The sequence below is a fragment of the Sander vitreus genome, chromosome 11, assembly GCF_031162955.1.
Source record: "Sander vitreus isolate 19-12246 chromosome 11, sanVit1, whole genome shotgun sequence".
In the NCBI taxonomy this organism is placed as follows: Eukaryota; Metazoa; Chordata; class Actinopteri; order Perciformes; family Percidae; genus Sander; species Sander vitreus.
In genome coordinates this window covers 4,136,557-4,198,134 of record NC_135865.1, presented here as the reverse complement: position 1 = coordinate 4,198,134, position 61,578 = coordinate 4,136,557, and the positions used below count along the sequence as shown (strand labels likewise).

Genomic DNA, 61,578 nt, shown 5'->3' with positions numbered 1-61,578 from the left:
ATTTTATGGTCAGAACTTTTGACTTGGCCTCTCCAAAACATTCACTTTATCCTTCTTTAAGGTAGGTGGGTAGATTTATTTTGTCACAATATAACAGGTTATATAGTATAAAGTATAAATTGAGTTTGTAACTCCCTTCTGCTACATAGCAGACAATATACATTAATATAGAAGCAATTATAAAAATGGTAAACAGAAATAAACTATAATCAGTGGAGCAGTGCTGAGGATGAACTAGAGTTTAAGAGTCTGATAGCTTGGGGGAAAAAGCTGCTCTGCAGTCTGGTGGTGCGGCAGCAGAAACTTCTATATCTCAAAAAACAAATGAAATGAACAACAATAAATACATCTGTATCAGTAATCTTGATTTAAAACAGTTACCAAAGACACAATACAGTCAGTCATTTAAATACTAAACTGAAACTAAACTAAACTTTAAAAACTACTGTTGCTAACATATTTCTTTCGGTCCAGGTTTATATAAGCCTATTTATTGATTGATTTTTTTTCTTCTAACATTACTCTGGTATAACGTTAGTGCTGCATATTATGACCGTTCTAAAAGCTTGGCTTTTATTTTTATTGGCTATATTTACTATTACTTCCGGGTCACTTGGCCAACCTGTCTTTCTTTTAATGTAGATATTCAAACGGAGAAATGAAAAAAGGAATTTCAAAAAACCAACCTTTGTTTTTGGTTTGAAACGAAAAACACGTGGTTTCTCGTTATTTTGTTTTGTGGTTCAAACGAAAAAACAAACTATCAAAACGTACACGGACCCAAAACTAATAGCAACCAAACGTCACTCAATATTACAGAACTAGCATATTTATACATCAGGGGTCTTTAGTATTTTTAGGCCAAGGCTTTATATTAGATTCATGTTAATGTTACTTAAAAAACGCAACAGCAAATCATACAACACAACGGCAAATAGGAAAACACGACAGCAAATAGGAAAACACAACGGTCTACCGGAAAAGGTAGGGCCTATCTAAGTAGAGGATGGACCCTCCTGATTGGACAGACGGACTGTCTGTCTTTTAACAGGAAGGAGAGGTGAAAAACACGGAAAAGCGCCTACTTTTAACAGAGAGACAGTCTGTCTGTCCTTTCAGGATGCTCCGTCCTCTGCTAGATAGGCCCTACCTTTTCCGGTAGAAGTTAATGCTGTTTTGTTTTTGTTTTTGCTGTCGTGTTTTCCTATTTGCTGTCGTGTTTTTATATTTGCTGTTGGGTTTTCATGTTTGCTGTCGTGTTTTCATATTTGCTGTCGTGTTTTCCTATTTGCCGTTGTGTTTTATGATTTGCTGTTGCGTTTTGCACTTCACGGCCACCGTAATATATATTTTAATTTTTGAAATAAAAAAAAAAACGTTAAAAAACGTATCAAATAATAAGTTGGCTGCGCTCCTGCAGTAACTCTGATGACCCGCTAGGGGTCGCGGACCCACTGTTAAAGCTCTCTAATACAACCTAGATTATATTTCTTACGTTGTAAGAATCAATGAATAACTAGAATTGGAATATGGCAACGTGTGAAATACACTTTACATGGAGATTATTGCTGCTGTAAAATGCACAGAATCTCATTTTTAATTTGATAAAGTTAAAGTACAACACAACGCCAGGGGATATATAAGTACATGTAACAAAACATGAGAATAAAATAAATGTAAAAGTGCCTGCATGGTTTTAATAGTTTTAGCATTGGTGCTGGCATCAGTGATGGCACTTAGGCCTACACTATGCTGTGGTGGGATGAAATGGTCTCCAGTTTTTTAGATTGCGAATTTAAAATGAGCAACAACAACAAAAGTTAAAGTTTGGTATGTATCACAGAAAATAAGTTATTTTAACAAAAATAATTCCATAAACAAACAAGCCTATGAATCAAAATGTAGCAAAGGTTTCATTTTTTATGTTTATTTGAATAGGGACGGATGCAATGTACAGCATTACAGCATTTATCTAATCCCCCTAGAAGGGAAAAAAAAAAAAAAAACATGAAATATTGCGACATTAAAATAGCCTTCATAAAGCACATACGCACACAAGGCACATCCATCTGATCCCCCCCCCCCTCCACACACACACACACACACACACACACACACACACACACACACACACACACACACACACACACACACACACACACAGGTTGCAACATGCAAACAACGTATTAGTTTATTATTAAGACTAAATAAATTCAATTCATCTCCTAAGGAAAAACTGACATATACACTCATTTAAAATAGCCGATACAGGATCTCAAATAATTACTAAAAACAGTCATTAATAGGTTATATGACGTTTATAAACAAAGGCTATCAAGTCTGTCTAAAAAAAATAAATAACAAGAATTGATAGACACAAAGACACACCAATAGCAACCTTCAGAGCGTCATAAATGATCTCTGGACGCAGACATCATCGATGCCACCAATAGGAGCCGCGGGGGCGGGAACGTGCGCTTCTATTTATTTTTGGACGCCGGTGCTTCTGAGTCATCGCCCCTCAGACAGTCAACGTGGTTGAGCATATTTCTTAAAAACTGTTCTGCTGCTACCGGACATTTTTGGAATCACGACGTTCTCTCTAATTGCCTGACAGGATTGAGATGTTACAGTTTAGGTTTTCGACAGTGCTGAAGGAGTTGTTTGAAGCCACCCTCAAGCGTCCCTTGTCCGGCTCTAGACAGAAGACCTGGTTACCGACCCACCGCTGCTGCTTCGGCACCGCCTCCGTTGATGCCAGAACAATCTCTCCTCAACTGAAGGTCCTCCATGCCGCTACTTACCGCCCGGCGCTCCGCGCCGCGCCCTTTACCGCCCCGTTCCGCTCGTACTGCACAAAAACTGAAGGGGCCGTGGAGCTGGACGAACAACTGAAGAAGGATGTTGTCAGCCCAGAAGAAGACAGTGAAAAGTAGGTTTCAAGTACGGAACAAACTGCCTGACACCATGGTATGATGGTACGGCTGGCGCTTATGGCGAGTTATGACGCATACAGGCGCAAGCGGATGTTCGCCAACCTTCACAAAGGCTGTGCAAAAACCGCATTAAATAACGCTCAATAAATAGCTAACTTAACACCCTGCATCTTAACATGTAAGATACAGATGTATTGCTTATACAAAGAGAAAATAACCTCACTCCAAACACGTGTAATATATAAGAATGAATAAGCTAGCTAGTAATGGCCCATGTAGATAACGTTATGGCCTTACAGTAACAGCAGCTATCACAGCATGTGTGACTTATACCGGGTGCAGCCTCCGATGGTTTTGTGCCAAGTAGCAATATAAATACGCCGCCTTAAAATACCAACGCAGCAACTTAACCCAAAGTTAATTAGGATGTTAGTTGGCCGGCCTTGACCGGCTTTTGTAGCGTTAGGTTAGCTATCTGTCCCTGTGGAGATAATACGCAGCATGGTGCGGCAGGTTTGAAAGTAAAATAGCAGCGTTTCTGTCACCGAGTCAGAGGTGAAGTGGAGGATACAAACAGACATCCCCATTCAAGTTTTATAAGTGAGCAGAGTTGCCACGTATAAACTGTATGTGGCCCCGATGGTCAGAACACTCATTTTGTTGATTGGTTATAAATATTGCTGCCTGGCTGGCAGTCGGAACTGTTTTTTGTTTTTTTTTAGCTTCTGGTGGTTTTCTAATGTGACCTTCTATTCTCCTTGGGTCACAGCTGCAGGGCTGATCCAGACTACTGACAATACCTGCTTTCTGTCCTGTACAGTAGGACCATAGTCTGATAGAAAGTGGAAAACATTGAGCCTGTTTGGCTTCCACTGCTTCATGGGATTGTAATACATAGACAATATAGTAAGTAAACAAAAAAATAATTATAACGTTTATATTTGTTAGCTTAATGCACAGTAGTAATTGTAGTAGTAGTTTTCCTATCATGTTTGCTCTACCTATCATTCCCTGACATATTTGTCGTTTTTATAATGTCTGGAGAAGCACTGCCACTTCTGTATGGTGCTGTAGACATGAAACCTTAACCACCTTGCTATGTAAGCGACTGCTCCATGTCCAAATTGTACTATTTGTACTTTGCAGTCGTGTCTCACTATTTATCAGAAATTTCAGTCTGAATTGCATTTTTATTTTGTTATTACAGAATAATGGACTTGTAAAAAGTTAAAGACAAACACATTTAAGTTTAAAGACAAATTTAGTTAGCAACATCTTTCAGAATTTATATTTGACAAAATAGAAAAACTTTTACCAGGTTAACAGATTTGAAGTGATAGTCTCAATGAGAAATATAATTAGTCAAGGTATTTTATTTATGGAGTTTTTCCACAAAATGATGATATTTACAGAGCTGTGCACTGCAGTGTAAGAGTGAGGTGCAATCTCCCATCCCATGACATCAGGGGGGCCAGCAGGATTCTATTTCACAGTATGCCCAATATATGCAGTATACTCAGTGAGCAACACTGAGAGAGATTGATTTTTTTTTTTACAGCACCACCCTAAAATCTGCTTAGCCTATTACACACATTTAAAATACCAGCCAACAGGCCAGGATTAAACAATCATCGTCGCAGCTCTCAAACACACGCTCATATTTGTAAGAATTAAATTTTTCATGAAAGTCATCGAAAGCCCAAATACACCACACACAGCCAGCCACACACAGAAACACACACGCATACACACAGGTCAAAATAATGTAGTCACATCTGTAGTGACTTTCAGCAAAACTAATACAACTAATCTGTTTTAGTTTGTTTTCAGTTTTAGTGTTACATTAGTTTTAGTGTGTTTTTATTAGGGCCAGGTATAATGTCTCAGACGTTTGCAGCTACATATACATTTAAAGTACATGGTTAGAGAATGGCCTTAAAATCCCAGTGACATGGAATTTGGATAATCTTTAGCTTCTGTACTGTGACTTATTTCCTAGTCAAACGGAATATTTGAGTGGCAAATCTTTTGCATTTGATTGATCTGCAACAAAGTGGGTAGGATTAGAGTATCGCTCAGAATCAGAAATCAGAAAAAGGTTTATTGCCACAGTACATTTATGTGGAATTGTGAATGGTGCAAACATAAACAAACAAACAATATTAAACATTAATATGAAATAAACAATAAATACAGAAAACAAATATATACTTATACAAAATACATACAAAGTACGGAGCTACCAGACTCTGGGAGCTACCATAGGGAGCTACTGGGGACTGTTGGCAATGGCTCCACACAACCACAAAAAAACCGCCAGGAAGAACCCATCCCCAAAAAACCCTCTTAACGTTTTTTTTAAAAGGTTGTGTTAGGGGAAGCCCCAGGTTACAGGTTACGTTCTTGCAGCAGAAAATAGCTATGAGTAGGAGTGCTGTTTCTGTCTGATCCTGCGTCACAGGAACCCTAAATCATTTCAGCACAAACACCTTTGCATTACGCTTGTGGTATGTTGAAAACGGCAACAGCATTTTTTTAATCTAGAGGGATAAACAAAACAGGTAGGCCTATCCTCACCAGAGCCTGAAGTGGAGCGTCTGAATACGTGTGCACATGTTCAGTTGCTTAGGACAACAGTGAGCTTGGAAACTAACGGTTCTCTATATTTGAGATCAGTTCTGTCATTCATATTTTATGGGTCAGCAGCAGTACAGCACACAAAAAAAGTGTTGTGGCACGTGATGAGACCAGATTACTGATGATGACTCACAAGCTAAACCTCGGAAGGAAATGCGTTTTATGATTCACATCCCATTCTGTGCAATTAGAAACAATCAATCTCATCTCTACTCTGAATCTTTTTTAGGGTAAAATCGATTACATTTTTTGACACAGCAGGGTTTAGTTATCAAGCTGTAGACTGAGCTGTAAGCTAGTAGTAAATGAAGGAGGAAAGACCAAACCATTGGAGCTGTTGTCTGGTATAACTGACAGGAAAATATAGTGCTAGATTGCTATTACTTTATTAAGGCGTCACAGACATGTTGTACAGTAAAAGCGTTCTGGGCTCACAGCCATCTACCCTGAGCAATTTATGGGATCAATTACAGCTTTAGTGGGTGGAGGAGGTGGAAAGGATTAAGATATCAAAAACTGACAAATAACTTTTGTGATACACATGACACAAACAGAAAGTAAAAGACACGCTTGGTGTTAAGCTCAAACACACAGCTTAGTGAAGTGTGCTAAGTCACTGATGTGACCTTGCTTAGGATATTTCCACTTGAATGCCTTTTGAAACCTCCAATCTGCATCTCGAACATTGAGTCCATGTCGTCTCCCTTTCACATCCTTTAATCTATGGTAATCTTAGCATTTCTTGAGCCTCCAAAGCACCTGTTGTATGTACTATTATTTATTGTTCTGTGTCTTCCAAAACATGCACTTTCTTTTACTGAAAAGCCAGCTAAAAGAACTGCAGAGAACATAGAGGATTGATATAATCAAGCATGTTAAGATGGCTAGACCAGTGACGTGTGAGGTGAATCGAACAATAAATGCACTGAGTGCTCTATGAATATAAAAATACTGGTCATGTAGACTGCACTGTAACCCCACAGACCTATAACTCCTCCAGAGCAAAAAGAGATTTTAAAATCACGACTCAGTCTTTTCCTCGTATCCAGGAAACTCAAAGTAGTCTGCTTACACCAACGAGCAGTCATCCAGAGGCTAATGGACTGAGCCATCTGCCTGGGAAGAGCACGAGGATTTTTAAATGTACCAATGTAGAGAAACTGGGTGTTTAAGGCTGCATTTATTCACGCCTGATGTGTTTAAGCAGTTTAAACAGCCTCTGGTTCGTTTGCCCATTTAGTTCAGTTCACACACCATCCACAAGATTATGTGATATGGATATGTGGCAAATATTAATTCTGCCATCTGCCCCATCTTGTTGCAGTTAGCTGTCCGTCAGTATTTATTACCAATGAAGTTCAGCTGCGAAATGTCAGGTTTAAACAAGTATCTCTGTATAAACTCTTCATGACCCAGAGCGCAGCAGGACTTGCTGTTAATCTCAGCAGAACAAGCTTTCCTGTTGCTCCTCTATGGTTTGTTTTCCACTGGGAGTCTGTGTAGCGACTATGCTGGATAAGCCATTGAAACTGCCCAGAAAATGAGTTAAACTGAAGGACTACTACTGCTACTAAAATGGCTAGAAGTAAAAGGCAACATTTGGTCAATGTATTTGTTTGGCCAGAAAAGGAACTTGACAACACATGTGAACATAGCCATTTTAATACTGACATTAATGCTACGCATCCACACTGTGCATGGATTGTAGGATGTCAGTATAAGGTCAGTGGCCGATCCGAACAAACAACGACAACAATGGTGGAATACTTTGAAGAGAAACTTTTAGAATACATCAAAAAATACAATAAACTTGTCAAGTTTTGCCATTATGTTTACAGTGTTAATGTGACAAAGTTCTCAATGAAGGTATTCAGTGTCGGCCAGCGATCATTCAGCTTTTATCTGCTGCCTAGTTGATACACTTGAAAAATGTTCCTCAGGAAAGTATGGGAACAATTCCGATCATGCTGTAGTCACTTGTCTACAGATACGTGCAAATCATGAGCCTTAAAGGGACATTCCAGTGAGTTAGTATTGCACTTCTGTGAAGTTGCAGGACAGCAGGAGAAAGATTATAAAAAATAATTTTTAAAAATCGATGCAGCTGAGGCTCCTATGTACTGTAAATGGACATGGTTTGTTACTCAGTGTTTTTGTTAAATATTTGTAGTCCCCATTAAGCTGAGAAACTGTGATGAACACTGACATCATCAACAAAGCTCCTCCAGAGCCAATACACAACTGTTTTCCCAGGCTGGGGATGACGCCGCATAGACTAATAAATTGATCCTGATGTGCCCATTTAATTGCCCAAATACTTCCTAATTTCTCCTCATGTTTTCTGCGGTCGCTGCACAAAGTGCTGCCACTTGGGCCCTTTCACGCTTCACAGCAGAAAGTGCACACTCTAGAAACAAACACTCTTCCCTTGCTAAAAAGTGTGTCAGTGGTTAATGAGCTTTTCACAACCTTGAATAATTTCTCAGTCCCACTTGCAATGGCAAACACTCTTATTTTGATCAATATTGAGATCACGATTAATTATCACGATTATTTGTTGATTTGAACCAAAACTAATTTTATTGTCACATAGGACAATTATAACTGCTTTCACATCCATATTGTGCTACATTCCTCCTTTGTTGAAGGATACTATGAAGGAGTATGCCATTTCAGCTGTTGTGCGACCGCTTTCCACATGTGCGTGTTTGCCGTGAAAACATACAGGAAATGCAATTTTCTGTTCACATTAACGGCACATAAAATCCTGGTATCTACCGGACGAAATAGCAACGCGGTGCTTAAATGTCTGCGTACATGTCTGATGCTCCAAAACAGACGTTAGAGGCAGCAGAAACATCGCTGCATGTCACGCTAGTTAACACTAATAACACTTTGCACAGCAGCTAACGTTAGCCTACCGTTAGCTACAGTAGTAACTGGATTAAACACGGCTAAAATGCTGACAGCTAAACGGTGTAGTGTGACTGTATTTCACTGTTAGAGGATTACAGCAGCGGGACGTACAACAATCTGCCGCTAAAGCTATGAGCTAAAAGACACAAACTAGCACAATGGTCATTGCTGTTGTCTGAAAAACAACACAGACGGGACTAAATGTTGCGTTTACTGGTAAACTGGTAAACCTTATGACCGATTGCGATCTGTTTATCTGTTTTAAATTTTCCTCACGTTACTCTGTCCTCTGTGACTGTCTACATCTAAACTAAGCTGCGCGGTGCAGGGAACCACTCTGATTGGCTCATGGAGGCACGTGATCAGAGAGTGGTTTACGGAGCTTTGAAAAAAGAAAACAACTTTGATACACTATGAACGGAATGACGCATTTTAAATATCGCTTGATCACATGAATTTGATCGTGGGAAGCCAAAATCGTGATCATGATTAAAATTTGATTAATTGTGCAGCCCTATGATTGATGCTTTATCATTCTATCCTTAATTATTATTAATTATAAACTAGGGGTGGTACGGTTCACAAAACCCACAGTTCGGTTCGCATTATTTTTAACACTCCAGAAATATACTTGAATAAGTCAGAATACGTTAAACATAAAAACTGTTAACATTGTTAGTTAATTTCCTATCCTGGCCTGGGCTGGGACACACAGTCATACGGTTTGATAAAGTACTTATTGGACTTATCATTGCACGTACAATAACGAGCGTAGCTGTCAGGTCCTATTGTATACGTCTCATCTCCGTTTTTTCCTACATCCATCGTGTGTGTTTGTGTGTGCGTTTGCGTGTGTGTGTTTGTGTGTGTGCGTGCGTGAGTCGCAGGGAGAACTGAGCAGCCCCGCCTGCTGCAGAGACCCGACAGGATCTAAACTGCAGCCGCTTCAGCGACTTTAGAGTGAAAAAACGTTACAGTACATTGATGTTAAAATGTTTACAGGTTGGCAGGACGGTCTGAAATTTTTGCACGGTCTTTAGCTGTACGTTTTGTTGGTAACTTGTCCACACCTCTTCTTCCTTGCGAAAGGGAAACACACTGTCGAGGTCACATACGGGCACCTGACGGGCACCTGACGGGCACCTGACGGGCACCTGACGGGCACGAGGCTACATTGCGGATGCGTCGAACCGTGCGGCACACACACGCTCCGAACCGAGACAATGTTGTTTGTTCATGAACGTAGCACCCCTATTATAAACATGTCACTGTCAGGTGAATCCTAGTTTCACTTGTGACTATGCGGTTCACCTGTTGACTGCTGAAAGGGCTGTTGTAGTGACAGCAGAGGATGTGTCAAAAAAGATGAAGGCAGGGAGGAGGTGCAGACTGAATCCTGGAATTTCAAATGCAGATTTGGCCCATTTGCAGCACAGCTCAGTGTAAGTGATGTCAAGGAGTATGTTTACATGCACACCAATATTCCACTATTATTCCGAATATGACAATATTCCGAATTTGATAGAGGTCACGTAAACAGCATATTCCGGTTGGATATTCCCGAATAAGGCCGTTTTCCGAATATAGCATTTTCCGATTAAGACATGGGGGGGATTTTGGTATTATTCAGGTTTTAGAGGCATTCTTTGGACATGTACATGTATACAGCAGTTTAAACCGCAATTTATGGCCTCTTGCCCGTTTATGGCTTACGGTCAGCTCTGTGCGTTGCTGTGGTTACTGTACACAAACCAAGCAGCCAACAGTTTGTAAGGCTGCAGACCCAATAAGAAGGAGAAACACAGTAACCTTTAAACATTATCAAAGACTTGGATATCAGCAGGTTTTTGGATATGCGCACACATCGCTACGCCGACCTTTTCAAGAAGCTGGTTGAAGGAATGAAAGAGGGACGCTGTTTGCACGGTCCAACAAGTCCGCCACCGCTGGTAAACTTTGAAAAAATCTTATTTTGCACGGCTACATGTAACAACGTGAATCCGGGAATATTAGTTGAATACTCACTTTCATTAGCCATGTATACAGCTTAGTCGGAATATCGTCTTTTTTTCGGAATAAGGGCAAAAACCTGAATATTATGTGAATGTAAACATAGTCATTGTTAGACCAGAAGCATCTAATCTGTGCCATGTAACGCTTCAGTTTAATAGGGTACTTGTGAGGACAAGTTTGGCTTTTCATGGAAATTAACGTTAAAGTTATAGTGCCTAGTTTCTGTCTCCCCCATGAGGAATTCTAAGTAAGGACAACAAAACTTCCGTGATTGCGCACCACCCCTACCCCTCCCCCACACAGTTGCTAGTAGCCAAGGAGGACACAGAGAATTAAAAAAACATGATGGACTCTTCAGAAGAGGTAATTATCTTTGCTCGAGTTTCTTTGCGCGAAAGTCGCCGGACGACACCATCTTCTAAACACAGCCATACTGAGAAATACAGAGAAAGTTTTATGGAGCTTCGGACAACATTATGACTTCTTCAATGGGATGCATGGTCTCTAGAAACAGGATGTTAAGAGAAGGACAGTAGACCATACGGGGCTATAGGTATGGAGAGAAAATTATTTTGATTTGATAGGACAACCACATTTTGAATGCTGATTGTGTACTGAGCTGAGTTAGCCCCACTGCAGACCATGCTGCTGTGTCATGACTAGCGTGTGAAGAGGCCACAGTGTTGGCTTTATTAATCCAAGAGCCACAGAGGGCTGGGCAGGGCTAAAGACGAGAAAATTCATGGAATTTAGACCTGGTCTAACACTGTCGCCAAAGTTATGTGTCAGTTGACACGTAGTAGTAGGCCAGTGGGTTTGTGTAATCTAAATATTAGAGATACTGTACCAGCACTAAGTACTAAGCTGCATTCACTAATGGTGGTATTTGGTGTTGTCAAAAGTTTAAAATGATTTCCAATTGGTCTTGTCTCTATAACGCTTATTTCTGTCCTTCATTATTAATGCTTTGCTGGCGCAAAAGTTGTTAGAACTGCATTTCCCAACACACAGCTTTGGGAGCGAGTGAACCATGTAGCAGGGTTAAACAGTAAGGGTTGCCCGATGGCCCGGGGCAAGTAAAACAACAAGAAGTACATGTACTGTAACAACCCACAAAAAGTTTCAATCATTTTTTTCGATCATCATCGTATAATTTTTTTTTTTTATCGTGCTGTTAAAATATATTAATCTCATTTGCAGTTATTGTAGGTTTAGAAACTAAAAAATACAAATGTTCCAACTTAAACTCTATGACACGAGTAGAAATGAGGGCACCTGAAAATGTATGCGGTCAAACAAATAACAGATAGAATCTACTGTCTTTCTGGGAAGTTAATTATTGCAATTAGATTTAATAGTTTTTCTTTTAAATAACAGCCTCCACTTTCTGTATTAACTTTAACATTGTAAATCAAGATTTGTTGCTTTTGATAACCACTAATAAACCAGGCAAGCATAAAACGCTCTACTACTTTAGCCCATTTCTGTTTCAGTCCAGCTTTAGTTCTGTCCTTATCTCCTGATTTCCAGTTTTAAAACACAATGTTACCAATCAGGCACCACTTCCAACAGGAAACATTCAGTAATGTTGTCCTGCACTATGAAGGCTGTTCCACAAACAGACACACACACCTCTGTGGCTAATGCTTATACTTGGATTGCATATTTCCAGTATGTGTGGCTCCAATCCCTCACTAATGTGATAAGACTATCAACAGCCACAGAAGTTCTGTGTTTACCCTGGCAAGACCTGTGGGAACAGGCTTTATTGTGGCTCGTGCTAAAGGGCAGTTCTTTTGCATATCAACCATGCCTTACTTACATTTAGATAACAAATGTTACATTACATGTCATTTAGCTGATGCTTTTGGGAGCTCATTCCACCATTTAGGAGCCAGGACAGCAAACAGTTGGGATTTTGCTGAGTGATTAGTTGTCCCTCGCTGTGAGGGGGCAGCAAGCAGGTTGGCTAATGTAGAGCGGAGTGGGCAGGCTGGGGTATAGGGTTTGACCATGTCCTGGATGTAAGCTGGGGCTGATCCGTTCGTGGCCCTGTATGCAAGTACTAGTCTCTTGAAGTGGATGCAGGCAGCAACTGGTAACCAGTGAAGGTTACCAGTTTGCTGCTCATTAGGGGTGGGGGGAAAAAATGAAAATACTCAATACTATCGAATCACAATACTTCTAGAATCCTAATACTTTTAGAACCCCATTAATGAAAATAATGAATAATAAATACAAATCGAATCGCCATCCATGTATCGTCAAAGAATCGAATCGGGACAAAAGCATATCGTCCCGGCCCTACTGCTCATCCCATGTATTTTACTCCAGAGGTCACATAGGTCGTTTTACGTTTTTTTTACGTACTTTCCATTCATATGGGCTTACAATGTGTGTGTGTGTCTGTTTACCACTTTCCAAACCTAGGAGAAGAACTGCAGGCATTCTCCCCAGTTTGGAGGACTTGCTCTTCTACACAGTCGCAGAAGGCCAAGAGAAGATTCCTGCTCATAAATTTCTCACAGTAAGTCCTACAAATTCAGGTCAGCGTGATGCTTGGTGCAAATGTCACAGCATTCATAAGTGCATTAACACCCAGCTGATGCATTTTCACTTTTGATTGTTTCCTTTACATTGTTGATTTCTAAATACTCTTTATTTTAGGCGCTTAAAGCCACCGGGCTTCGCACTGGAGATCCCAGACTGAAGGAATGCATGGACACCCTTAAAGAAACTCTAAGGAACACAACAGATGGCGTTACGCTGGACAGGCACCTATTCAAGAAGTAAGGCGTGTCTTGTCTGGATGTTTTATCTCCGTCATGTACACCTACCACTTTTTTTAATCATGTTTCCCAGGAACCTTTTATATCTATCTTTAGCCTCAAAAAGCATTTTATACATTTGAATGACCATATTATTTTAATGAGCAAATTCAAACATACTTAAATGTTTAAATTTGCATAATTGCAAAAATGTATCCATTAGAAAGCATTTAGGCAGCAATTCTGTTTTGTGTGAGTTGTGCACTCCCATTGAAATACATTCTATGATTGAGATCCTTCTATTCCTTAATAAGTAAGTAGATAGATGGGATGTGAGGTTATGCAGCATTGCAATTATTGGTGGTTTCTTATAGATATTTCAGCAAGATTCAACTATATGTTAGAAACCAATGTTTCTAATACTTGAATGTAATGTATCTGTACAGACATAGTCTGGCTTAACAGATGTACAGTGTGGGTAGCTATCTCCTCCCCTTCTGCTATCTCCGCAGTCTATTTTTCCAGGGCACCATCGCTGTATCTAGAGCTTTGCGAGAAGATTGCGATTGGTTTAAAGAAATAAAAACAACCCAGAGTGTTTTTTTCCCCGCCTATCCTAGAAAGTCACCTCAGCCAGACCAGACTCCAGCACTGTGGTCTGGCAATGCGGGACTAGCACAAACGTAACATGAAGTGCCGTCTGTCATAGTAATAAAGAATTTGAGTTAGTGTAGTCCAGTAACATGCTGTATGGTACAATAACCACTAGCTCTCTTCACCCCTCGAAGTCTTACAGAAAGATATACTTGGTTTATGTCACACTGGAGTCATGGTTGGGAGAAAGAGACAACCATCCCAACTGGATGTTAGTATAGCTGTAAAATGCCCCTAAAGCTGCAGACACACTGACCAGACGGCCGACCCTCGCCAGAAAAGGCAGTTGGACTGATCAGTCTCCCCAAGTTGGTCTAAAAAGTGCCTCAGAACACACCAAAGCAACGAGACATAAGTCTCCATAACAGCAGGCGGCGCTAATCTGTATTGCTGATTGGATGAGCGCATCACGTGGGTCTTGTTTCTCCGGAAATTCAAAGCCAGACTGTCATGGCGGCTTGTTCAGAATACGATCTCATATTGTACTAAAATAGTTCACCGAAACGTGTTTCTGAAAACATTTTAAGCGAGAAATAGGCCGTGTAGTTGCTGAATCTGTCTTCATTTCAGATCAACAAAGGTCAGTTTGAAAGATTTTGAGACTCTATACTCTAGACAGCCCCTCGGCCGGACGATGGCACGGAACGCACCGAACAGACTCCAGTCACTGACCACGCCAGACTGTCCAACGGACGATTATCGGCTCTGTGTGTCAGCGCCTTTAGATGTAGTTTTTACGTTAGCTTAGCAAGACTCTAGATTGCACTCAGTGGCAATGTTATAATTTTCAATTTGTTTTTATTTTATGTTAGTTCATTTTTAACGTTTGCGAGTTTTAGTTTCAGTTTTTATTTAGCTTCAGTTCATCAAAAATATATCTTTCACGTATTATTTTGTTTTAGTTTCAGTTTGAGTGTACTATAATAACCCTGCCCAGTGGGAAAATCACAACTTCCTTCCTTTCAAGTCAATAGATTTTTGTCTACAGGATGTTTATCATTATTTAGTTTCACTTCTTGTGTGTGTTTTGGTTCCATACTAGAAAATCATTGTTCTGTTGGTACCACGCCCGTAGCTGCCAGTAGTTTCTCACAGGACGCCGATTGGTCTGAGTCACAGTGGCTCAGACACAAATGCATTACTTAAAGCCTGACAAGAAGGATTTTCCTGTGATCTTGTGATCCTGTGATTCTCACGTGATCTCGCGAGGTAGTGAGAATCCAGCTGCCGTGCAAGGTAAACACCAAGGTGGTTGACACTTATTTGTCCACAGAGGCTCTTCACTTTTCTCAAATTGTTTGGCCGTAGTAACCTGCAGTAGTAACCACTAAAATGTGAGCATCAACACGTCCCATAAACCCTTGGATAATGTCACCGGCACCATGAACATGGTTTCCTACAGTCTGTGGTTCGATCATTTATCACTGTATGGATTCATATTGGATCACACTAAATGGATAAAAAAGCAGCTGATCAATATGTTTATGATGAAGCCTCTTCATCAGACCCTTTCTTTATCATTCATAGAAGTTTGTCAGACTTCAGGGTTGCAAACTTGGTTGACAAACTTTTTCCTCCAATTGCATGCAGTCCCAGTGTTTTAGCATGCTTATTTGTGGTTTATTCATCAGGTGTGTCCAGAGCAACATTGTCCTGCTCACTCAGGCCTTCCGAAAGAAGTTCGTCATCCCAGACTTCCAGTCCTTCACCTCCCATATTGATGAGCTGTATGAGAGTGCCAAAAAGCTCTCTGGAGGACAGGTGTGTCCTTTCATCCATGCCTCTTTTTGTTTCTCTCAATCATAATGATTTTAGCCCATACAGATTCAGTTTGTTCTAACAGTGTGGCTTCAGTCTGCATTCAGCTGATATCAGAGGTGTACATCAGTCCTTGATTACACATCCAGCAGCACTCTGATCTGATTGAAAACCACTGTATTAGCACGCTGCCATCCTACACTTAAAGGAAAAATCCACCCCAGGAAATTATCATACTGGTGTTCCCAGCTAGCTGATACTTTCACATATTGGTGCAGGATTCTCTTTGGCAGCATGTTTCTGTGTGTTGTGTCAAGTCATTTTCGGTGCTAGCTACAAAATTGAGGAGAGCAGCAACACGGTGATGATTAGGGCTGGGTATCGCCAATGATTTTCCAAATCGATTCCGATTCACAAGTTCCAGATTCAATTACATTTCCAATTGGATATCAGTTAGGTTAGGGAAAATCCAGTTGCAATACCAGTTTAGCTTGGATGTAAAAGAGATTCTCAGAGAACTTCTGCTGTAAAGTAACAAGCAACCCTCAAATATCTTTTATAATGCACCAGGTCAACGTTTGCATTAAGAATTGACCCCCAAAAAAGTTTGTTTAAAGTACTTTTTACTTATACATCCATGGTGAAAAGGCATATATTAAAAGACCAGTTTCTGGATTTTATTAACCAATATCAGATCGCTCAAACAAAGATTGGTTTTAATTGGAGAATCGATTATTTTAACCCAGCCATAATGATGATTCCCAGATTATATGAACCTCCCCACAGTGAAACTTGCAGGTCTCGGCTTAAAAGCATCTGGCGACTCCATAATATGTAAATGAGGTGGTACATGTTAGTCTACAGCCTCCTGAGACCAACAGAAGAGTTTATTTTGCAGAAGAAGAGACCTTTTTTACAGCAGACATTTTGACTCGTCAAAGCAGGAAAAGCACAGCTGGAATTAATGACATTAATGATGGCTGCGTTCCATTTAGGTGAGCCAGTTCCAGGGCATGCTCACTCAGTGACGTTGCCTACTTTTCAATTTAATGGAATGGAGCCATTAATGTTATTATTTACGCATGTGCTTTTCCTGCTTTGACAAGTCAAATTGTCTGATGTGCAAAGGGTCTGTTAGCAAATAACTGAACTGAGCCTACATCCACACTAAACTGGCTGATTTTGAAAATGTGTTAAAATGACAGATGTTAACACAAGTGTTTAAGATCTCCATCCACACTGAAATGACTGAACCAAACAGCTCAAACTCTTTATCATCGTCACCTTTGGGTCGACCGCCAGCTAAACTGTGCATCACAGTCAATGAGAAATGTGTTTTTATTCACATAGTTTTTTTGTTATGTTTCTTTTGTCTGATAACTAAATGAGCAAAAAAAAATATATAGTTAAATGGATGCTACGTGTTAACCCAGGCGAATTGTAGTGTCATTTTTGTGTTTCTGCGCTAAGATGCTGATGAAATCATTATTTCATGAACATGAAGTTGAAAAAATCCAAATAAAAACATCTTGATAACATCTGTATAACTTTGTTTGCCCCTCGGCATTTCAAGATGTATCTACTCTGCAGGGCGGTTGTCAAAGATCTCTGTTTTCATGTGTCAAAAACAATGATTTAGTGTGGAGCAAAGTCCAAAATGGAGAGGAAAAAAAAAAAGTTCTCAAATTGAGCTAGCTTCAGTGTGGATGTACTGAAGCAAAGAAACATCTCTGGGGTTTGTCAAAAGACATCCTGGAAATGCGGGACATGACTTGCTGTCATATGGGAAGGAGATAAAATGCACAAAGTAAACAGAGCACTTTGTCCTAAAGTAACTCCCTTTGATATCTGAGGGTGGACTTTTCCTCTCTGGTCAACAGATGAGGATTTGACCTGTCAGTTGTTTTTGTGTATCGCCAGTGGAGTTAGCTTTCCATTGAAACCTGAACCCAGGCAGATGTCAGCGGTGTAAGGTGAACCGCTGCTGTGCCGACACTCTTTCAGCTGCCGTACCTTTCTTTCAGGTTGCAGACTACATTCCTCAGCTCGCCAAATTCAGCCCTGACCTGTGGGCCGTCTCTCTGTGCACAGTGGACGGACAGAGGTGAGACCGAGTCAGGAGCAGGACCAAGTATTAAAGGGATACTGTGATGTTTGTAAATGTTTGTATGATGTCTCTCAGTTAACATTATAATGGCAGCTCTGTGCTGCGTGCATTCCTGAGTGAAATCACCGAGTCCAGATTAGCGTAGGTCAAATCATGACCAAATGAAATCCAGGGGTTTCAGTGAGGAATGCTAACAAGTAGAGCTGGGCGATATGGAGAAAATCAAATATCAGGATATTCTTGACCAAATACCTCGATTTCGATATTGCGACGATATTGCGACGGTTGGTGCTTTCACAAAATATTTTCATAATGAGATTTGTGATAAATAATCATCAGTAATGTGGATATAATGACTAAGTGGGTAAAGGCAAATAATAAAACAGCTAGAACAGTCTGGTTGGTTCAGAAAATGACCACTTTACTGTAACGCAGCCTTTAAATCCAGGAAAAGACCACACTTTTGTCATATTACGATATCCAAAATCTGAGACGATATCTAGTCTCATATCACGATATTAATTTATTATCGATATATCGCCAAGCCCTACTAACAAGCGAGTTCAGATTTTTGCAGTACCAAACTGCAGTTTAGGAAACCATTTATCGTGTTTATTAGTATTAGTAAAACATTCCGTTTTTAACTGTTGAATAAAATCCCCCTTGAGTTGCTAAAATGTATTTAATCTAAAGTGCCACGATGATTAATGATCCGTAGTTGGGGCTTTACTTTATTTCATGTGGGTGGACAGAATAAAAAGAAACATTAACATTAGTAGTACTATTAAATGTAGTTTAACAAACCCTCTTTGTGAAGAATAATATATGTTGTATAGGTGTTGATTCAACTCTTTGGTTAAGTTTATTGCAGGCCATTGCATTATGTTGTACAGGTGTTGTGTTTTCAGTGTAAACGTCCTTGTATTTCCCAGTAAAAACCAAACTAGTCCAAGGAGACAGTCCAAAGCGTAGTATGATAATGTCAGCGGGTGTTTTGATCAGCTTGCTCTCTGATAGGCACTGTTGTAAAATTCCATAGGTGTGTATATTTGTTAAGTGTGTGTAAGAGTGGAAGTCATAAAGATAACATGGGACTGAATGAATCGTTATCATGCCGTAAACGCTCTGTTACTGTAGTTTATGGATTTCCCTTGACACACATTATTCTATGAAATGGCATCTGTTCATGTTTCTCATTTGCATTTTGTTTCTAATCACTGACGTTGCAGCGGGTCTGCCTACTTAGATAACTTGTTATCTTTTGTCTTTTGTAGGCACACGGTAGGAGACACCAAGGTCCCTTTCTGTCTGCAGTCCTGTGTTAAGCCTCTGAAGTATGCCGTGGCTGTCCATGACCACAGCACAGAGTATGTGCACAGTTTCATTGGGATGGAGCCCAGTGGCCTGCGCTTTAATAAGCTCTTCCTGAGTGATGATGGTGAGCCATTAGACTTTTTCGTTTTTTTCTTCCTACCGTCTGTGAGCTTATTGGCCCATACACACTTTTGTTTCTCTTCGAAATGTTGGGGTGGAGCCCTAATACAAGTTTGATAATGGGGCCCTGGGGTTGTGGTTTTTGTTGTCTAAGCGGATCACACACCAGTGAGAACATGTCGGTGATGTAATCGCTGCACTTGAACTCTTTGAGAGATCTGAGAGAGAAAGGCTTCCTCTAACCTGGTCGTTACATTTGCCCGGCATTACTGGAACTAAAGAGGAAGAGAGCACAATTCACAGAGCAACACATGGAAAAGGGAGGCGACAACTATCTCTTGGTTTAACTCTCCTGTAGGGGAATAAGTCAGAGGCCACGTGACATCACCAGCTGGCAAATGATTAGCAGGACTGCAAGACTCACTTTATCCTAATTTTTACATTAAAAACTTTTTTTCTTTAGATGAAAATAAATATCTAACTTTTGACTCAGTGCTGCTTGATGAGAACCATACAAACTCCACACACATTTGAAACCTCAACTCCTGCCTGACTATAACTAAAGTTCTATTAATTTATTGAAATGCATTGATTCCACCAGGATTTGCATTGTAGCCACTGTTTGTTTTCTCTAAGTCAGCTTTGTAGATGTGTGGTTTAGTTCAGAGCATAACATAGCAGAGATACAATCAGGCCAAGTTTCCACAGAGACTTTGGGAGCTTGCCAAGCTATGTGCGTGCCAAAACCTACAATCGTATCAACAAAACACTCAGTCACGTGCCATGCATCTTGTTCAGAACAAAACTATAGATCAAATACATTCTACTGCTATTTTGTACTAGGGTTGCACGATATTGACAAAATGTGATATTGCGATATCGATTATGAATATTGCGATATCGATATTAATTTAGATATTTTATACGTGAAATGGCAAAAGTTATGGGACAACGCATCAAAATAGATTCATAACAAATTATACAACACAAGGTTTATTTCAACTGACTGTCATATTGGACTGGTAAAACATGAATAAATAAATAAGGACCATGTCTACAGAACAGGACATGTTTGGATGTTTGGTTGGACAGTATCAAATAAATACATAAAGAGAACAGGACATGTTTTACTGGTTGGACAGTATAAAAATATATAAATAAAGAGAACAGGACATGTTTTACTGGTTGGACAGTATAAAAATATATAAATAAAGAGAACAGGACATGTTTTACTGGTTGGACAGTATATAAAGAGAACAGGACACAACTTTTCTTTCTCTTCTCTGATTTGTTCTGTTTAGTTATCTCTATCTATTTCATCACTCCCACTGTCACTCTGTTGAAATATGAACCCACGTGGTACGCTCCATAGGGTTTGTCACGTAGTGGACCCGTGCGCTGACGTGTTCTAACGTGTGCATGTGGCACGGTAACTGGCCAATGAAACATGAGCATTATAGCGTTTCAAGCGGGCTCTAAATCAAACACAACTAAGCCACACAGCCAACGGACGGGACGCAGCGCTCCACAATATAAACTAAATATTGCATACTTATTGTGACACTTTCGATATAATATTGCGCAACGTAATATTGCGATAACGACATTGAGTACCCCTATTTTGTACATACTTTATTGATGTAGATATTTGTATCTTCAGTCAATGTGTGCTCAACATGTGTTTGATTCTCATTGTTTGATGTGTTTATATACAGAGCTCTCATACATGACCCAGAGTTTACACTTTGGTCTTTTACAGCATGCTAATTGAGCACTTGTTGTTTTGCAGATAAGCCCCACAACCCCATGGTGAATGCTGGCGCTATAGTTTGCACTTCACTGATAAAGGTAAATGCAGTACCACCTTTTTTCCCTCCGTCATGTGTGTTTTTGTGTGTGTGTGTGTGTGTGTGTGTGTGTGTGTGTGTGTGTGTGTGTGTGTGTCTCATGTCTACTGAAACCTTAGCAATAAAACCCCTTGTATGGTGGGTATCAGTGAGCTGCTTTATCTAGTAGATAAAATGAAGGTTAACATAAATATTGGTAGCAGATAAGATTTGACTGTTTAACAAATAATGCAGATTTTACACCCTGTCCACACTCAGATTTTGTGGTATTGTTACTTAATCAGTTGACTTCCCAGTGTGTTTTCATGACTCGGCTGGAATCATTTCTAGGTCACTACCTTAGTCCACTGCCATTTGTCTTGTTTGGGTGATTAAGACCTGTGCTAATCCTTCCTGAAGGCACTTACTGTATCCGCCCCAGCAGCACACACGCTGTTATTGTCCCTGCTGAAAATAACCTGGACAGAGAGCTGGTCAAATGCAAGGTGCACACAGACATTACCCAGTTCTCTCATTAGGAGAGATAGGAAGTCAGATTATTAATCCTGATCACCTACCACAGCTCCTCCTTCTTGTCACCAGAGTTTGGTGTCACAGTGTTTGGAATTTCTCTTGGCTAACTCCGTGTGAAGACAGATTGACACAGGGTTCAGAAATGAATCACCCGTCTACAAATTAAAATGAGCTGCAGTTTAGCTCACAGCTTTACTCATAACAACTTCAATAGCAGCTTTGTCTATAGGTTTTTCACATTGGTAGTGTTAGATTTTTAAGCTCCTTACAGCTGTTAATGATCATTCTCAGGTTTGATTTTAAATTATTTAACCTTACCAGGCTCTCTTTACATAATTAGTGCAAGCATTGAATTATTAGCACTCACACAGATCCAGAGCTTTCTATAAATACCTTCTTACAGCTGAAAGACTTTATTGCAGGTGTTTGCTTTTTAATATCTTGAAACAAGCTTATTTTTGCTTTATTGAATTATGGATCTTTGACACATTCTCTGTTAATTGCCCTAAAATTCTCAACGCCAAGGATTGGTATTTGATTGAAGCTTTTTCTGGAGATGACTTTATGTTATGCCAAGCCTTTGTCCCAAGCACTTAGACTTTGAACTGAATTTGTATTCATTCATGTTATGATGTTGTAAGAAACCATGTGCTACCAAAGCTTGGAGATGTGATTATTAAGTGTTTTTGTTTTACTTGAGGAGGACACAATCTAGAGAGGAAACATAATGAAATCTCCATCCTGTAGACGATGCCAAAATCCTCCCCTATGTATGACGAAGCATGCTGAAGCATGTGGCCTGTTTGATCTTGATTTGATTTGGGGCCTCTTGTACTCTTTGTTACAACTCTCAGGGTCTGGGACCTGTGTGTTTTCAGTGTCCACATGTTAAAATCCCATTCCCTCTTTTCACCTGTGCTTGTTGTGCATTACCACCTTGCAAATATATAACACTATTCAACTTAAAAATAGTTTGCCTCATATTCTCGACTAGGTAGTTTCTGTAGACAGGGAACTCCTTTTGACACATTGACATTTATCTGCAATTGTTGCCTTTTGGGATTAAATATTGTGCTGTTGTTATACCATAACAGCAAACCACAATGCAGTCACTCAAACTGGAGTCAATGATGACAGATCTTTATAAGTGGAGCAAGTGGTTGTACTCTCTAAATCCCAATAAAGGACTAGATATAATTGGGCCTTTTTATTGTGCATTTAAAACAAAGATGACAACACAGTTGTCGCAGTAAGCCATTTTACAATGGCATGCTTGTGAAGATTGTTCCATAAAGTTAATTTTTAAGCAAAAGTGCTACAAATGACCTTTCCGTCGTGCTGCTCAGCAACATTTATGCTTGTGGGGCAAAAGGCTAATCAATAATCCATTGAAAGACCATTAGAATAATGTATGAATAAATAAATAAATAATCTTTCATGAAAAGTGTGCAGGACAAAGGTAACTGCATCATGTGTCAAAAAGCCATTCACATGTACGTATGCAGGCATTGAGACACCCAAACAGTTTTCTACCAAGAAGAATTATAACTGATAAATATTGTACTATAATTGACTACTAAGGCAGCTCGAGAAAACATTGGACCTCGATTTTAAAACTGCCCACATTTGTATAAATCACAAACATCTGGTCTGTCTTAGCAGCCATTAGATCTGATCTGTAACCAGTGATGTTTAGAAGCCAACTGTCACTTCTTCGTGTGATATTATTTTTTTGTTTAAACAAAGTGTACAAGACACAACAGGTGCTGTTATTGAGGCGTCTTTCTGTTTCTGTTGCTGTCGTCGCACAACTGCTCAACTTTCAAGTCACAAAAGACAAACGCTAGGATTTGTAGTTGTTAGCCAGTTAGCCATTTGTGACCTCACAGTTGTTGAGCAGAAGTAGAAGGTAAATTGTGTTAAATTCTGTACTAAAATACACATAAGTCATCACAGACAGCGGTGAGTAAGTTGGCTTTTAGTAGTGGTTTAGTAGTTTTTAATAGTTCAACATTTTGGGAAATACACATTTAGCTTTCTTAGAAAGTAAGATGAGAAGATTATCAATTTAGGGCATCATTTTGGTTTGGCCTGCAGCTCTCCGGTTTTGCTCACTTTCTCAGCTCTCATTAACGTCGCTTTCAGCTGCAGCAGTAAAAGGTTTTAAGTAAACCACTACATGCACAGCACCAAACAGCAGACAGACAAAGTTAGCAACTAGATGAACACAGTGGAGCATTTAGCAGCTAAAGAGCCAAAAGAGAGAGCAGCTAGGGACCAAAAACAGCTCAAAGGAGTATACTGAGCTAACACGACTCAAAATAAATGCTAATCTTGCTTTGTAAGCAACTTCTTACACATTCTGTACAAAATGTCAAAAGTTCATACGGCAATGTTGTGTTTACAGCTTGTGCTGCTGGCACCAAGTGGCAAAAAAAATTAATTAATGCTGCTGCAAGTTCGAAGCTGGAGGCCAGACATGTTTAGCTAGCTTAGCAAAAAGACTGGAAGCAGGGGGAAATGGCTAACCACGAATGTATAAATGACAATTTGAGGTAGTGGGGGTTGCTGCTGTTTTTTAGCAAGTGTTGAAGGATATTGTTGGTGAGCACAGGTTATGGTTTTGGACTATGAGAAGCAGCCAAGCTGTTGTTTGCCATAAATAGTTCCAACACATAACTCGCTCTAAAGAAATGAAATACTTTGAGCTTTAGTGTTGGTATATGTGCTTGTGAACATGCCACCAAGCTAGCCAATTCCCTGTGGTTCACTCTGTATGCTAAACTAGCCAAACACGTTCGACATGAGATTATTATTGATCTTTTCATCTCACTCTCGGAAAGAAAGCACATAAAATGTTGAACTAATTCTTAAACATTGCTGGCAGTGGTGTGAGCAGATCTTTACTGGGCTAAGATAAAGCAGAAGAACATTCTCTGTATTTTAAATCATCTATTTCAGGAAAACTACTCTTCTATTCTTTTAAAATACCACATAGTCCAGTGAGGAACTCCTTTTATACTCAGGAGCCTAGCTGTACTCCTGTGCTCACAGTAGTCAAGTCAAACTACAGACTACACTTTGTAGTGTGTGGATAATTATATGTGCAGGTTACTCTTCCACCACACAGCAAACCTGTTGCTGCATAAGTCACATCACAGAAGTGAATCTAAGACATCACCTCACATTTGCAAAGCCAATCACATGTGTCTGTGTCCATCCGCCCACCATTGCCATCAGTGTCTCAATGTGTTGTTTTTTTCTATAATGAAGCACGAATGTCAAGCCGTTGCTCAGTCAGGTTGCTCAGTTAGCTTTAACCTTGGTGGGAAAACTATGGGATGGTTGCCGTGGCAGAATGCCCCAAACTGTTGTTACATGGTGCTTGAAGGCTACATGTTGTTGCTATTTTTGTATGTTGTTGCATATTTTCCAGACTTAGGAACTGTGGGAAATAATGACTGCTGCTGCAGGTCAAATGACGTTGGTAATTTTTTCTTCCTTTTCCATATCTATCTCCTCGCACTCTCCCAATCCCCTGATCCCTCCCCCTCCACTCTCTTCTCTCTTTCTCCTCCAATCAGCTCTGTAGAATCCCCCCCCCCCACCCTCCATTTAGTGACTCTTTAACACCTCCATCAGTGTCACTTGTTTTTTCTTCTGCACAGTATAGTGTAGAATTTGAAATGTACTGTCAGTCACACATAAAGCATTCACCTTTTTAAATGTAAAGTTACAAATCTTTTCACACCATCCAAACCATGAATAGTTCAGTATTGTTATATTTGAAACTAATGCTATAGTACTTTAAAATGTGCATGCGTGTCCATTTTTCTTTTGCTGTGTTTACTTTGGTGGAATAGGCAGCATCAATGAGCTTGATAAATGTACACTGAGCTACAAGCTGTGATTTTATTCTCAGAGGAAAACCATTCCTTCCTTCCTTTTCGGCTAACAGGCTCTTTGCACATGACACGTGTTGACCTAGAGTAGACGCTCTAGGTCTGCAAAACACATACACATACATACTTGCCTGCATACACACACACATACTTTATGTAGAAACATACACACAGCCAGGGCTGCTTCAGATTTTGAAAACTTATCTTTTTTACTTGTTACTCTTTAGACTTGAAATAATATTGAATCCCTTATCTGGAATCAGTGAGATGTAGTGGTCTTTAACTGGCTAAGCTCTGTTAACGCACATGTCTACTAAATCTCCCTTTTAAATCGAAAAAACTACCCTCTTTGTAACTTATTGGCAAGCCAATCTTATTAATATTGTGTATCTTCTTGTATAATTCTTGGCAAAGCTCATGTGTTTTTTTACATTTTGTTTGTAATAAAATCTATTCATGTCTTTTCTAATTCTGTAGTTTTAATTTGTCAACATTATTATCATTTTAGTCTAATCTTTTATGATGTGCTTGCTCTGCAACATCCCTTGGTGAATGAACTGTACTAACTGCTTATTCTTTTGTTCTCTCCTCAGCAAGGTGCAAGCAACGCAGAAAGATTTGATTATGTAAGTATTAGAAGTCAGACTTTGAAGCCGAGTTAATTTTCGTGTACTCTGTGACGAGTCTCCTTGTGAGGAGGATTATGTCTAGATGACTAGAAACTTCTTTATTTTTATTTTTGTTTATGAGATTGATCTCTTTAGAGCAGAGATCTTCAACACGGGGTCTGCGTGTTTTATGCTTCTGCGTCAACTCCACGCCGTAGCTACGCTGTCGCTCCTACGGCATCGTGACCCTTTCGGAGTTCTGCGTCGGGGTTGAACGCACTTCTTTGCATTGTGGTGCATTTCACCGCCATAACTCTAGGGGGTGTGTGGTTTCCAGAGGGTCAATCGCAAAACTCTTTGTTTACTTGTACATTGGTGTGTGCCTCGAGCCGGCGTGTGCGTGTGTGTGTGTGTGTGTGTGTGTGTGGGGGGGGGAGTGGGTGATAGAGCGAGGGAGAAAGTGAGAGAGTGACGGCAATTAACTTCGGAGCAAGTTGTGACTCTAGAGTCATAGTGAGAGAAACAAAGTGTCTCCCCTGTTCTTTCTGACCACGGTGGGAAATCTGGAGCAGGAGAAGTTAACCCTCTCCTTGATTTCATGTTGTTTATGAAAATGGAGAACCAGGAAATGAGTCGGGGGAAATGCAATGCTACCAAGCCACGGCCGAGGGACATGCGTCGCCGCGACGTGTAGTTACATTTTTCAAGAGGTGAACATCAGGCTACGGCGTAGGGTCCGCCGTAGGTTTGTGTCTCCACATACCTATGCACGACGTAGATTTTACTCAGAAGTATAAAACAGCCTTAAGCTTACATTCCTCAAGTGGCCAGAAAACGCGGTTCCAAATGCTAATGTTGCTCTGTAATTGCTGAATGTGTAAATAAGCAACTGTTTGTTAAGTTTGCCATATGAACTTAAAAGATGATGATGTGTCCCTGAAAACAAAAAAAAGTATTAAATCTTTGATAAAACATTTAGTTCTCTTTTTGTAAAGTTTAATTCGCAGCAGCACTCTAAAGTCACACTTTGATTGATGTTTATTGACACACGTATTGTATCATTTACTCTTAGTATAAAACAACTAACTGCAAAATCAGTATACTTTGTGACACTTTGTGTATAGTACATACTGTTTAGAATTAGTTTGTAGTATGGAATTGGGCCACAGCTATTTTTAAGATGGCAAGGCCATCAACCAGTGGTAGAATGTAACCTCATGCCATGTACCCCTGTTGATCATTTGGACACTCTGCTTTCCCTTCAGGTCATGAACTTTCTGAAAAATATGTCTGGAAACGAGTATGTGGGTTTCAGCAACGCCACGTAAGTCCCTCTTAATCATAAGTTAATGTTATCATAGTTCTCTTCTTTCACTCACCAGCACAAACACTCGAGGGGTTCCAACTTTGAAGCATGTTGAACCTCTAACCCACACAGCAGGAGTCTTTAATCAGCTCTTAGATAATGTGCTCTAAAACCCAATTGGCTCAGTGATGGTTTAAAACCCAAATCTGGAACCTGAATCTGTGGCTTGTGCAACACGAAAACAAAATGCCACGTGTATCAATGTAAACAATAACTGGTGAATCAATCTCTCACTTGGCTTGTCATGGTTGAATCCAAGCTGTTGAATTTTCACTGCCAACATGTAAGCTGTCCATGAAAGGTCATACACACCCCCACACTTACTGACAACTCCTGCTGATTAGACTTCTACTCAGGTCGATGTGGAGAAGAGCTGTACTAGGGCTTACGTGTCACCAAACTCTATTAGTGTTTGATATCGTTTAGATTCTATACGGGTTTTTTTCCGAGTACCCAGTTCTTTTGCATTTTGGTATCTGTTTTAATTTGGAACCTGGTTTCTCCATGTACCAATTAGAATATGATAAAGATGTTAGTTGTCTAACACTCACACATGCAACAAGGCTAGGTGAGTCAGAGGGCTGTCAATCATTCACCGTCTGTACACACCCGCACAGTAGGGGTGGAACGGTACACAGAAGTCACGGTTCGGTTCATACTTCAGTTCAGACATCACAGTTCAGTTCAATACAATGGAGGGAAAAGCATAACAAAAATGCATAAGGCAAATTCTTTTTTATTGTGTATCTCAGACTGTACCACCTAGTGTCATACAGTCTCTCCCCTGAGCTATTTGCAACAGCCTTTAGTGTGTAAAGTAAGATGTAAACAGTAAACTAATAGTACCCCACAACATCTCCAGACTCCATCTGTAACTTGTAAACAAAATAAGACAATCAGCTATAAAACTGGAAATACAGCATCTCTTATTTATGAAAGTGCAAATTACATCTATAAACAATAATAACAACAACAACAAATATGTGGACGGGATGGCTGCGTTGTAAACGAGGGTTCGAGCACATGCAGCCAAATGCATGAGGACCCCTATTTGTATTTGTATCTAAGGCTGGTTAAGCACTGTAGGGAGGAGAGTTGGACAGTTTTCTTTGTCTTAGTTCAGCGGATTGGTACAGCTGGGTGATGGCGTCGGATATGCGTTAGCATGTTAGATGTATTTCCACTTACATATCCAACAACTGCTGAACAACGCCGACACACAGTCCTTGTCTTATCCACCACTCTCTGGCCTGTACTACTGTAACTGACCTGAAGACCGAAGTTTTCGGGACAGCACCAGGCGGGAGGGCATGACACGGGAGGCTCCAGGCTTCATCCATACAGTCTCGAAGTTTTCCCCAGCTTGCCGATCATAAGAGTCGGCGGGTCCTCTAACTCTTGTGGATCGCCACCACTACATCATACTCGGTCCTTTAGTGCTGCTATCTCTGTCCTCACCTGGACATTTGCAAAACTGCATGTAGGCAGAGCTCAGCTAGCTTCAGAGCTAAGGCGGGGCTACAGATTAGGTGTCCCTAGAACCCGCGTGTCTAACAGTAGTTCTGCATTACATTAATTAATTTGCACACAAGTTTTATTTATTTTTATACCGTGTATTCTCTGTGTAAAATCATGTACCGTTTCGGTTCAATACGAATACATTCCACCCCTACCACACAGTCTATGGAAGGTCTTGGAAGAAAGATAAAAACACCTTTGTGGATTCACTGTGTGGTGCACACCCTAACAGATATTTACTTGTTTCTAGTTCACCTTTTAGACTAGAAGTGTTGCCAAAGCCTCTACCACACAATCTAAAATCATCAAAAAGAAGCGAATAATGAGGGTGGTAAAGACGTTTAAATGCTGAGGACCTTTACCTCAGTTCAACGGCAATTAACAGATTGGTCAAAAAGACAACTCAAGACCTTATCACTCTTGAAACAGGAGGTATTAGTCGTATTGATGGACTTTATTATGGATGAGGATTGGAAAAGGCATCTATGTTAAATGTCACTTGCATGTGCACGATTTATGATGACATCACATGCTAACAATGTGTCTAGAAAAAGACCAAGCGCTGGGGCTCATGTTGCAGTATCATCACATGACAACGTGAGAGCTCTGGTTGTTGTTGGATGTACACATGAGGGGGGTGTTGGAATTCCAGAACACAGAGTGCAAATATTTTCTTCCTCTAAAGGGAGTGCTGTGCTCTCTGTGTGACAGGTTCCAGTCAGAGCGTGAGTCAGGAGACAGGAACTTTGCAATCGGCTACTACCTGAAAGAAAAAAAGGTTTGTGCTTGGATGAGTCATTACTGACTTTGTTTTTCGCTGTCTCTCTGTTGCGGTTTCTCTGCCCTACAAAGCTGAAAGACAGGAAATGTAAACACAAAATAAAATAAAAGAAAGATTAAGAGTAAGTTACTGCCAGAGGCCAGCATTTTTGTATTGCTCAATAGATTTATAATTATCTTTCTATTTGGAATAAGCTAGATTCTGATAAGCATTTATTAGACCTACTTATTCCATGGCTTTGTACTCGATTCTGGCATTTTATGGTCTTTTCATTGATGCAGTTCTGATCGTAGACTCTGGGGGACAAGTTTTGAATCCATAAAATCATTTTTAAATTAATATGTGTCAAATTATTGATTTCTTATACAGATATTGTAGAGTGAACGGGTCGCTATTGCAAATTTAACCCCTTCAGGGTGATTCAAGACCCTGTCAGGGTTTACTTCGCACCAATGACCCGCTCCCTTCTACATTATCCCTTACTATACTCGACTTGTTTTAATCTCTGCTCTGTCTGTTTCTCTGCAGTGTTTTCCAGAGGGGACAGACATGACATCTGTACTGGACTTCTACTTTCAAGTGAGTGTAGCAGTATTTATGTTGTTTTCCTGCTTTTTGCTGCTCTTCCTCCACTATTAGCCTCTTTTACACAGATTCTGCAATATCGCCGTAATGAAGTTCCGCCGTTTATGCTGGCTTTGCTTTTTCACACCAACCAATGGCGCCGTAATGCAGTGTATGATTTCAGACAGCATGTGTTGATGTGTATCACAACAGCGTCTGCGTCTGGTGTGTATGAGCCAGTCCCATGCATGTGTAATAAGAAGTTCATACAGCATTCAAGGCATTCCTTTGAGAGTATCTCAGTCACGCATGAAGCCATCATGGAGCCAAAAATCACCCGGATGATGGCGTACTAGAAACTTCAGCCGGCCGAGTAGGCTGCTTCCTGTTAGGCTCCGCAAACTTGAATGGGGATTAAATGATTTAATCGTGCGTCTCTCTAGACTTTCTAAATGTTATTCGATCGATTGGATTAAATTCTGAAAGTGAAACGAGTCATTTTGCGGGTTCAGTGACGCTCAAAAAAACACATCCACTGAATTACAGACGTCTCTTTCACCATGTAGGTCTATGGGAAAAAGGGTTTTTAGACTCAGCACACTTCCTGGCGGCCTAACCAGTCCACACAATTAACCACCCGACCCACAAATCGGGTTAATTAAACCCTTAAATCATGACTTCTTGTGAGTTTTGGGGAAATAAATAGACAGACTGAGACATGCAATTATGACAAACTATCAACAGGTTCAAGGCATCTGCTGTTAAAAAAGATGGCAACTACAAAGCATGATTATTGCAGCGTACATACCCAGGGGCGTCGGACTGGGGGGAAAAAGGGGACTGAGTACCCAGGGCCCTCATGTGAGGAGGGCCCAAAAAAGATGCTAGAATAAATAGCTGTGGATGCAGGGAGGGGCCCATAGAAAATGCCTTTCTACAGGGCCCAGAATTTTGAGCTACGCCCCTGCACATACAGTACCTTCAACTGGTAAAATAAGCCTTAACATATTATTCATGTTTTTTTCTGCTGTTAATTTTCAACTTCATCATCAGTGATAGAAACTGATATGGTTATACAGCTAAATGATGAATAATCTAATCTAATAATGCCTCTGAACCAGATGGGGAAAATCCAACATCTCTTTTTCTTAAGAGCCTAGTCTTCCATGAAATGCATACGTAAATATAATGTGAATGGAATATTTTAAGTGTTTTAAATGTGTTTGCCCATACAATATATGTCCACTTTCTCACCTGGTTCTTCCAGGTCCCTCTCTTTGTCCACTCTCTCTCCATCCTGCTCTCTCCCTCTGTCCCCCTCCCTCCGTCATATCACTGACAATCACATACAAAACATTTTGTAATCAACTAGGAAATAATCAAATAAAAGAGAAAACAAAAAACACAGTAGTCCTACTATATATATATATATATATATATATATATATATATATATATATATATATATATATATATATATATGTCTTATAGGCTACATAGCCATTTTCTCACCTTGTTCATCTTGCTCTCTCTGCCCTTCTCCCTCTCTATTCTCCTCACTCCTTTGTGCTGTCAACCAGAAGCATCGTGTAGGCTACCAAAGGTTATACATTCACCTATTTATAACATATGTGAATATGGGGTTGCTGTTCAGTGCAGTGGGATAATGTTAAAGGCTAATCTTATACTTTCTCACCTGAACCTGGCTGTTTTCTTTAAAAAAAAGAAACGTATATATCCATCTATGGGGAAACAGACTGTGAGTCAGGGTTTGTTGTTCCAGTGTTTCAGTTCTGATATGAATGAGTCTGATGATCCGTCAGGTCGAATTATTTATTTTTCATTTGCATTGACAGTTAAAAATAATAAAGTGTCTGTTAGGGAGGTAGCGGTGCTCAAGCCATTACGGCAGGCTATTAATAGCACACTTTAAAAACTCGTTGTAGGCTACTCCTAAGCTACATTTGCCTACAGTTAGCAATTTTGTCTAACGTTGCACAACAAAATTGGACTCCGTGGTGAATAAGCTAGGCTAATTCAGATATCATTGCCATCATTGTGATCAGGGAATCACAGATTGGTTCCACAAATACACACCTGTAGCCTACCTGTGTTCATTCAATTAGATTTCATTTTCACTCCTCTGTCTCCTCACTCACTGCTTCAGCAACCCTAAAAATAGCCTAGCGCCGCCTATGCCTTTCACACAGACATTGGTTCGGCTCTCTTATGGCTCTGGGACTACCTCCGCTGCCGGCTTAAAGCAAAGCAATAAATCTGTCCCCCCATTCTGTCTTCATAACTTTGACACATACGGCTTGGCGGCTTAAAGGCGCAACAGTCCTGCCTTGAACAGGCTATGTGAATAGGGGTCATTGATTCCATCCCAGTGGGTCTGTTTTTCATCATGTTTACTGCCCTGTATGCTACAAGTAGCTTCTTCATTATTTACAAATGGGTGGCAAATGTGTGTCTATTAAGAGAATAGAGCAAATTGATACAGTTTGCTCTGAGGGACATATCACATGAGTTACATAGTTTTCATTAAACCATTCATTGACCCCTTGTGCCCTGAATGGAAGCTGCAATTCTTTATTTAAGTTGTTACTTTTTGTTGTCACCTGTACCACCACTGTACTTTACTGTACTGTAGTGCTGTGCAGAGTGGAAGACAATTGTGATAGAGAAATGATACAAACTGTCCCTTGTGTGAACCTCCAGCTGTGTTCGATTGAGGTGACCTGCGAGAGCGCCAGTGTCATGGCAGCCACCCTGGCTAACGGCGGCATCTGTCCAATCACGGGTGAGCGTGTGCTGAACCCCGAGGCGGTGAGGAACACCTTGAGTCTGATGCACTCGTGCGGCATGTACGACTTCTCAGGACAGTTTGCTTTCCACGTAAGTAAACGGCATGGGTCACAAGTATAGTTGGGGGGGGATGTACTTTTTAGTTTGATAATGGGAAAGAGTCAAACCAGTGAAGTGAACGCCAAAATGATTTTGTAATTGCAAAGTTATTACCCATTACACTCACAAGACATGTGAATTAATTGGCCTGAGAGGCCTTTTTATGCATTAATCTTTGCATCTTTATACCCGTCGACAACATGCACTTTTGTCACTCTCTACAAGTACACAACCCCAACAACTATGTGGTTGCAGGCTACATTTCAGACTTAAAAACGTCATCTACTAAATATTAAAATCGTGGCATACAATGAACCTGTACACGTGTTACACCCTTCAGGTGAAGCGCTTTGAATCAAGCATCCATTGCTGATTTCTATGATTGAACAGTTTGTAAACCATTTCCGTTCTTAGGACAAAGACATTCCTTGAATTTGAATGGTACAATCTAATTTAGTTTGAAATAAACCCATACAGTACTAACACAGTAGAACATTTCATTTTTATTTTTTAACAAACGTAATACAGCCTAACCCATGTGTTGGTGAACATTTCTTATCATCAAACACATCAGAGAGTGATTATTAAAAAAAGAAGAAAGACAGACGGGATCCTCAGCAACATATGAACAACAAATAAGCAACTCACCTAACATTCATGTTCAAAAGGGGTAGGAAGAAGAAGACTTTTTATACATTATTCATAATAGAAATTCAGTGTCAATGTTCAACTCAGTCAGCTTGAACAAATCAAACCTTTTGGACAATAATCTAAACTGATGAACCAAAAAAAGCATTAAACAGTCCACAAACAAGAAATAACCAAACAAGACCTCACATAAATTTTAGCAATCGATTTTCAAATAGCTGGTGCAATTGGATCCCCACTCAAAAGTACTAAACATAATGTCCTGGCTTAGTGTCATTTTGTACTTGTACATCTACTAAGTCTGTAATACTAGTGAAAGATGTATCAACATTATAAACATCTTGATACAGGCATATACGCTTGTTTTAAGAGACAAAACAACAGCGCCTCAGCATAGCATGGCTGTCTTATGACACTGTCTGTCTGAGCTGAGCTGTTTGTGCTGATAGGTTGTAACATTTTAATGAGACACCTCCTGGTGGCAGAAAAATGTGGAGGAGGAACGATGTGTGAAAATATTTTTCAATTTCTCATGATTGGATGCAGGTAGTAGACAGCACCAAAGTGAAATTCCACTCTTCATTGATCATGCCTTAGAGCATATTCTGTTTGAGGTAATAAGAATTGGATTTTGGAAACATGTTGCTACTGTACTACACACACAGCTGATTTTCTGTTGCGTAACTTTTTTCCCTGCTGAAGGTCGGCCTGCCCGCCAAGTCTGGAGTAGCGGGGGGGATCCTGCTGGTTGTACCCAACGTGATGGGTATTATGTGCTGGTCACCTCCACTAGACAAGCTGGGAAACTCAGTCAGAGGAATACAGTTCTGCACGGTATGTAATGTCTGGCTACAGCCTGTCTGCAGTGTGTACTAAGAATATATACACAGAGCAAGAAATAACTGCACCAGTCATTTTTTTTTATATACATACTGTACTAGCTAAGAAATATCCAGAAGGCTTTTTTAAGAGCTGGAAATGTTTGTTTATATCCATTTTGACCAGAGATGCTTGACATAAAGTGTGCATACTGTGTGCCAAAAAGGTGTTTTGGAGTGATTCAATTTTAAATGACATAGGCATTCATACGCACACACACACACACACACACACACACACACACACACACACACACACACACACACACACACACACACACAGGGATTTTAGGTGCAAATGACTCATTTGCATATTGTTGACATCATTGCACAATTATTTGCATTAAGCTAAGTGATTTCTCTTCACATTGTTTTTGCATTCATACGCTTAGACGCTGCATGTTAGTTTACATTGGTGTTGTACTGGACTACATTATATTGAGTGGTGTTTCTAATGTTTTGTCCTATCTATTTATAGACATGAGGGTGGCAGAATATTAGAAATGTGTGTGTGTGTGTGTGTGTGTGTGTGTGTGTGTGTGTGTGTGTGTGTGTGTGTGTGTGTGTGTGTGTGTGTGGCTCAATGGTGTTTTTTTCCCCCAACTGCTCCTTCCAGGCAGCGCTGCGACCGCTGCCTTCAAGGCACCTAACCCTAACCTTAACCCTAACCAGTGCTAATCCTAGTGCCTTTCAGGCAGCGCTGCCTGGAAGGAGATGTTGGGGGCAAAAAAACGCCGATAAACGCGCGCGTGTGTGTGTGTGTGTGTGTGTGTTTTACCGTTTTTAGGCACTGTTGATCATTTGGTAAACAAAATGTCCTTTAGAACATGAATAACTTTAGTTTAGCTATATTGTTTTTTTTGTGTATTTTGATACTTTTTAATTTAAACTCATGGGGGTTTAAGGTAGTAATTCTATGTACACAAACACAAAAATGTCTAATGAAAAATATTGGAAAGTGTGCACCAGTGTCTTTGAGGTATTAAATCAACTTGGCTGACATACTGTCAGAGACCTGTTTAATAAGTAAATGATGCTTGATTAATGATTCTCTAGAGGCCAGATCCAGATACGGATCTCAGTAAACACTGCGTGCAGGAATCCGCCTCTGCTGCAAATGTAGGCAAGGCAGCTTTATTTGTATAGCACATTTCAGCAACAGGGCAATTCAAAGTGCTTTACATGAAACATGAAAGAACAGTTAAAAACGATTAAAAAATTAAAACATTAAAGAGCAGTTAAAACGATTAAAAAAAGCTCATGTGCTTTTTGAAATGTCGGTCAGTCATTGGCTTTCAACTTCCAGTCATCAGAAAGAAAATGCCACGTTGAGTAGTGTGGAGTAAATCAATGTATTTCCCCTTCTGATGCATCTATCTGCCTTTTCATCCCAGGACCTCGTGGAGCGTTTCAACTTCCACAACTACGACAACCTGAGGCACTTTGCCAAGAAGCACGACCCCCGCAGGGAAGGAGGGGACCAGCGGGTAAGGACACAAGGCATCATGTTAAGGAACAAGCCATCCCAAACAGAACCCATTCCCCCCATCAAACACACTGACCAGAACACCTCTTCAAGAATGTGGGTGAAGTCGAGCTTACTGTACTTCAGTTTAACAGCATTTTGCTTCAGCTGTTGTGTCGCTGTAACGTGTTTATCATAGATATAGTCCAGCCTAAGCGAGAAAAATGTTATTTCAGCAAAAAAGCTAAATAGGATAACCCTCATCCCCTTTCTTCCTCCATCTTCGGGTGCGCTGTCTCTTTGAAAACATTTGATGATTGCTGCAGATGTTTTCAGGCATGCTGAGCATTTCTTTCTAGTTGGGTCACTGGATGTTGTTCAGTTTGCTGCACATTGGGTTCACAATGTGCATAAGCAGCTAAATTACCTACATTTGCTTGATAAAAGCAGGCAATTTATACCTTAGACTTTGGTGTGTTAACTAACCTTTACAAAAGCGTGACAAAATACTTGGAGGCCCACACTGATGGAAAACTAGAGGCAAGTGTGTCCACTTCAAAACCTGCCATTCTTAAAGCAACGTGCTGAAACCTGTCCGTTTTGCCAGTTAATGATTTAATTGACATTGAGAAATGTGTCAGCAAACTACATGCCACTTACACACTCCACACTCTCAGACACACACACACACACACACACACGCACACAAAGAGAAGGAGCGAGACTAATTTGTTATTCGTGTCAATTGAAACAGCAGCTCTCCTTCGGACCCATGGATTACGAGAGCCTCCAGCAAGAGCTAGCCCTGAAAGCCCCTCTTTGGAAAAAGGTGTCCCTCACTGAGTCGCACCAGGACAGCTCCACCACTGTAGTCTATAGGATGGACAATGTCGCCGAGTGAAAAAATGAAAGGAGACCCGCCTGTCCCCCCCCCCCAACCCCTACCTCTACTGATCTCTCTCCTCACCTCTAGCAACACCACCACCACAACCACCACCTTTCCTCACCCTCGAATATTTATACATAAATTATGAAGAGGATTATTTATTACTTGTGAAGCAGCTCCTGTGTGGACAGACTGGGAAGCTTCTTTTGTTTGTATTTGTGATGGGAAAATGGAATGATGTTTTTGCTTGTTAAATGTGCTCTGAATTCCAAATTAACTCTAAACCTCCGCCTGCTTGTTGCCTTAGTGTGTGTGTGTGTGTGTGTGTGTGTGTGTGTGTGTGTGTGTGTGTGTGTGTGTGTGTGTGTGTGTGTGTGTGTGTAGGATCTGGTGTACAGTTTACAGCTTGTTCTCTTGTTTCATATCATCCCCTTTATTGCAATGTGTTTGTGACAGAATGCTCTCAAGGATAGGCTATGGGTTGATTTGAAATTCAGTTTTATTTTTAACCAACAAAAGGTTCTGTGTGTGTGTGTGTGTGTGTGTGTGTGTGTGTGTGTGTTTGCGTGTTTGCGTGTGTGGAGCTTCAGTACAGACAGTCATTAAATATACATTCATACTACTTTTTAGTGAAGATTGCTTCCTGTAGCTTCCACTGGTGGTATTAGCACATTACTACAGATGCTGGATGTACCGTAGTACATGATGAAAACAATGGATTATTGATGGAACACTTTGGGTCAACGAAAGAGACTATTGTTAACATGTTAGCAGGAGTGTTATGGAACTTATGGGTAACATGACGTAAAAAAGGAGCTATGCATTCTGGAGGGATTTTAATAATGCAGGTAATTTGCTTTTCCAAATTTAACACACTAGACCTTGAAAGGAAAAATCAACCCCAAGAAGTGAAAGTTTTTCTGATTTTCTGAGCCACAAGATTGTCAGCCTTCTAGTCAGAACCACGGAGCTGATCACAAACAGTTAGGCTCCGATTCTCTTTGGTAGTTTAATGTTTAAGTAGAACGTTTCTCTGCACAATATACAAGCACTTGCGCCATCTTTCTGTTGGCGGTTAAGCCCTGAAAAGACATTATACTTGCCCACAGATGTCTGAAGTAAAATAAATACAGACATTTGTGAAATGAGATTAGTTGGAACCCCCCTTTGGAGTCGCTTTATGTGACTCGAAAAGGGTTGCCGAGGAGATTTTGACTGCACATCTGTATGTGCTCGAATTACTTTTAATAGTAAACACATAGCATCATTTGTGCCTCCCTCCATACCCTTAAGAAAAGAGAATACAAAATAGGCTTTAACTTCCAACAGCTATTGTGTCGACTTAAACAGAGATGGCATATTAAAAAGAGAAACTGCAGTAAAGAAAGGACTTTAACTTGACTTGAACCTGTGAGTATTTGTGCCTGGACCACAGCGGGGGCAGATTTTATTGATGATGCGATGATAATGTGAGTATGGAAAAGAGGTTTGCTCAGGAAAGGGGTGAGAAGACTGAAAAAAAAACAAGCTGTTTTCAAAGCTTCTCACTTCTTAGTCTCGCTTCACTTAGTTGTCCTCACCAGAGCTCTCGCTGGACTGGCTGCATCATGCTGAGCTGCTGTTGACTTTAGACTGTGTGTGAGAGTCTGTGTGTTAGTGTGTGTGTCAAGTCCAGTGATTATACTCGGTATGACGTTGGCAGAGGGATGGCGTGTGTTGATTGCTGCGACCCCCAGTTAAAGCCCCTCATTCAACCTTTAGCTTCTGTGCCGTGAGCAGGACACTGCAGGGTTTATCTGGGCTGCATTCCAAAACCATCTCTGTGTGTTTGCACTGCGCACAAAAAATATGCTGGGTTAAAGCAGCAGAGGAAGGAGAATGTATTCTTTCCCATCTTGCAGCAGTTTTTTTCTTCTATTTGTTTTTTTGATAATACGCCTTCAGAGGAAAAAAAAACTAACAAACTTGAAACTGCATATCAATGAGATGATATCAAGTTAAGTGAGATGCCTCAGTTCCCCTTATCCAGGAATGTTTTTTCCGTATATACTCAAAAGGTGGTTTGAGTGTCCCTATGCAAACGCACACAACACGTATTCAGTATTGTTTATAAAGTCTTACTCTTCTAGTACGCTTGTACATTATCAAAACCTTTTTTCCATATACATAATTTACTTCTTGAATGTACATAGTGGCAGGTGTATATAACTTTTAAGGTGTGCGTCTGCACATGAGTGACACTCCTCAACAGCAGACCAGAATGTGTGTTGGAAATACACTTCAGGCATCCGAATTTATAATGTTGTTGTTGTCCTCCAGGAAATAGGAATACTTGCACATGCAGCTCTTCTATGAGTGTAGTGGGGGGGTCATCTGTTTATTATTCAGTCATTATTAAAACTGTACACGTGGTGTTGTGTGTGGGGTTGTTCCTAATATCAAAGTGAAGGCTGCTGGAGCCAATGATATGTGAGCCATGTAATGGTGTGCGGAGATTTATCTTGTGTTATTTTTTTTCTTTTCTTTTTTTATGGCATGGACTTCTGTTCTGTTCTGTTTTTTTTTTCTTCTGTTTTTAAGGTTTCTGTCCATTATTGTGTGGAGGTACAAAGTATTCAAAAGCCTCTGTCATCAGTAAGGCTCCTTGGAAATGTTTTCTACAGTAAGCAAGAAGTCGAGTAAGGTCTGTTGGCTACTTTAAATGGTTTCATCCTTGGATCTGGTTGCTTTCTGCGAAACGTTTTACAGTGTACTTTAAAAAAAAAATAAAAATAGGTATACCCATTTATTAGTTTGCATGCTTGCTGGATTTAAAGCTGTGTGCACATGCACAAGAGAGTCTCAGGATGTGATGCGTGTACTGGGTGAATTTAAGAAGATGAGGGCTGGCACATGCGCACATTGCATGAAATCTGTGCGCACATGCATATGTCACATAATGACATGATCTGGAGAAACGGTGCAGTCGGTCCCAGGCATTTTGAAGAGAAAACATATTTCTGTCAGTACACGAATAGTTACAACGAATTATAAATATAGTTATAATAAAGATGTCTCATTTTCATAATTTCCAGCACATCACTAATAATGGAAGTCTTAAAGCTATAGTGCGTAGTTTCTGCCGCCCCCACGAGGAATTCTAAGTAATGACAACAACACTGTCGGCACGTCCACATGATACAAGCCTTTCGTGATCGCACACCACCCCCAAGAGACTGATTTAACCAATCAGACCTGATTGTCTTTGATCTTTGCTTTGGTAGATCACAATGACAAAGGGGCCTAATGTTGCTTTGCATGATCGTCAACCCCTGCCTCACTCCTTAAACTGTGATTATTACTCTGTACAATCAAGCTCATGACAGAGGGGGTTTGAATGCAGTGACCAGTATGTCCATGGAAATAATTAGATGTGTATGGTCCATGTCATGTATGTAATGCTTCCTGGTGTTCATTCTTTTTGTCTCTGTGAATTCTCGTTCTCCCTTTCGCATGCATATTTTTGTATGATTTGATAAATGTGTCTTTAATTCCATGTAATCAGTATGTTTTAAGTTCATTTGATTACCTTCCACCTGTCTTTATTCATGTTGATTTGTGTCTCTTGGACATACATTTTACTTGTGACATGGAAATTGCAGATACATTTACCAACTATCTCTACCATTGCAATTTGGTGACCTTGGAATTGTAAGGTTCTCTAATGTTTTGGTCAGATATTAGATATTCATGTATACGCAGTTTTACAAGCAGATCTTATGGCCAAAGAAAAAGATTAGCAAATTTCAAAGTTCCCAAAAAGTAAATGTCCCCAAACATTGGGTAGATGACGCCTTACAGTTCAAAGCTCATGACTGTCAAACGGTCCTATGTTTTGATTTCTTTACACAGTCCACATGGTTGTAATTCTGTATGTAAAGTCTCCATAAACTTCATGAACTGTCCTGTCTGCTTGGAGGAGAAGACAGCACTAAGACCTGTCTTCCTTCACTATTCTGAGCAAATACTAAAGTCTCTTTGGCTGTGATGGACTTGCAGACATGACAGTGAAAGTGGTGTTAAGATTTTTTTTTAGCCTTGGTGTCCCTTGTATGAAATCTAATAAAGCACTATTATATATATCATTTCATTTCTCTGTGCCTATAACTGTCCTTTAACAACCACAGTCCCTGTCACTTCAGTAGTCAAACAAAAATAGTTAAAGGATCCTTCTGCATACTTAAAGGGTAATTTCTTTTTTTTTTCAACCCTATTTTCCCATGTATTGGTGTCTAAGTGAGTAATGTCAACAATTTTTTTTGAAATTGGTCCAGTATTGAGCGAGAACGCTATAACCGGCAGCCGCAAACCGGGCTGCAAATGCTGTTTTTGCCACTGACAGGCTCAGATTATTATTCTAAGTGTCTGACAACATTATGGTAAGGGTCCCTACAGAGGTAGACCTTTTTGTTAAAAAGTAAGAACATTTTTGTTTAAGCAGGAACAGCTCCGAAATCACCACCACTAAACCCACCAGCCTCCATTTAAATAAACAATACTTTAAGCGTGTATAGAGCCAGCATGTTTTCACATGTAAATGTGTGAATTAAAGGTTTATTTTAACCAAAACAGAGCGGTGGTTGTTGGAACAGTGGAAAGACGAACCAGTGGTCTCATAGTGGTCATGTCAAAAAAAGACGTGATCACCAATGGTCACTTTTTTTTTGTTTCAACTTGCATATATAGATTTCCTGAACTGAAAAGGGCACCTCGTAATTCCCCACAGATACATACTGTAGCTAATTATGTGAGCCACACAACCGCCGAGAGGTTTCACCACATGTCACAGAACACATCTAGGGCCCTATTTTAACGATCTAAGCGCACGGCATTAAGCGCCTGTTGCAGGTGTGTTTAGGGCGTGTCCAAATCCACTTTTGTACTTAGTGTCTTCATTAATCATAGGTGTGTTTTGGGCGTAACATGCAATAAACTAATCAGAGAGTCATCTCCCATTCCCTTTAAAAGCCAGGCACGTTTGGACCTTGGCGCATTGCTATTATGATGGAGGATTTGCAATGTAATATTTTTATTTGTAATCTTTTTGCATGTTTGTGTGCTGCTGCGCTTCCCTGTGTGTGTGTGTAACAAGCATAGTGCGCGTGCTGTGCACGAGCCTAGGCGCATTTTACTTATTTGCTGTTAAAATAATAATTAATATTGACTTAAGACCAGGTTTTTGTTGGTCACTGGCGCGATCACTTCCCGCTGCCTGAAGATAGCAATACGCCCAGAATGCACCTGAACACACCTCCCTGTAAGACCAGCCATGGGCCACAGATGGGAGCAGGTGCATTTGCCATTTAAACGACGTGGACGTTGGACGGGAAACTGACAACTGCGTCGGTCTTAAACTAGCAAAGATAGGGCCCTAAGCGTCTAGTTAATGACCACATTAAAATGAAATTGGTGAATGATTTGGATACAAACACTGGCTGCTACTTATTGGTTAAGTTCAGGCACAGCCCACAATCAAACAAAATGTTCTAAAGGTAACTTCACTTCCCTCAGGTAGAAGTGTGGCAGAGGACAACATTTTCTTTCAAAATTTGACGCATTGTTCACAGCTGTTGTGCATTCTTGAGCAAAATTCTGCAATCTTTAAGGAAATATTCTATTAAAAGAAAAATCCAAGCATATTGGACTGTAACCTTCCGATTAACGAACATACAGAGATAGAGGGATGTGAGGAGGAAATGTCAGTTGCATGTGTGTTGCGTGTCTTTACATGTCTGAATCTGCGAAGATGTGAGCCTGAATGAAGTGAGGCATTGAGTGAACTGAGGCCCGTGTTTTGTGCTCCCTTCTGTCTGTTACTGCTTCTACATGTCTGAGCTTTAACATTGAGTATTTGCTTTAATCGTTTGACGTTTAGTTTCAGCTAGGCTTTAACGGTTGTAATTGGTGAATACTGAATATTTTAATGCACGTTACTTTTGCTGCATGGGCTGAAATATTAGCCACTGTGTTATAAAGTGTCGTGGTGGTGAAGTATGAACCTATCTGTACCCTTGTTGTTAGGGGCTTGTTCTGACCCAGAACGCAGAGATTTCACACAGACAATGAAAGCAGTTTGTAAAGGTTTTAATGAACAAAATGGTACTCAGAGATACAGTGTGGATTTTGTCTGAGCGGGGAATCTCCTGGCTGGTCCGAGTACTGAGGCGAGCCGAGAGGGAAGGATCCAGGTCGTACGAGACTCGAGGCGGACAGGCAGGGAAGAGTTCACAGAAGTTTCCACAGGTGGAGGATTAGGCTGGACGGTGAGGCTGGAAGCCTGTAGGCACAGCGGAGGAGGCAGCAGGTCTGAGCGGTCAGTGGACAGAAACACAGGGTAAGTATGAGTTCAGGAGAACAAAGACAAAAGCTAGGGTGCACAAGACAACACGGACACAACTTGACTAAACTGAGAACTCAGAGCCAAGTTACCACATGGGTGTAGATAACGAACTGGCGCCGAAGAGGTGATCAGCCTCAGATCTTGTAGATGAGCTGCAGCTGTGAGGAACGGCTGTGCAGTGTTGATTCGGCCAAGCCACTTGACCTATTATCCTCAGAACACACCTCCAGCACTCCAGGTGGAAAAACACAGATACACACAGACAAACAAAAACACCCAAAACAGGGCGGAGAGAGAGAGCTGCCCATAACAGGACCCCCCCCTCAATGGACGCCTCCCGGCGTCCCTCTAGGGCTTGGCTTGTCAGGGTGAGCTTGATGGAAGTCCTTAACGAGATTCGGATCCAAAATAAAACTTCTGGGAATCCAGGAACGCTCCTCTGGTCCATAACCTTCCCAGTCGACGAAGGTACTGGAGCCCCCTGCCCCGCCGCCGAACATCCAAAAGACTTCGGACAGTGTAGGCCGGGTGGTCGTCAATCATGCGTACAGGTGGTGGAGGATCCGCAGGTGGGCACAGAGGACTGGACGAGACAGGTTTCAGTTGCGACACATGAAAGGTAGGATGACACCTCATAGTCCGTGGCAATTTTAACCGCACAGCAGAGGGATTGATAATCAAATCAATAACGAAGGGACCCATAACCCGAGGTGCCAACTTGTGTGATTCAATCCGCAGGGGAATGTTCTTGGAAGAAAGCCACACCTGTTGTCCAGGCTGGTACTGGGGAGCTGGGGTCCTGCGCCGATCTGCCGAACTCTTGTTCTGCTCTGTGGTCCTGAGCAACGTTTCACGGGCGTCACGCCAAACCTGATGACAGCGACGTAAGTTCTCCTGAACAGAGGGAACCGCCAATTCGCTCTCTTGATCTGGAAACAGAGGAGGTTGATACCCCAGTGACTCCTCGAAAGGGGGATAGGCCAGTAGCAGAGGTGGTTAGGGAGTTGTAGGCATACTCGATCCAGGGAAGGTGTTTCGCCCAAGAAGATGGATGCTGAGCCGCCACACAGTGAAGAGACGCTTCCAGGTCCTGGTTGGCTCTCTCAGTCTGGCAGTTTGATTGTGGATGGAATCCTGAGGAGAGACTCAGTCGTGCCGAGAGCAGAACAAAAATCTTTCCAGACTTGAGAAATGAACTGTGGGCCTCTGTCAGAAACAATGTTTACAGGTATTCCATGGGGACGGAATACGTGTAAGACTAAGAGGTCCGCTGCCTCACTGGCAGTCGGTAATTTCGGTAATGCTACATAGTGAGCAGATTTAGAGAATCTGTCCACAATGGTGAGTATTGTATCATTACCTTCGGACACAGGGAGACCAGTGACAAAGTCCAGGGCTATGTGTGACCAGGGACGACTCGGGACCGGCAGGGGTTGCAGCAGACCCGAGGGAGACTGGTGGGATGCTTTACCCCGGGCACAGGTGGTACATGCTGCCATGAAAGCCCGGACATCAGCTTCTGCTGACGGCCACCAAAAATGTCTTCTCAGCAACGTAAGGATACGTTACATCCCTGGATGGCAGGCGAAACGGGAAGAATGGACCCACTGCAACACTTCGGACCGCACAGATACAGGGACATAGAGCCGGCCAGATGGTCCATCTGCTTGTCCAGGGTCTGATACTTGGGCCGTCTTGACCAGAGATTTGATCTCCCAGCAAACTGCGGCCACAACGCAGGTAGAGGGCAGGATGGACTCTGGTTCACTGGACTCAGAGATGGAAAACTGGCGGGACAAAGCATCAGGTTTTACATTGCAAGATCCTGGACGGTAAGTAAGAGTAAAGTTAAAGAATGAAGAATATGGACCATCTGGCCTGGCAAGAGTTTAGTCTCTTTGAAGACTGGATGAAGGCCAGGTTCTTGTAGTCGGTCCATACTACAAAAGGCTGTTCCGCCCCATCCAGCCAATGCCTCCATTCCTCCAGCGCCAGTTTCACGGCCAGCAACTCCCGGTTTCCCACGTCATAGTGTCTTTCTGCTGGAGATAACTTCTCGGGAAAAAAAGCACAAGAATGGAGTTTTTGATCCGTGGGGGAGCATTGTGATAGAACCACTCCAACACCGGAGTCTGAAGCATCCACTTCCACCACAAAAGGCAAAGTAGTATCGGGGTGAATAAGCACAGGGGAGGTGGAAAACAGTTTTTTCAGAGTACTCATGGCTAGATCAGCTTCAGGAGACCACACAAATTGAACTTTAGGGGAAGTGAGTTTGGTGAGGGGAGCAACCACCTGACTAAAGCCCTGAATGAATCTCCTGTAGAAATTAGCAAACCCCAGAAAACGTTGTAGTTGTTTGCGAGTTTGGGGAATGGGCTATTCAGATACTGCCTTAATCTTGTCGGGGGTCTGCTGAAACCTGTCCCTTTCCAATAATGAACCCAAGGAAGGGGACTGACTCACGGTGGAACTCACACTTCTCTGCTTTAACAAAAAGTTTGTTTTCCAACAGACGTTGCAGGACGAGACGGACGTGGGAAACGTGTTCTTTAAGGGACTTAAATATCGTCCTTGATATCAAGGTTTTAATGAACAAAATGGTACTCAGAGATACAGTGTGGGTTTTGTCTGAGCGGGGAATCTCCTGGCTGGTCCGAGTACCGAGGCGAGCCGAGAGGGAAGGATCCAGGTCGTACGAGACTCGAGGCGGACAGGCAGGGAAGAGTTCACAAAAGTTTCCACAGGTGGAGGATAAGGCTGGATGGTGAGGCTGGAAGCCTGTAGGCACAGCGGAGGAGGCAGCAGGTCTGAGCAGTCAGTGGACAGAAACACAGGGTAAGTATGAGCTCAGGAGAACAAAGACAAAAGCTAGGGTGCACAAGACAACACGGACACAACTTGACTAAACTGAGACCTCAGAGCCAAGTTACCACATGGGTGTAGATAACGAACTGGCGCCGAAGAGGCGATCAGCCTCAGATCTTGTAGATGAGCTGCAGCTGTGAGGGACGGCTGTGCAGTGTTGATTCAGCCATGCCACTTGACCTATTTTCCTCTGAACACACCTGCAGCACTCCAGGTGGAAAAAACACAGATACACACAGACAAACAAAAACACCCAAAACAGGGGCGGAGAGAGAGCTGCCCATAACAGGACCCCCCCCTCAATGGACGCCTCCCGGCGTCCCTCTAGGGCTTGGCTTGTCAGGGTGAGCTTGATGGAAGTCCTTAACGAGATTCGGATCCAAAATAAAACTTCTGGGAATCCAGGAACGCTCCTCTGGTCCATAACCTTCCCAGTCGACGAAGGTACTGGAGCCCCCTGCCCCGCCGCCGAACATCCAAAAGACTTCGGACAGTGTAGGCCGGGTGGTCGTCAATCATGCGTACAGGTGGTGGAGGATCCGCAGGTGGGCACAGAGGACTGGACGAGACAGGTTTCAGTTGCGACACATGAAAGGTAGGATGACACCTCATAGTCCGTGGCAATTTTAACCGCACAGCAGAGGGATTGATAATCAAATCAATAACGAAGGGACCCATAACCCGAGGTGCCAACTTGTGTGATTCAATCCGCAGGGGAATGTTCTTGGAAGAAAGCCACACCTGTTGTCCAGGCTGGTACTGGGGAGCTGGGGTCCTGCGCCGATCTGCCGAACTCTTGTTCTGCTCTGTGGTCCTGAGCAACGTTTCACGGGCGTCACGCCAAACCTGATGACAGCGACGTAAGTTCTCCTGAACAGAGGGAACCGCCAATTCGCTCTCTTGATCTGGAAACAGAGGAGGTTGATACCCCAGTGACTCCTCGAAAGGGGGATAGGCCAGTAGCAGAGGTGGTTAGGGAGTTGTAGGCATACTCGATCCAGGGAAGGTGTTTCGCCCTAACGCTAAAAGTCTCCTTTAGAGTCCGCTGCATGGTGTGGGAGGACCCCCCCTGCCTCCCCCCGCCTCTCCATGTTGCACGGAGCATATTCACAGGGAGAGCAGCGGAGGAAAAGCCCATTTCCTCCGCATTGTCCCACTTTATCTCCGGTGCATGTGCAACAATTTCTTACCATCCAAACAACTGCAATAGTAGGATTTAAATCAAACTTGTGACCGCAATAGTGACAAGTAATGCATGTTAATAAAAAATAAAGCAGAACACATTCAGAAGACAACGGAATAACTGTTAAACACGTTTATTTCGGATCAGAGCAGCAGCTGATTTAACACATCAGACGGCTGTTAGCTAGCCCGGCTGTTAGCTAGCCCGGCTGCTAGCCCAGCTGCTAGCCTGTTAGCCTGCTCTGGAGCAGGCTAGCTGCAAAGAATAAATCTCCATGGTTACTTGGCTGGGTTTAATTCAACCTGCTTTTGTGCAACCAAGTCAAAGCTAAATTCATCCAGGATAACTTGAATATCCCGGCTTAATCCCTTATTCTGGTTTTGTGCAACAGGCCACAGGTGGAAAAACACAGATACACACAGACAAACAGAGAACAAAAACACCCAAAACAGGGCGGAGAGAGAGAGAGCTGCCCATAACACTTGTTGCACAAAACACTATTACTACTCTTTGCTTTTTCCAAATGATTTTTTTTATTTCAAAGTTTGACAAATCCCTCTCTGTGGTGTTTACATCTGGTCATTTCAGTGAGTTACAAAGAGTTTTGGTTACACTTTACTTGACGGTATTTACATAAGAGTGACATGACACTGTCATGAACGTGTCATAAACATTATAAACAGTCATAAACGTTTATGACATAACACTTCTGTCATTGAGTGTCATTCGGTTTTTGTCATGACAAGTTAGGGTTAGGGTTAGGTAGGGTTCATGTGTCATGACAGTGTCATGTGTTCATGACAGTGTCATGTCACTCTTATGTAGATACCTTCAAGTAAAGTGTTACCAGATTTCTTTCAGTAAAAATCTCTTTAGAATTCAAGTTCTTGCATAGTAAACCGTATGCTATTACACTGAAATAGTGTTATACATTCTTTCACATACTAGCCTGTATTGAAGTCCCCATACAGGCTAGTATCTAATCCTCGTTTACGTTTCTTTGCGTGTTTTCAACTCCTGAAGATTTGCTTATAGGAAATGATTGATTCCTGTTTGATGGTAAGTCTGTATTGCTGCAGGGATCTCTTTCAGAGCTGTGTTACGGTGTGCTGTTCTTGTAATTGAGTAGATGTAGCTTTGTCTGCAATTGTAGTCAGCTGATGTGAAGTCTCTTTCATAGTTCATGTATAGGTACTGAGCATGTGTGTGTGTGTAATTCAGGACTGTGTGTAATGTGTGTAATAACAACAGAGTGAAAACATTGTAAGTTCCCCTTGCGAGATTAATAAAGTATACATTATTATTATTATTATTATTAGTTAACCCCTTAGCATTCCACCCTCTTTTGGGTGGGGGAGGGGATGTTTAGGGGGTGATAGCAGGTCAACAGTAAATTCCACATAGAAGTTGTGTACAGCATTTAAAAGCTGGGAACCTGAGGTTTAATTTGTGTCAAGTTATTCTTTTCATGAATCATAAATAAATAATAATGAATTGATTAAATAATTAAAATAAGTTGTGAAAGTGTATGAGGGCTTACATTATGAAATGAGGGTATGCTCACTTATGTCTCATTAGTTGTTGCAGCAGTTTTGGGGTTGATACCATTTGTTACACAAATTTTTTTTTTACCATTCAAGAATGAATAGAAATGGTCAGAAATCCCTCCAAAATACCACATCAAGAAAGGTAAAGCATCAAAAAAATCCATGATGTGATTTGGTAACAAAAAACTTTTGACATTTGGATGGTGAGCACTTTTGTTCAGGAAACTGCTCAAAAATGGTCTCACTAAATTGAAATGGCTACTTTGGGGACAAACATCACCACACATGAATACAATTGGGCTCATTGAATCCACAAGAGTCTGTTTCACATCATACCCAAACAATGCAACTCCAAGACCCCAGTATGCAGAAATATTCCAATTCACTATTTTAGCAAAGGCGAAAATAACACATTTATACTGCATGAGAAAAACTGCATGGTTTTTGCCCCAAACATAAAGTGGGCATGTCTGTAAAGAGGAAACTGGCGGGTACCCATATAACCATTTTTACTGCGATAACTTGAGGTCAAAGTTCAGGGACCCTTTTGAAAATGGCCATGCTAGTTTCTCCCTCGCCAAAATTTAGCCTAACTTTGAAACATTATTTAGCCCCCTTCGCGACGACCTAGCATGACATCGTCTAGTTTCATATGATACCAGTATATTCACTCTATCTTCAAGTCTCAAGTATCTTTAAAGCTTAAGAGTTTGATCGCCTTTTGTCGCGATAAGATGATAATGTCCAACTTCAAGATTAAGTTGAATTTTCAACAGATCCCGTGAACAGACCAAAACCATCAAGGAATTGATCCTACTGACGATATTGTGTGCGTATCATAGAGCCCCATTGTTGTCTAAAAACTATTAAAAACACATTAATGACTGTAGTACTGGCTGACATGTTCCTTCATCACCATGAAAACACACACACACACACACACACACTGTAGTTTATTTAGACTCAATCCCACACACACCTACACCTGCTGGAAATACTCACTACAACACCAAATGTGTATTAATCCACAGCTGAAAATAGTCCCCAACAAACGCACTATTTATTCCTGATACAAAACTATATATTTGTGAGCAGTTTTCAAAAGTGTACGTCTTCAGTAGGAACAAATGTGCTTGGGACGGAGAGCCACAGACAGGTTAGGGAAGTCTGAAAGTACTGAAAGATAAACTGCTGCTGCTTTTTTTTATGGAATCTGTTGACAATAAGAAAACTAGAATAACACCGGCCTCATCTTTTAAATATGCAAATGAATAATGAATGACAGTGAAACTGAAATATGTCACATTAGTCATATATGAAGTCATTTCTGTTTTATGCCCACTGGTAGAATTTGGTAGCATGTCTTCTAGCTGCAGGAGTTGGTGGAACAGTGGTGAAAATAGGGCGAGTCTGTTGTCCTTCTGCAAATGTTTCTCTCTCTTTGTCTGTCTCTGTCCACAGGTCAAGTCTGTCATCAACCTGCTGTTTGCTGCCTACACAGGAGACGTCTCTGCACTGAGGAGGTGAGCTGCTCACACTCTTTTACACATTTACTAAACTTATTCAGGCTTATTTCACTTTGGTCACCCAGTGGATTTTGCCTCTCCTCTCTCAGCTTTGCACTTTGGTGACCTCAGGTGGCAGCAAGAGGAACCTTTAAAACAAGTTTAACTGATGGATGGCGTTTTCTTGTATCCTTGAGGTCATGTCACGCATGCAGTTCCTTCATCATAGTCTGGTTCAACGGATGTACAGTGCTGGGATAAAGCCTGACATCCCACGCATCCCTTCCCTTCCGCTATCTCCGCTATCTATTTTGCAAGAGCACAGGTCCAGCATCCGAGCTTAGCGCCGCCCCGGACGGTTGTGATTAGTTTAAAGAAATGCAAACAAGCCATAGCGGATTTTTTTCCTCCCTATCCCAGATTAGATAAGTGGTGTAGCCAGACCATACTTCAGCGCTGTTGAGATGAGGAGGTGTGGCAATGCAAGACTACCATCATGATAAAACATTAGACTTTTTAAAAGTTTTGAATCCAGTATTGTTGACATCCATGTTTTCCAGCTTGCAGTCCTCTTACTCCCTGCCTTTGTTTCTTTATTTCTACATTTCTTGGTGCATTACTGACACCTGTAGGTCGGTGGAATTGTGTCCTCCTGAGCGTGCACAAGACAAAAAGATAAAGAGGTCACAAACTCCACAGGGAACCTTTAAATAGAAGGACATTTTAAGGATGCGCCGATACCAGTATCATGCTCATGTACTCATACTCATAAACTACTCCTGATACGACCACACTCGATACCACTTCATGCATCACTGCATGTGACCCTACTTAGCATTACACTTACCTACTTACCTTAGCTGATAGCTAGCTTAAAGAGGAAAAAGCTAGAGCTAATTGGTCTAAAGGACGGCTGTATTTCACTCAAAAGGATTCAAACAGCGGGAGTCCCCGTCCCGGACGTGTAACAGTCTGTAGCTAAAGACACAGTGTAGCTTACTAGTAGCCCGCAGCTTTACTTCTCTAGACACCAAGGCCGCTGCCGGAGTCGGAGATGTCAGATATGCAGTACGACAGAACTGGAAAATCCTCCCACTTCCCTGAAGTCCCCCCCTTCCTGTGAGTTCTGTAAACAAACAACGAATAGTTAAGCGTGAGGGCGGGTTGGCATCGACGGGACGGGACGTCATGGAGCATTTAAGTAAACCTTGTAAACTCATGGTGCATTCAGGTGCAAATAAAACATGTTGTCAAAGTCATTGTTAGAACTGTAATAGTATATTAATTAAGTACTTATATCGGTACTCTGTATTGGCGAGTACCCAAATGTAAGTACATATTATAATTTTGGAAAATAGTGTTTCAGTTCGGGGGGGGGGAATTGTCTTTAACTCTACACTGTTATATTGGCTGATAAGGTGTGTCATTTTGCAAATGCAGTTATTGAAGGTACTTACAAAGTGGCTTTGTGTGTGTAGGTTTGCGCTGTCATCCATGGACATGGAGCAGAGGGACTACGACTCTAGAACGGCCCTCCATGTGGCAGCAGCTGAAGGTAACGTTCAGCCTAACGTCAACCTGTTAGTCTTTGCAGACACTGCAGCTGTCATTCCATGTTTGTCATTCAGTGCAGTTCGAACGTATTTGACCAGGGGGGGGCTGCCTTACTAATAATGTGACCAGTTTATAAGTGCACGGTGACCAGATGTCCTCGTTTTTGGTGGCCTGTCCCCGTTATTATGCGTTAAAAACACATAGCAAGCCTTGCAATTTTGATTAAAGTGTTGTCAGGAAAAACCTGGGTAACAGAGTGGGTGTAATTCTTGGCTTTTAAGATTATTATAATTAGAGTTGAACACACACCCTCTTCACAGTATAAGCATTTACATGAATGCGTTGTATTTCTGACATGTGCTCTGCTTTCAGGACACACAGAGGTGGTCCGCTTCCTCCTGGAGGCCTGCAAGGTGAACCCAGTACCCAGAGACAGGTGAGTCCAGACTGACCACTGTTCATCAGCAGGGTCTTTCTCATCCTCTGTACCTCTTCCTTCTTTTTATGTAGCAGAACTTTCACATGATGTCAGCCTCTTCATGTCATGGCTTTCAATCCCTTCTTCCTCCTGCTTACATGCTACGGGGGTCCGATCCAGGTCCTACTCTTTTCCCGTGGGACTATAATGGCAGTTTCTGATGCCCTTTGATTAAGAACCATATGCTTATTCGAACATTTCTGCTGACCATTTCCCAAATCAATATAACAACGACATAATGTTTAGAAACTTTCAAACTTGAATATAATGTAATACAATGCATGAGCACAACACGTTACAATTATGCTGGTGACTAGGGATGTACCGATGCAAAGGGCGTACTCTGCTTTTGTTTTCACTTGTTTGTCTTGGTGTATTTATTTGAATAGATTTTATCTATTTAGTTATCTCAATGTGGGATTTGCTTAAAGAATCTAATTATAATTTTTGTATTTTATTTAAGATAAAATACAATTTCAGTTGCACTTTTGATAAGAGAACACATCTGTTGTTTTGCACAGTTTATATAGACGAAGCAATATTTTTTCATGTCATTTGTCTGCAGCTCATTCTGTTTAAAAAATCCTGAGAAAACCGTATTTTGAACTTAAAATCGTATATATCGAATCATGAGTTGAGTGTACCGTCTGTATTGTGTTAGTCTGGCATTGCCAGACCTATCTCCACGGTGCTGCGGAGTAAGGTCTGGCTACACCACACATACATTCTAGGATAGGAGAAAACATACACTGTGGGTGGTTTGTATTCTTTTAACCAATCACAATCGTCTTGGGCGGCGCTAAAATCCATAAGGGCACTTGGGGCAGTGCCCAGGGGCACCAAACATTCACAACCAGTGGGGGGGGCACCACATGAGACAGGCTTTAACAATATTTTCCGTAAATTGTTATATTATTCACTTGAAATTGTTTAAAGACCATACATTACTCGTTAATGAACACTAATTTCACAATAATAATAATAATAATAAATTATAAATAAATCAATATTACATGACCATTATCACTCCCCTCCCCAATCTGTCAGAGTTGAGTTGGTCCACAAGTACGCGCAAATGTATCATTTGGGGGATGGGGGGGTTAACAATAATCAAAAATTGCCAGTTTAAACCCCCAAAATTGTTATCATAATGATGAATGTAAAATATTAACTGTTATAAAAATGGTAAGTGGTTGGCTTTCTTGATTCAATGTAATTGGCAAGCAAAGAATTTTTTTTTTCACCCAACCCCCCCCCCCCCCACCTCTGGGTGAGACTTGGTTGCACCCAACCCATCTCCGTGTTTTTCAAGCACGCAGCACAGCGGTGCATTTCGTGAGTTTATTCCTGATGGATTGTGGGTAACTTTAGCTTCCGTTCTTGGTGTTAGCCATGCTGCTGTAAAGACATGCTGTTGGGCTAATAAACGGTTAATATCCCGTCGTAATCTGGATATTTATTGTTATATCTAGTAACATGAAACAGTGAAGAATATAACACCTCACAATCATTCCCCCGAAATAACCAAGCAGGCCTACCTTGTTGCACGATCCAAATTGTCTTCACAACTTGCCGTTTTCAGCGTGTAGCTTGCTAGCTCAAAGTTTGTTGTTGTTTCCTGAAGCGAAGGGAGTTTAAGAACACACAGAGAGAGCGGAAGGTGAGGGGCATCCAGACAATTATCCTGGAAATATACTTCCGTTGATCCAGACTAGTATTGTGTGAACTGCGCAATGATGTATACTGTTTGTGTACGCATGCCCTATTTCCCACCCAGTGTTTTCTGATGTACCAATAGGCCTATTTCCTTTGTACAGATGGGGCAACACGCCGATAGAAGAAGCGGTGCACTTTGGCCACCACGACGTGGTCACCATCCTGCAGAAACACAATGAGAAATACAGCCCGCCTGCTGGGGCTGACGACAAGGAGAGTGCTGAGAAGAGCCTGGACAGCCTGCTGTAGACCTGCTGCACACATCCAACATACTTTAGGTGGACCATTCTGCTTGAACAACTTTATACATTAGTGACCTACTTTGGATATGTCTGGTGAATTAGTTATTGTTGCTGTGTCCCGTCTGGTTGTGCTTTGCTTTGTGGCTGTACGTCGCTGTTCTACTTCATGTCTCTCCCCTGCCTCTATCATAACGCAGTGTGTGTTGTGTGTGTGAGTGAGCGTCTTATCAATGCTGTTTAAACAAATGATACAATATCTGGACATCTGTAATGCAGTGCTTACAGTATATTACTCATGTCATGTGTCGGTCAGAGGTGGGGGACTCTAGTGACACGACAAACTTGAGGACTTGAGACTTGCTTGACTTACATTGATAAACGACTCGACTTGACTTGGTATTAAAGACTTGAGGCTTGACTCAGACTTGAGACAGCTGACTTCAAAGGACTTTTTATTAATGTAATACAGTGTAATATTTGCTTTTTTTCAAGCTATTGAGAAGTTACGTTTTGTTTTTGAAACGTGACTGGGTGATTTTTTTGTGGAATGTTGGAAAAACCTGGCAACCTTCCAGAGTGCGGCAGACCGGCAGAGGCCAACCCAAGGGGGTAAGCTTCTCCTCAGACCGCGTAGCTCCTATGGCGCCATTTTGATGCTACCAAGCCATCACCTCCCGTTAGCATTCCATTGACTGCCATTCATTTTGACGTCACTTTGACAGCGAATAACTTTACATCTGAAGCGTTTAAAGACTTTATTTGTCCATTGTTTATTTCTAAAGAAACACGACAATGTATAAAAGGCTCCATTACCTTGTACCTCACGTTATGGCTCCGTAGCAGACGTTTTTGTAAAAATAGGCTAACGATTGTGTCATAACCACTCAACTTACTGTCTCATAGTAGAGGAATTACCGTATAGTACAGGAGAAGCTCGCAGGCAGTTTCGACTTAAATTATCTGTTTAAGTTTAATTACTAATGTTAACTAGCATTTTAGTTAGCAATAATTAGCCTGTGCCTATGTTATCTCATTACATATACCTACGCTCTCCGTCTCTGCAAGATTGGGAATGATTGAGATTTCTCTTGGCACAGCTACCAGAAGACTTACAACTTTCAGACAGGTTGCTCACGTCACTTTTACGTCGTCTCTCTCAGTTGGAGGCTGCGCAGTAACGCTCAGCCATCACCGGAAGAGTGCTTCTAATATCCTTCACTGGTCTCCGTCCAGAGCAACGGGATCTGTTGGTCCATTATATATATATATATATATATATATATGTCAATGAGGCCAACGCAGGAGACAGGAGGGGATAGTCTTGCGTTGCCAGACTCTGGCATTCCTGGATAGGAGAAAAACATGCTCTGGTTTATTGGTATTTCTGTGAACCAATTACACTCGTCTTGGGCGTCGCTAAGCGCCGGACGGAGCCACGGAGCCTCTGCAAAATAGCCTCGGCAAGGAACTTGTTTTGGTGGAACGTGTACGTTCAAAAGTTGTTCTAGTCGTGCAACAGAAAACTCAGATTGGACAGATAGTCTAGCTAGCTGTCTGGATTCACCCTGCAGAGATCTGAGGAGCAGTTAACCAAAGTCCTCAGAAATCCACCAGAGTTTTAGCCTGGGAAAACCCTGACGAGCTTCCGGCAAATTTGAGATTTGCTCTGTAAGTCCGTCTGGCCAAGAGCCCATTCAAACCCATTTCCAATTTTTCCAAATCGAGGCACCAATCACAACCGTTGAGGCGGGCTTTACACCAATCACAACCGTTGAGGCGGGCTTTACACGATGACGATAGCGCAGCGACGGCGAGCAGCTTTTTGTTTACATTCAACATGACGGCTACCGAAGCGCAGCGACCCCTTGATGCCGCTGAAAGCAGAGACTCGACTTGACTTGCTTGATTCTCACTACAGTGACAGTGACTTGAGACTCGCTTGTGACTCACTCCCACCTCTGGTTTCGGTACTGTAAATCACATCTATGGCACCACAGGATATAGATTGTATCAAAGTGTATTAGTTTAGTTCCAGTATAGTTCATGTTATACTATTCTCTACCTTGAAATATTTGGGTTAATACTGCAACTGTATTAGTTTTGTGAGATAATGAGGTGTTCGGAAATTCTGATATAAACTTTATAATGCGTCTGTGTTTGTGTAAATGTGTAAAGGCTCACAGGCATTATGCTGACACTGCAGTTATGTGCCTGTTTGGTTTCCATATAGCTGCATCTATTCTCCGATTGTTCTCCTGACTGTTGCGAGGTCAGCGGCAGGTTTTATGAAGCTTTGTCTCCTTTGAAAGATTGTACTCCGAATGTATTTTTCAGTGGCAACACTTGCAATAGAAGCACTGTATTTATTTCACAGAGATACTTTTTAAAAAGTAAAATTCATCTAAAGATGTAAGATTGTGTCATTTTTTGCACCTGGGATAAAGACAAGTTGGTTTCTTTATTTTTGTTGTCATAGTTACATTTTTTCTGTGTGTGCACTGCTGGTTTTTAAACTTGACAAAAATTTTTGATAATGTTCATAAGTAAGCAGGTCATCTGCTTTTCTCCCACATCCTCCATCCCTTCCTGTCAACAACATCCACAAGCAAAGTCCTTGTCACATTTTAAATATTCTGTGATTCCACATGAAGTATACATACTTTTGCTAATTGGTTTCATCTTAGGCTTCATTGGCCATCACATTGTTTTCCTGCACAGAACCATTTCAGCAGCACCAGGACAATTTATGAAACTTTTGACAACTACCAATCTGAATGGACTTCTTTCAGTAATTCTTACTTTAGTATTCTGATGTTACCTATGCAGTAGAAAGTTATTTCCAAATACTCTTTCACACACGTCTAATCTAAACCAACGGCAATGACTGTACTGTTAGAATGTAACGGATTTTACCCAATGGCATTAAAGGTGCTGTAGGTAGGATTGCGAAGATCCAGGACTTAGCCAAACATTTTTTGACATCGACATCTTCTCAGTCCCTCCCCCCTTTCTGCTAAAGCCCAAAACGGTCTCCTAAGCCCCTCCCCCCACAAGGGAGAATGAATGCGTGTGCATGAGCAGTGATTGACACGCAGTTAGACACCCCCCCTGGCCCTGATTGGTGCATCTGAACAGGGAGCTGTGGATTTTTGTAAATCACACTACAGGCTGTAGGTGGAGCCAGAGGAGCTGGATTTATTTTTAAATGACCTGCTTCATGTAGTTCTACTGGAACATAGGGTCAGTTTCAGCAAATATGACAGAAAGTTAGTTTTAGAAGGCTTACCTACTGCACCTTTAAGTTCAAAAAATATATTTAATATATAAATATGAACAATGCATGCTGTGTAATTACTGTGACCTGAACTAAACAAAATCTCTCAAAAGGATTCAGATAATGCTGCTGTAACATTCCTCAACACTGGCTATATATATATATATATATATATATATATACATACATATACATATATATACATATATATATATACATACATATATACATACATATATACATATATATACACATATATATACATACATATATATACACACATATATATACATACATATATATATATATACACATACATATATATATATACACACACATACATACACACACACACATACATACACACACACATATACATATATATATATACACACACACACACACATACACACACACACATATATATATATATATACACACACACACAGACACATATATATTTTTTATTTTTTATTTTTTTTTCACATACAGAATGTGATCTCATTCAAAATGTGCATGACATCACAATTTCAGAATAGTGATTCTTATTGTTTGATCTTAAAAGATTGTGAACAAAGTCCATACGGGTCACTATGGAGCCCCAGAAGTCACAAGTGTCAATAACAGACTACCTGATGATGAGTCAACATATAGTTTTACATACTGTAAATGTGTATAAATTGGTTAAATAATTGAACAACAAAGTTATATACATTAACTCCAATGAGGTAACTTAAAGAAATGCTGGTTTCGCCTCTTTAACTGGCTCTTTTTTACTTCAGTAGCCCCTCAGCTCTATATCATCCTTACTGACCGCAAGAAGCAGTGCTTAACACTGAACTTTAGCAGTCGAGTCATCCATCATTCTTAGAACCGTAGTTACATTCGTAGCGTTATACGATCATGAGAAAGGTTTGCCTAAAAAGCATGGCTGGGATCTGATACATGCCATGTGTGTAGTTACCTCGCAACCTGAGTTTTTTCTGGCCTCCATTTTCCTTCTTTGCCATTTTGTTGTTAATCAAGTGGCTGGTATCATGTAACAGTGCATCAATGCCTACCACTGTTATTAACTGCAGAGGGCCTATTCTTACACACACGCACACGCACACCCTGACCCTCAACAATACACAACCTTCTCCTGGTCTTAAACAAGGTGTTCAAAAACATAGGGGTGGCCTCTAGCTCACCCAGTAAGAGTGTTTTCCCCCATGTAGGCTGAGTCCTTTGCAGCAGTGTGGGTTCGAATCTGACCTGCTGCCCTGTGCTGTATGTCACCCCCATCTCTCTCCCCCTTTCCTGTCTGTCTAACAAAGGGAAAAGCACCAAAAAAAATTATAAAAAAAAAAAAACATACTTTTGTAAACCAAATTAGACCAAATTAACAGATTATTAAGGTGGGGTGTCAGTAAAGTCAGTGGTGTAAGTGTGCTTGCGTGTGTGTGTGAGTGTGTGCGTGTGCGTGTGTGTATGAGTAGGGGCGGTTTTTGGCAAGGGTGACCCGGGCAGCTGCTCAGGGCGGCATTTTATCATGAGTCATGGGGGGGCGCCACGAGCACTTGAAGAAAAAAAAAAAAAAAGAACTCTGTTCTGCGAAGCAGTTTTCTATTATCTATCATTTCACTGTGTGGGGAATTGGCCGATTGGCGCCCCCTGCAGCTGCAGGCGCCGCTGCTTGCTGGAAGTGCTGTGAACAGAAGCTGTGTGTGAGAAGGGGGAAAAGGGAGGGGCGCGCGGGGGACAGTTCACCTCTGTGTCACCCAAATGGAACGGTCGGACAAGGGGGGGGGGGGGATTCACTGTATCACAATGTGGGGAATTGGCAAATCGGCGCCCTCCTTGCAGCTGCAGGCGCCCTGCTTGCACCCCCTACTTTCACAATGAAATGGACTAGTCCGTAAAGGTGCGGGCCCGGCGCGAAAGATAAACACACGGTGACAGGAGAACTCGGAAGTACACGGAGACGGAGCAAGACGAGTCTAAACCGTTCTTTTATGTCAATGGTCTAAACGCGAAAATCAAACAAAGTTACCCAAGCGGCTCAGATAAAAGAAAAAAGCGAAAAGACATGTTTTCGGCAGTAGCAGGACCTTCATCAGCTCCCGTGGCTGATGATAGACACTGCGGTAGAACCTGCGGTAAGCACAACTCCCCTTAAAACACGTTGCCCCTTGATAAAACTGAGCCAAAAACTGAGTGGTGGACAAAACACTACAACAATAAAAGACGTAGGCATGCTGCACTGTATGGCTGCATTAGTAGCCTAGATAAACGTTGCACATCATGCAAACTTTCTTAACGAGAATTGTAGCTTTTCTATCTGCTTAGGCAGACAAAAACTCATGATAGACCTCTTCAAATTAAAGCACAGGACCTCTTGAAATGATTAAAAAAAAATTATATATATATATATATAGCTTGTTTTATGATTCATGAGGCGTATACTGTTTTATTAATTTATTAATCTTGTTAAATTTTTTATTGTATATATTGTTGGCACATTTATGTATATAGTGTATATTTATTTTAAGTTCTGATAACCTATACTGTCATATTTTGTGCAGATTTGTGTTCATTGTGGAGATTGTTCACCTTAAAAAGTGTGCTCCCTGTTGTAATTGCAATAGTTAAATAACTGGATTCTCTTAAGTGTGTTTTTCAAATGCTCTAATGAAGGATTTGTGCAATTGAGAAATATAATTTTTTCTTTCACTTATGTTGGTGGGGGGCGCTTGAAGGGGGTCTCGCCCTGGGTGTAATTCAATGTAGAACCGCCCCTGTGTATGAGTGTAAAGTGCAGACAACGCATACAGATCAACTAAAGCAACACAACCCAACCAAAGGAGAAGCAAAGAGAGCTGGAACAGCAGAGAGAGCTGCGAGCTGCACTGCAGCCAGGCTTAAATAACCTGCAGAGTCAGAGAGACACTCAGGTGAATCACACAGCAAACAGAACACAGCAGGGCTCGTTACAAGGGAAAACTGCTAGTGTTGTTCTCAATTGTCCTTGTTGTTTAGACAGAGAGAAAGATGCTGCATTCACACAATACAATCTCACGTCATAAACGCAGTCTCACAGTGGTGCAAATGTCATGGCAATCCATCGGAGAGTTGAGATAGTTCAGTAAAATAACAAAAAGGGGCAACCTCAAATGTTTAAATGCCTAATATGTCTTTTTACCATACAAATTCAGGATACAGTACATTAACATATATTAAGGAGTTTGAGTTTTTTGATGGAAAATATGAATTTGGTGTTCTTTTCATATTATTATGAGTGAAAATATAGGCACTCCTTTCAATTCAACCTGTATATTGCTAAACAAACATGTAATAGTGTCAGAAGACAGTAACTTGAAGTGTCAGATACATTGTCAGCGATTTCAGGCTCCATCCCATGTGTGAAATCTGATGGAGGGGCTTAAACTCACTCTTATGATACATATACTTGACTCATCAGGTAACCGATTAGTGACACGTGTTACTGATTGGACTCCACACTTACACAAGTGCTGAAACATGTGGCCAAGTAATACTAACTATACAAAAGGACACATATTTCAGTAGGTGTAATGTGCTGTGCAGCTCCTAGATTTTCAGATGAAATGGTTTTACTTAAATTGAACTGATTTCTGAAAGAAAAAAAGGCTTGGTATATTTCAGCAGTGCAAGCTTGTGTGTAACAGGTGATGTAAGGGGTCAGGACACGTGAACAGGAAACTGAAA

At 41.2% G+C, this 61,578-nt stretch overlaps 1 protein-coding gene and 1 long non-coding RNA gene across 7 annotated transcripts; one reads left to right on the top strand and one right to left on the bottom strand.

Annotated features, from left to right (window-relative positions):
- The first annotated feature begins 2,502 nt into the window (after positions 1–2,502).
- On the top strand, positions 2,503–57,039 carry glsb (glutaminase b). 6 transcript variants are annotated; one of them, XM_078263123.1, is made up of 18 exons: positions 2,503–2,932; positions 12,933–13,029; positions 13,170–13,291; positions 15,556–15,685; positions 17,707–17,786; positions 19,064–19,227; positions 21,013–21,071; positions 26,079–26,111; positions 27,359–27,417; positions 29,689–29,755; positions 30,287–30,337; positions 33,044–33,220; positions 34,580–34,711; positions 36,150–36,242; positions 50,545–50,606; positions 52,067–52,143; positions 52,515–52,578; positions 54,438–57,039. In XM_078263123.1, the coding sequence occupies exons 1-18, from the start codon at positions 2,625–2,627 to the stop codon at positions 54,583–54,585; spliced, it is 1,923 nt and encodes a 640-aa protein (XP_078119249.1). In that variant the 5' UTR covers positions 2,503–2,624; the 3' UTR covers positions 54,586–57,039. The 6 variants fall into 6 exon arrangements, with proteins under 6 accessions (XP_078119249.1, XP_078119250.1, XP_078119253.1 ...); XM_078263124.1 differs by having other exon boundaries at positions 54,419–57,039; XM_078263127.1 differs by lacking the exons at positions 50,545–50,606; positions 52,067–52,143; positions 52,515–52,578; positions 54,438–57,039 and adding an exon at positions 36,978–41,228.
- Positions 43,143–54,465, bottom strand: LOC144526003 (uncharacterized). Its single transcript, XR_013502719.1, has 3 exons — positions 54,159–54,465; positions 43,575–46,295; positions 43,143–43,451 (listed from the first exon to the last, which is right to left on the bottom strand). It is a non-coding gene; the product is annotated as an uncharacterized LOC144526003 (long non-coding RNA).
- Positions 57,040–61,578: the final 4,539 nt, after the last annotated feature.

Excerpts from the sequence above, each read along its gene's own strand:
- glsb (XM_078263123.1), top strand. The coding sequence starts at position 2,625 with ATGTTACAGTTTAGGTTTTCGACAGTGCTGAAGGAGTTGTTTGAAGCC. Across the intron at positions 15,686-17,706 it reads AAAAGCTCTCTGGAGGACAG|GTTGCAGACTACATTCCTCA; the intron begins GTGTGTCCTTTC and ends CCTTTCTTTCAG. Across the intron at positions 27,418-29,688 it reads GTGGGTTTCAGCAACGCCAC|GTTCCAGTCAGAGCGTGAGT; the intron begins GTAAGTCCCTCT and ends TCTGTGTGACAG.